General features: G+C 35.5%; 1 long non-coding RNA gene and 1 pseudogene across 1 annotated transcript; both read right to left on the bottom strand.

Moving 5' to 3' along the window:
* Positions 1–41,220: 41,220 nt before the first annotated feature.
* LOC148762511 (uncharacterized) lies at positions 41,221–42,999 on the bottom strand. Its single transcript, XR_016026229.1, has 3 exons — positions 42,913–42,999; positions 42,184–42,268; positions 41,221–41,393 (listed from the first exon to the last, which is right to left on the bottom strand). It is a non-coding gene; the product is annotated as an uncharacterized LOC148762511 (long non-coding RNA).
* A 9,673-nt stretch (positions 43,000–52,672) lies between these two features.
* Positions 52,673–54,444, bottom strand: LOC18598588 (cocaine synthase pseudogene; annotated as a pseudogene).
* Positions 54,445–72,089: the final 17,645 nt, after the last annotated feature.

Raw genomic sequence — 72,089 nt, 5'->3', positions numbered from 1 at the left:
TCCAGATGAACCTAAAACGTATATAGAAATGTTCCTTTTTCTCACTCATGGTGCGCTTTGTAAACAGAAAGGGGGGCCTCTCTTAGCTTTGACAAGAGTCTAAAATTCCCGCAGTGAGAGGAAAAACTTTCATCTCGATTGGCTTCGTCTTGGCAAAATAGTCATTTTACGTGTCCACGAGGACGTAATTGAAATTTTTAGAATTTTACACCACCATAACACTTGTCAAGCCCATGAATTTCACTTATTATTATTTTATACTTTCGATAATTAAGAGATTACATGTGGTGGTGAGAAAATGCTTAATTGTTAAGTTTTAACCATGGACCAATCACATGGTGACACATGTCAAGTTTTAATATTTTTATAATTTCCTTTATAAACTCAACATAAACTCTCCCATTTCACTCTTCATGGCTGGCGAAAGAAAAGAACAAAGAGAAAAGAATAGAAACAAACCCTAGAGAGGAAAATTCAAGAAAAATTTGTTGAATTTCAAAGAATAAAGCAATCAAAGGTAAGATATTTTAGCTTAAAATCTACCTTTCCCATGCTTTCTTTGTCATTTTCTATGGTTGAAACACAAGTTTCCATGAGGGAATACTTGCTGGCCGAACATAGGGAGAGAGGTTTTGATGGTGGATTTTTGCTAGATTTCATGATATTTTAGTGTTTTTAGTTTTTCGATGATGTTTGGCATGAAAAACAAATAAGAAAATCACATGCCCTTCAACAACCCTCTTTGGCTGAATTTTATAAATGACATGTTGATGATGGATTTTGTTGTATTTCATGTTATTTAGTTCGTAATTGATGATTTATGTATCAGATATCGAAAAGTATAGCTCCTTTAGTAAACGACTTGAACGATAATGAGAAAATTATAGTAAATGGACTTAGAATTGATTTCTAATGAGGTATACGGACTTATTGGGGTATCGGAAGTGCAATGAATCTATTTGGAGTTGAATTGGATGTTTTGGCTAATTAAACAGTGTATAGTGCGAGTTAGGTCGAATACCATTTTAGTCCAACAACAATTGAACCTACATAAAACACTGTCTTTAAGTGATTATTTGAACAATTCTCATTCAATTTCATGCATTCATATAGAGCTTGAAATAGTTTTATAACAGTTTGGCACAAATATATTGAATTACTGTCGTGTATTATGTATATGTGGTGAGCCCTTTGATAAGGGTAAAGATATCGTACCCGAGAACTAAGAATAGGAGTACTCCAAACTCTCATTATTGTGAGTAATCAAATGTTCACCTTAACTATCTAAAGTAGGTTATATTCGTTTTTATGATTTTAAAGAATAATGAACTTAAACTGTAGATTTTTATGTTTTATAAGTTAAGTGTTGGTTAAATGAATGAGATTTATAAATTGTTTTGCAATTCAATGATGATTTTAGAAATTGAGTAAGTGGAGACTATATACTTGTGTTATCTATATATATATATATATATATATATATGGTTTGAATTGATGGCTTATGACAATGTGATGGCATGAATGGTTGGATTTGTGGTTTGTGGATTATATAAACTGTTTTGTTTTACCTTGACAGGCTGGGTAATATTATATTAGCCATGTCATGTTGTCGAAATTTTTATTAATTTGGTGGGTTATTTGATTAGCTTACTACAGTAGGCGAGTTTTCGTGGACCAGCCTATTAGAGAGGCACGGTAAACCCCGTTATATTTTACCTTAGTATGAGAGACGCAGAGGGTATCTCCTAAGATAAATTTAGAGTTCACTTCACGCCGAACCACCACGTGAGGATGAAACTTAGCCAATGCCAAGGAATGGCTATATTTTAAAAGTAAAAACATGTTTTATGGGTATATGTCGTTTTAACATCCTTGGTGGACTCGGTTGGATGCCCGGCCAAGATGTCACCGAGTATGAGTTTTGGCACAAGCTAAGTTTTTAAGAGAATCATAAGCCTTGTTGATTATTTTGATGACATGTAATTGTTTTATATGAATTGAAATGAGTTTTGAATGTTATGAATTATATTATGATGGGATGATTTAACTGTCTCCATTTACTCAACTTTAGATGTTGTAGATGAAATTTGCCTACTCACTGGGTTTATAAAAATCACCCTTTCTTTTCACCCATTTCAGGTTCAGGACAGTCTGTAGACAACCGATTTTGTCGAGGGTTGCTTTTGGATTTGCATCCTTAGAAATAGAAGGTTTACAGTCATGTATATTTTCGATTATTTTGGTGCCCACATGTCATTGTAGAATATTTTTGTATACCTGGTTTAGTGTGCTGTTATATATATGAATTTATTTTACTCTTACACTACAAAAATTATTTATGTAGGATTCTATAAATATTGTTTTATAAGAAAATAGAATATTTTATTTAACATTTTTATTTAGTTTGATTAGTCATAATTTCATTTTAAATGGATGATTTAGATTACTAAAATTATTTTTAGATAAGAAATGTATATTTTTCGATCGTATGCTGTATTTTCACTAGATTTCAAAATTTTTGAAAAAAAATAACCAAAATACCCTTGTGTGGTAGAAATTACTTTTTGTTTATTTTTATTTAACAATAGTTTATATTCCCTTAAAACATGATATTCAGTAACTGTTGCTCACAAGGAAGACGTAAAATTGATGCAAGAGCCTTACGAGGTTTCGGTTGACATTTCGGGTAATGAATGTCTATCGAGATATCGCGGCGGTTGTCACTGGCTCGAAGGGAGTACCGGGTCGTGACAGTATGGGAGTTAAATCATTTTAAGAAATTATCAAAGATTACTCAAATAATGTTCAAGCAAATTTGATAATTTTGTCATAATCAAAGCTATAATAAGTTTAAAGCTAACACCAAAGATGGCCTAAATCATTTCCCTAACTAAGTATTTCCTAGAATTTCGCTTCGAGAAAAAATCAAGCAAATTCTAGAATTCTAGACATAATCTAAAATTCACATCAATATAAACCATCTCTAAATATTCATAATAATTCAAAGTAAATGATATAGTGCTAAAAATTATGGAAATCACATCCTAACAATAATACTTGACAAAAAATTTAGCATGAATCCAAACAAAAACCTTATTCACCAAAAGCTAACAATTCAAGACAACTAGTTATCATCATTGAATAGAGAAATTATAAAAAAAAAAAATTGGCACAACTTTTACTCTAGATTCCTAAAATTCAAACAAGAAATAAATTCATTTACCAACTAATCCTAAATTATTTATAAATCTAGATAAACATGCAAATAAAATTAAATTTAAAACTTTCACAGAATATTGACTACCAGAAAGATAAATTCACTTTCCCAAAGATAAACTAAACATTGTCCTTAATGATAGAGAAAATAAAAGAAAGGTAAAGGATACTCCCCTGATGATTGAATGAATTTTTGTAGAAGCTCTAATACTCCTCCTCCTTATTGTCATCTTCCTCATTCTCACTTTTTAGGAGGAAATTTTTTTTACTACAAAAGGAAAATAAATAAAGATTAATGTAGAAATAAATAAACAAAATAAAAGTAACTGAAAAGAAAAGAGGGGTTTTATTGGGTAATGGGCTGCCAAAAATATAAAAAAAAAAAGGGGGAGAAAGGGTTATTGGGAGGGGGCAGCCCAAATCAAGAAGGGTTTATGGGGTAGTGGGCTGCCCAAATAAAATGGGGGGATTGGGTTTGGTTAGTGGGCTGCCCAATAAATTGAAACCAAAATTAAATAGTAAATAAAACTCACTTAACTACCAGACCTAAGATTATGATATCCCTCAATACTTCATCTGATTATTGTCTCTCTCTCTCTTAACATAGTTTAATGGATTAAGTTGCTAACCTAGGGTCCTAAATTATTTACAAGTCTCTGTTGAGTTTCTCATAAAAATACCTCTCCCTATTAATTTACTATATGCCTATGCAAATTAAATTAAACAAAGATTCATTAAGTTTGTGTTCTAATCTTGGTTATATATGGCTTATAAGTGTATGTCTATCCTATATGCAAATCAAACCACCTAATCAACTAAGTGCATTTGATCATACGCTATTCTATTCAAAGTCTACCTAAATCTCCTTCGTCAAGGTTTAATCTAGGTTTCCAATTCAATCTAACTGGTGATCAGGCAATTAGAAGCATTAAGAATACAATAAAATAAACGAATTAAATCCATCAAACATAAGCAAAATAGAGATAAATAAATTAGACTACGTATTAAGTTTAATCATAATCTTAGATTAAAAACTTAGTTCCCTATCAAGTCACACATCATCATCAAATAAAGTTTAAGCAATAAAAACAAACTAAGAAAATAAAAGAATAATCTAAAACATAAAACTCAAGAATTATAATCTTGATCTTCCAAGTCTTCTTGAATCCTTCAAAATCTTCTCTGATTCAATGACTTTGCGACTTGACTCTCACCTTTCAACCTGGTGTTTTTTTTTCATTCTCTTCTTTTCTCTTCCGGAAGGTTGTTTTTATAGGGCTTTGAAGTTAGGCCAAGTTGGGTGAAGAAAGAAGTCAATTTCAGCTGAAATTTCCTCATCAGACTATGTGGGTCGCAGCCTTGTGTAATTAATTAACAAAAATCGTAATTGCTCTAGGACTACTGCAGTATGTTAACTTTGACAAGATTTTTGACTACCTTACAGGCCGAAATGGGTAAAGTGATAAACATTAAAGTTGTAGCTCTTTCTCATATCTTTCCAATGGTTCAAGAATTACTTCAGTTGGAGCTTTGTAGAGAATGTTATAGCCAAAATACTGAAACATATGCAGTAGAAGTCTGCACTCATAAATTGCTCTCCTTTTTCCATTAAAATTCTTCCTTTATTAAACACCTACGAAAGCAAAAATAAATTAATAACAACCTATCTTAACCACATTAACACCAAATTAAGTTTAAAATTAACTGTGATTAGATTGACTCACCTAAATTAATTAATTTAAAATAATTAAATAAAATCTACTAATTTTTATGCATTACTACAAGAACTAAGCTCAATTACTATCAAAATTAAGCCTAAATAACTCTATATCATAGAGTTATCAATATATATATATAATTTAAAACATATCTCATTCAAATTGCTAATTATTTGAGGCATTTGAGACAACCAATTTTTCACCATTTGATTTTGCCAGTTTCAAATTTTCAGGTAGCCATTTAATTCTATATATGGAAACTTCTTCCATAAATGGTAAGTATTACTAATAAAAATTAGTAATTTATCCATTACAAATCTTATTAGGATTAGAATTAAATTTTATTATGAATTAAAACATTTTGAATTTATTGTGCTAAGCACTTTAGGTAACTCTTTTACTAATACAATTTAAGTAAAGATTGCATGTCTTCTATTACCTAATCTTTATTAGGCAATTTAGATCAAATCTAATATAAGAAAATCTTTAATTTAATCTCAGTATCTCACACAAACTTCCTTTCTTAATTAAAGAAAATTTATTCATGATGAAAGACTTGCCTTCATTTATTTTTGACTTCCATAATTTTAGGAATCAAATTCTTCATTTTTTTGTGTCAACAAATAATTTCAGATATCCTTAATTTAAGGAATTAAATTCCTTAATTCAAAATATCTGAATTTATTATCTTTATGGAACTATTTCCATCATTATCCAATCATATTTTGAATATTATAGACCCTATAACTTTAGGAATCAAAGTTTCATGATTTATCGCCGTCCTAACATCCTTTATTTCAGAAATCAAAATCCTTAATTTAATTATGTCAAAATTATCTTTTATGGATCCTTTCCATAAATATTCAAATATCCAATTTGTAATTTAAATTGAACCAATTAAGGATGCAATTTAGGCACATAATCAATGCCAAAACAGTAGCATTAGTTAGCTGCAGGCAGCATTGGTGTAGTCACAATTTTCGGTTTTTAGAAGGCCTTAAATTTAGGTATTTTAATTCCAAAATTTTTTTCTGGTTATCCAACATATGTAACTGTTCCATAGCAAATTTTTACTTTTTTTGAATGCAAATTGATTGGTCATATCACCCAAAAATCGTGACTCTTTGCTGCTGCTGGCAGCAATGGTGCAGTTATAGTTCTATGCTTTAAAGTGGTTCCAAACCAGGGAATTTAATCCCTAATTTTTTTTTCAGGGTTAGATAACCTATGGAGCCTTTCCATATTTTTCATAATTTTTGGAAGTAAATAAGCTGACCAAAAAATTCAAAAACCGTGACCCATGTCTGTTGGACACAGTCAGGTTTTCAGTTGCTTAGGTGGCATTGAAAATTCCAAAACACTAGAGATGAAATCCCTTGATTTTTGAACTTCAAATTTGGAAATATTTGAACTCTTTCAAAACTTCAAATTTTAGCAAATAAGTGTAACTAGTTGCACAAATTTAGGCACCTTTTAAGTTGCCAAAATTTGTCAAAATTGTGGCCTAAAATAGCTGCTGGCAGCATTGGTTTCAGCCACAATTTTGTGGCTATTGCACCACCATTCACCTTTAGCCAGTAATCCCTCTTGGAACTATTCCAAAGTAAATTGCCTTCATGATTTTTTTCAGAATTTTTCAAGGCCATTAGATGCCTTTTTAATACTGAAAATCGAACCACAACAATTGCTGCACATAATCGAATTTTTCCCCTTAAACTGCACCAAAACATCATGAACTTGAATTTAATTTGTGCATCTTATGCATTTCTTAATCGAGCCAAATCAAGACACTAAAACTCATATTAGTATATCCAAAATTAAGATTTTAAATTCATTAATTAAATCTGTCTAGAAAATTGAAACAACTTCAAAACAGATTTTAAAAAATTCTAAATCCTTACCAGCTTAAACTAGAACGTCTCATATCAAATATAAACATTGAATCAACAACAATGAGACACCGTTTTCATTAAAACGAGCCAAGGGAGGCTCTGATACCACTACTAGAATGGCATGAAACTTATAGATAACAATTATCATACGTAGGGGAATATAAAAAATTTAAACATACCTTGCGATACCACCACCAATGGATCACCTTGGTGGTTTTAATACAAACATAATTTAAGAGGAATACTAAAAATATCTTCTAGCCAAGTGATGTCATATTAACAATGGCAAATCCTCTTGATTGAGAAAAGATACCGTACTACTCTTGTTCTACTCAAGCTCGTGTACACCATAAAGAGAGAAACAACCCAAGCCACCTAAGCGTTTGGACTCCAACGGTATCCGCACAATTGCACTCTGACCTTTAGCAAGGTAGGAGCTTTTAACTACTCTTTGTGCTAGTAGAATGGACAACAATTGTCCTTTTCTTCACACACACTATAGGTTGGACCACTCTAGAGAAATTCATCACAAGAATTTTCTCTCAAAAACAAGAGGCATCTAGAGAATTGTTTTGGTTGTTTTAGACAATTAGGTTTTCATAGTCATATATAAGAAGTAGTTAAAGGTGATATTTATACCTAGGTTAAACAACTCTCATAATTGTAATTAAAGGCCTAATATTATAACCCATTATAATATTGGTCCAACACTTAATTAAACCCTTTTAATTTAGCCCTTAGAAATTAAAATCAAATTAATTTCCTTTTGTCATGTTTGCAATTAAGGTTCTAATATTATAACTATTTATAATATTGACCTTACACTAAATTAAACTATTTTAATTAAGTACTTGGAAGTTAAAAACTAGAGTATGATTTAAGTCCAATTTAAATCACCACACTCCCAATTTAATTCATAGTACAACTTTTGTGTGTGACCCATTAGGTTCCTAACAAGTTGGTAATGGAATTAAATTGTAATATTAATCAATTGGTTCAATTCTACAAACCAATATTAGCATCTAGCAATGCATCATGGCCATCTAATTATTAGGAGAGTCAAAGGATTCTTTGACAATATTTTAGTGTACAGTCTATCAGTATAATTTATTCCCTCATCATATATCTCAGAGATGATAAAAGCCTGGTGTACTATCTACTTTTATTAATCTCCATATTCATTCTTGCAATTAGATCATTAGCTTTATAGAAACTTAATAAACTCTTTTCATAATCTTCAATTCGCCTTGGTCAAGGGCTTCAATAAGCTAATATCAATCAAGAACCGATAGGATATGTCCCCTTAAATCACTTGGGGTAATGATTGCTTTCTTGACCACTCATTTGCATTCACATGCTTCATGGTATACCCAAAAGCATCTTGTTTTGGCATCTTTGGTTAGGCACCTGTAGGGATGAAATAAAAGCATAGAATTCCACATATAAGACAACATGGTATCTCAAGTTTAGAGAGTATTTACACAACTAACACATGAGAAGTATTGCATAAACATTTTAGTGAAATACCAAATGCACTTCTCATGGTGAGCCATTGTAACACCCCTTACTCTCATATAGAAATCAATATGACCTTATCGACAAGACGAAGGATCAATTGATGTAAATTTAAGTGCCAAAGAGTGGTGACGAGTGAAAAAGAATATTTTAGAATAAAATATTCCACACGCGATAAAATAGTAATTAAATAATAATATTTTTATCAAAGATGAATTAACGAGTTAAAAGGTGATTCGAAAGTGAACCAGGACAAAGTGAGACATTTTGGGTCCCAAGGAGACAAGTGGAAAATTTTAGAATAAAATAATAATTTTTAGATAAAATAATATTAAAGTATTAATATTTTATTTGTTATCGAAATTTGTCATAAAGGAGGAGTATATCTTTAATCTAAGTGAGGGAGAAGAAGTAAGAATGAATTTTGAGAAAAAACGACGTAAATGGGGCCTGCGTGCCTTTATTTAGTAAAGTAAGTGCGTGTAATCATATATTTAAATATTATGGTGATATCTTGGTGAAGTGCAAATTTGATATTTTATTTGTACAAGTGTAAAGGAAGAAAGATAGAAGGAAATTGGAGTTAAAGAATTGTCGGAAGGACAAAATTGTAGAGGATGAAAAGTTTAGAAAGTCAAATGGTAAATAAGAAAAAGTTAGAGGACCTATGTGCAATTTCTTCATTTTAAGCTAAGTGAATATTTAATGTGTATATATATTTGCATTATGGAAACCAAGATGGAATTCAAGTAGGACGCAAGTGAAATGCAAGTGAAATTACTTAGCTACATGGAAATTGCATGTGAAGTTACTATTACATGTAAATGATTGCATGTAAAAAGGATAAAGTTAGTGAGAAACATGTGGGACCCCACCATGTGAAGGATGATAAAGAGAAAAAGAACAAAGGATATTTAAGTGAAAGAAAACCATGGTTTAGCAAAGATAGCCCATGGTATTTAAAGAAAAAGGTATGATTAATATACTTGATTTAATTTAATAAGGAAAAGAAAGAATAATTTAGTTGCATGAAATCCTATTGGTTTTGAGGGAGGTGAAATAAGATTCAAGAGTGGGAAAATACATGAAACATTATTGGATGAAAAAGTGGCCAAATGAGGGAATGATAAGTGGAAATTAAAGGAGATGAAATGAAATGTGAATTGGGATGAAATGAAAGGAAATGTGCCATTTCCTTGGGCAATTCGCCCATGTATGAAAAAAATGAAAGTGAAAGCCATTTCAAGGCTTTTGCCTTAAGAGATCCGCCCATAGCAAAGAGAAAAGAGAGAAAGGAAGAAAGGCAAGGAAGCTTGAAGGAGTTCTACCAGAGAGGAAGGAAAAGGAAGAAAGAAAAGAGAAAAAGGAACGAAAGGCTCAATTTTGCACAAAACCAAGAAGAACCGTGAGGTTTCCCTTCTTTATCTTGTAGATTTATGCAATTTCATCACCCAAGGAGTCTTCAATATTCAAGAGAGAAGTCGTGGAGTGGCGATGGAAGTGTAGAGCTTGGTTTCAAGATACAAGAGAGATAAGGTAAGAATTTTGGTTTAGCTTGAGTAATCTTTGAAAATGAGTGGGTGACTAAGAGAAATGTCTTGTGGTAGCAAACATCAGCTTGATTGGAGGAAAATTGGTGACATGCAAGCCATCAAACCTGTAGGTGCATAATAGGTTTAAATTGAAAGAAAAGTGGTAAGCTTAATACTATGTTTTGAGGCCTATGGTTAGTTGAATATTTTGGAGAATGATTTTGCAATTGTTGGCAGCTTAGTGAGTGGAATATTGGAAGAACATTGACGTTGCATGCAAGGTCAAATCCACCATAAAGGTAAGGCATGCAATGTGTAGTGTTATTGTGATGTCTTGGGTACAGCTAGAAAGCAAGTATGTTAGTTGAAAGCTCAAAAAACTGTAATGTGTGGACATGTGTTGATAAGAAAGGCTTAAAAGGTTAAGAATGTTGGTGCGCATGAATGAACATTGATGTTATGCTTGTAAATGCAAATAATGGTGCATGTAAACTTAGAAAATGCTTGATGAAATTAGATTTATAATTACTGCCATATGCGAGGTTAATGGTATGAAAATGATAGATGAACTTGATAAATGTCATTGGTAAAGATTGATATGTGTGCTAAAGTTATAAGTAAGTTGTCAGTGCTTATAATCTAAAGAATTACGCAAGCAAAGGATGTGAATAACCTTAGTAAAAATGTGTCAAGATGTATATGAATATGCAAGGTTAAGTTAGAAAGAATGGTGAATCTAGTAAGATGTAAGTTAGTAGAATGATGATTAATGTTTGAATGAGAAGGAAAAATGGGAATGATACACACTAAATATATTAAGCTTGAATTGTTGCTAAGAAGTGCAAAAGTAAAGATAGTGTGCTGTGGTGGTGTACCAGAGGAAGTGACAAGTGACCGGCAAGTAGAAATAGCTAGATACGCATCCGAGTCAATAGCAATGTAGTGCCCCATTATCATAAGTGTAGTACCCCGTACTTTGATATTGTGGCTAATAAAGCTTACGGATGCCAATTAAGGTTAATTACTGAGTTAAAAAGGTGATTTGGATGTGAACCTGTGAAACCTCAACCTCCATAGACACGTAACTAGGAGTAGAAGCGATAACACAAACTAGGGGTAATTTAATCATTTCTCGTGGTGGGCTCATAGAAGTGGATTTTTCTAGTATTATTAAGGCCTAAGTAGGCCTAAGGAATAAATGAATGATGTTAATGATGGTGAAATAAATGAAGGAAATAGAAATAACAATAATTTTCATGATAAGGGTAAAATGGTCATTTTACATCTTGAGTCTAAATTTTTACGTTTTCATGAACTTGAGTATTTCTAGATTATTATGGATTTTGTCTCAATGTCGAAAAAGTAAAAAGATTGCACAAAGGATAGGAAGAAGACAAAATGACCTTATTAAGGGCATTTTGGTAATTACGTGAGAAAATGGATAAACATATGGCATAAATATCTAAGTTTCTAGCAACTTCTTCAAATTTCCAGCAGATTCTTCAAGCTTCCAGTAACTTTTTCTTCTTCCTCACCCATTCAATGCCATTTTCATTCCACCTACATGAAAATCAAATTTTTCATGGGATTTTTCCTTGTTTTCTTTTCATTTCTTTTCTTTTCCTAATCCTTCCTTCTCCTAACTTCTTGGGCACTGAATTTGCAGCTTCTAACCCTAATTTCCAGCTCATCTAAACCCTAGGAGAAAGAAAGAAAAATCTCTCCTTGTTCCTTATACTTTCTATTTCTACTTCACTTTCAACAACACTTGGATTTTTGGCTTCAAATCTTCCTTTTCAAGGTTGAAAAGTATATATATTTCCAACTTTTGGAATTTTTGAATTTATGGTTATATTTTCAGATTTATTCCCTAATTTCTTCAAACTATTTTTCTTGGAAAGATTAGGTTTTTTGTTGATCTTCATGCCTCCAAGCTCATCCAAGTAACGAAATTTTAAATTTGAGTAGTTGGCCAAATGGGTTTGTGAATTAGACAAGAAACTTAAGTTAAATGTTAGGTTAGAGGGTAGATTGCCTAATGCAAATTCATTAGAATTATTAGATTTAATTTATGACTTAATTAAGGTTGTTATGGTTTATTGATAAATATAGGCTTTAATGGTATTTTGGGACTACTTGGATTAGGATCTTGTTGGTGCTAGTTTTGTCAAGTGAGTGAACTTGTATTTCAAAATGTTTTGGGGAAATGTTTACGTGTTTCAATGAATCATTTGGGAATTTTATCGGTTTTTGCTTTAAAATTTCCTAGGGACAAGCCCTTGATAAAATGTTTGATGTTGTGAAATGTGAAATGTGTAAAAGGATGAATCCACATGTTTTTGTATAATGTTCATATATATATATATATATATATATGTATACTATGTCATAAATGGTACCATTGTATGACAAATGCAATCGTGCATGTGCAAGGTGAGTGTGCCCTTGTCGGTGACGACGGTGGTGAGGGAGATGGATGGTGATACTGCCCGGCTATGTGCACGATGTGGTGGGATGCACATGAGCTAGGTGAGATGGGATGTTTGGCTATGTGCACGATGTGGTGGGATGCACATGAGTTTGGTGAGATGCACATGATGAATCTTGAAAATTTGCCGTTATTTGCAAATGTATTTTATTGCAATGAGAAACATTCTATTTATACTGCCTTACTTGGATAATTGCTGAAAATTTCCCTTCTTTCCAATTTCATGCTGAATACGGTTCCTTTATCATTAAATTATTTTACAACCAAGGGTTTAAATGAGGGATTTTAATAAGAACTTGAACTAAATGGCATTGTTTTTAAATAAGTGCATCATGTTTTCTAAACCATTCCTTGTCATTACTTGTTCCCTTCATATGTTCACTCATTGAGTTTGTACTCACGTTTTTTAAATTCATGTTTTAGGTTTCCTGAGTTAAAGGTGATTGGATCCTAGGACAAGGTGCTCATCCCTATCCATTGCTCAATAGGTTTACCATGACATTAAATGTTAGTAACCATGACCAGAGTCATTCCGTTGACGATCAAGGCCTAATTATGTGTATTTGAATACTTGAGGTTAAATACTAAGATTCATTTGTCAAGCTATATATGTATATTATGGTAGATGATGCCATTATGAATGCATAATTGGGTTTTATGAATTGTTTTCAAAGGGACTATTATTGAACAATATGAATCTTGGATTTTAAAAGTATATGAATTACTGTATAAGATTATACAAAGAGGCTTACTTGGGCTTAGTGGGCTGAGCCCATTAGGCCCTTGCGCCGGTAATGGCCTGAAAATTAGGTTGTGACAAATGTGATATCAGAGCCCTAGGTTTAGTCGAGTCACAGGGATTCTCATGTTAGTCAGCGGAGTTGTCGGCATTAATGTAGAGTCTTGTTTATGGCTTGTGACTGCAGCACAAGTCATAGACAAGAGGCTATATACACTCTTATTCTTAGTAGCCTACCCTTTTGCTAACCTCAAATAAAGGTCATAAGTGGTGTCATCGTTTGGGTTTGAGATGTCACCCGAGACACGAGTTGTTGTTGGAAGATTTTAAGTAAATGCTCCTAATAAAAGGTTAATGTGACGGTATATCCCTCCGATTAAGGATGGAGGAAAGTGGAGTTGGATTAATAGGTCCGTGATAACTTGTCCATTTGGTGGAGTTAAAATTTGAGCCCAAGATTGTCAATGGGAAGAAAATTTGATGACTATGACTTGTATTTGAGGTCAATATAGAGGAGCACGTGTGATAATGGTAATAAGAGGCGTACTTTGACTGGAATGACTAGTGGTTGTTGTAAATGAGGTGTGGTCATTAAGAAAAAGGCTAGTAAACCAAACTGCTTTAGAGATGAGCTTGAATTTTGCTATGTTTAGCGTGAGGTCAAAGGATTAAAGGGTTAGTTGTGGATTTGGTAGCTTGAAGTTAAATGACTTAGAAATGTTGATTTAAGTCTAAATGCCATGTGGAGTCCTATATTTGAGCTTGATACACAAATTGCTTTAAAGATCGATTTAGGAGTCTATTTGGATTAAGCATGCCAACTATGATGAAAATGATGATATTTAGTTGAAGTGGTTAAACTATTTGAGTCATAAAATAAGAAAGACAATTAGTTGTGAATACCAAGGAATTGTGGAACACTAGAAACAGTGAATAATGATGTGTGTGGTGTTATCCGTATATGGTGAAGTCATTATACAAAATGAAAACAATGTTCTAAGGTGGGATTTATTGATGGTTGACAAGTGTTAAAGAATGAGATGAAATTGAAAATATTGGCTTGGTCTATTATATGTGATAAGCACAAGAGAATATAAATGGTTATGGAAATTATGGCGTATGCTTGGAGGTACACCAAACGGTTGGGGATGATTAATGTAGTAACCTTAAATGTAGATGAATAGCATTGATTAAGTAAACTTCAGCAGCCACCGTGTCGTAGCATTAGGAACACCTCATGTTTAGGACGTATGAATAAGATGTGCAAGGTGTGAAGTTGAACTTATGAATTGAATTAAGGTCATTAGACTTGATGATGAGCTTCGTTAATCAGAGTTTTAAGGTTTTGAAAAGGTATTTATATGTATGAATTGGGAAGTTTCTTTATGGCCTTATATATGGGCATGTAGGTAAATGAGAAGTTAGAGAGTTTTTTATATAAATTACTATGTGAAATATTAAGATAAACATTATGCTGACTAAAGTCAAACCCTAAGAAATAAGGGAGACACGAGATTAAGCCTTGTTAAAGGCTAAAGAAAGAATGAATGGAAAGTAAGATAAATGATGGGAGAAATGTGGATGCTGTTATAACGAACATAATAAGCTTGAGGATAATCTATGCGAGTACTAGGTTAGATGGTATGGTTAGGATTAAGAACATGGACACCTTGGAAAATCTTTGAATAATGTCTATTGAGGTCAATGAGCAGAAATTAAGCATACCTTAAATTGTTAAAGTTATTAGTGGCTTTGAAGATAAGCCTTTGATTGTTTGAGTTCTCAATATAACCCTGTTAAAGGAAGTGTTTAAGCGTTTTGGAAGTGTATGGAAAAGCATAAGGGAATATACTAGCTTAACTTGCTATAAGAGGTCGAATTTGGATGGCCATGAGTGTCTTGTGAGTAACTTAGCAATGTATAGGTAAATGTGTAGGGGATCTATGATTGATAGATAAGGATAGAACTTTAACAATGAGGTGGTGATTTGAGAATTCAAGTACTCATATACGAGTAAAGATTTGGTAATGAGACATGACCTAGGATTGGAATACTACAATATGAATTTTGGCTAAGAAAATTGACTACAAAACACGTGGTGTTTGGGGATGGTGCCAATTAATGGTTGACTCTCGTATGAGAATGGAATATTGAAATCAGTTTTGTGTATTCACCATAAAAGATAAGCATGATCTAACCAACTATAAGAAGAAATGATTTTAAACTTGATTGTCGGTTATTTTGATTTTACAAATGGCTTATTGAGCTTGATATGCCTAAGGCTACTCGAAGTTAAAATTTTTGAAAAAAATATATGTATGGATATATATGTTGCATATTGGTACAAAAGCTCATACGGGTTGGTTATAATTTGATTCGATGATGATACTCTATCAATGGTTATAGTGCTAAACAATGATTAAGATAATTTATCGCTGATTTTGGCAATAAACAAGTTGATTATGATACTGTTAACTCAAAAGTAAGTGTTTATGCTTTTGGTATAAGTTCATCAAATTCTATTATATCGTGATCAAACTTGGTGTTTTGATATAGCTTGAGGGGCTTGGCATATGAACTAGCTTAACTGTGAGCTAGAAATTGTTAGGCTATTATGAAGTACATAAATAGAGAAGTATGACATGAATTTAACATTTTAAAGAGCAATGGAAAATGATGTATCGGTTTTGGTATAGCTCCAATATATAGTTTTGATATATAAAGATTTAGGAAAAAGTTTATAGCTTATGCGTGAAGGTGTGCATTTGAATTCGTGTAAGTAAAAGTGTAAAATCTACCTTGATTGGCATAAAGCCCATGATTTAGAATGAAGGATGATGGATTTAATTTTCTAAGGTAAAAAGGGCTGAAAGAAGTTAATTTCGGAAAAATCTTAGTAAATGATTCTTTGATTTTAAATTGCACTCAAGGAAAGATCAATGTCTAATTTCATCCTCAGATTGATAAACTAATGAGGCCATAAGATCTGACATTTGGAGTAAATTTAAGGAATTTCAAGTTAGATATGTTGTTTGTGGTTGATGACGGACAAATTAGCCATGACATTGGAAATATAGAGATGATTAGTAATCAAGACGAGACTAGGAAAGGAACTTTAAAAGAAAATTTTAAGCAACTTTAACCTTAATAGGTTGAGTTATTGATTAAAGAGATTGGTTAAGATCATAAAGAGGTATATGGGATGTCATGGTTTATTGAAATGCCTAGTGGTATAAGTTGAGATTTATCTACTGAGCACTCGATCATGAAAGTATTAGAGTTTATTTTTGGGGATATGGTTACTAGTGGTTACTAGATTTGAATCATCCATGATGTTAAATATATCTGAAATAAATAAAGCGTGTTTTGACCCTTACGTATTATGAAATGCTTGAATGTGGGAAGGTTTGATAAAAGATCAAGGTAGAGGAGTTGTGGATGGTTAAGTAAACATGCATAATTGATGATTTAAAGATGATTTGATTGAGGTGTGACCAGAATTAATAACATATTTGAATTCTCTTCACAAGATGAAGAATGATATTGTTTTGATCCAACAAGAGTAGTACCCATGATTAAATGTATTATCATATTATCGAATTTTCTATAAAGATTGGAAGTCGATATAATGCATAAACCAAGATCTTATGTTAAGAATGCTCAACACAAGTGATGTGGCAGAATTTTAGAACTTTGACTATTCACATTATGCTGATTTGAATTTGAGGACGAATTCATTTTAAGTGGGAGAGACTTGTGAGACCCTGTCAAGCTCTATTAAAAGACGATATTGTACCGAGTGGTACAACTAAGTTAAATCGAGCCTTGAACTAGTTCAAATAGAAATTCTAAAAGGAATTTGAAAATTCTAAAACCGACAGAATGGCTTAGAATAGTGATTCGGAGTTCAAGGTCCAGTTTGGAGTCCATCAGGAAAATTGACCGATTAGGGACAAAACGATCATTTTACCATTTGATGATAAAATGGAGATTTTTAGTCAAGATTTGATCACATTTGACGAAGAATAATTATATGAAATATAATTATGATTATTGGAGTACAAAATGATGTTTAGCAGTGAAAAATTATGATTCCCGATATTTTAGAGTACAAGTGCAAAATGGTAATTTTGCCACCAGAGGACTAAACGAGAATTTTTATAAAACGATTTTTTGCCCCATTTGGTTAATATTGATCAATATTAGTGTTATTTGAGATTGAAAAGTAGAAATAATGTGATTCCGGTACATTTCAGATTATAGGGGTAAAATCGTAATTTTTTCATCGCAGGAGCAAATCGGTAAATTTTTTGTCCCAGCACTTGTCAAGACCAAGGGATTTTAATTGTGGTAGGATTGGATAAATACCAGAATATTTGTGGTGGAAAATTAAGAAAAAATGGTCAAAAAATTAAAAAAAAATTGGGCCAATAAGCATGTGACACGTGGCATGCTTGATTATTTTATTATGTTTTATAGAAATCAGCCCATTAAATCCCCAATTCTCTCACCATTTTCGGCCTAGGCAACCAGCAACAAGAACAAAGGAAGAACAAAAGGAAAAACAAGAAAACCTAGGTGGAAATTCAAAGAAAAAGTGAAGAAATCAAGGAAACAAGCTAGGTAAGTTAGAATTTCTTTAATTCTCCTTGATACCTAGCTTACCCATGCTTTTGTTCTTGATTTTCATGGTTGAATATTGAGTTATCATGATGAATTCAATTCTGAAAAATGGGTATGGAAAAGGAATTGTTGTTGGAATAATTAGATTTTAGCTTATGTTAGTGTTTAGGGATAGTTAAGCATGGTTATGAACAAAAACAGAAAAAAAATATTCAATTTCTCTAGGTTTCCTTGTTGATCGAACCATGAGTGCTGAATATCAATGGGGGATTGTTTATATTTCAAGGAAAATGGCTTGGAAAATAATGAATTAAGGTGAAACAGTTATGTAGGAAAAAAATTTCGGTGCTAGTGCACCAAATGACCGAATTTTTCTATAAGGAACTGTGAGGGTTCTAATGCTGAATTTGGCTTTATTTAAATGGTATGTGGTAAATTAAGGTATTAGAGGAGAAATGAATTAATTTGGAGGTGATTTGGACACAATTGCCAATTAATCGGGTGATCGGTCGAATTTAATCGATACCGCGATTAAGCGGTAATCGGACGTATTTTTTGCATTTACATATCAAGCATTAGTAATTTAAATTAGTTTATATCAATTTAGGGACAATATGGTAAATTCCTCGACTTTGTTATTTGTCAAGGTAGTGAGACGTCCAGAAAAGGCAAAGGAATTACGCTTGAGGACTATTAGTCCGAATGCATCCGAAATCTGAATTTTCGACACCTGTGAGTGGACTGCCTTCAGAACTTGTTTTGGGAAATATAATGAAATTGCCACCCATTTGAATGAATTACCAAGCTTTTCATGAAAACAAGTGGCTTGGGAACAAGCTTTTGAAAAATGGTTTTATGTTGTAATATGTGATTGCTATGGATTCATGCACTATTGTATTATGATGATATATATATATGTGTGTGTTGTGCATGATGAATGATATTGTATATAATGACTGTAACCATGTGTGTGCACGATGTGGGGAATGCACATGCCGGTGATGATGGTGGCGTGAGAGATAGATGATAATAGTGCCCGTGTGTACGATGTGGGGGGATGTACACAATGGCACTGATTGTGCATGATGTGGGGGATGCACATGATGGTGCCGGCTATGTGCACGATGTGGGGGGATGTACATGAGCCGGGAGTGATTATGATGATATTGATGTTTGTCTATGTAATTATGCATATCTAGATTTATGAAATGAAAGCTCATGAATGCGATATATGGTTGACATATATGTGAAATTTGACACATTGTACTTTTAGAATTTTCATGAGTTTATGTTGATTTTGTTAGTTTAGCAGGATGGCTTTTTGTTGAGTAAGGAAAATATTTCTCTTGTTGCTCTGTTTTCGCTACAGCGAAAGTCATGCTCGCTGTAGCGAGAAACTCTCGGGTTTGAGGACCTTTCACCAGAACTAGTTCTCGCTGCAGCGAAAAACTTTCTGTTTCTGGGTAACAATTTCGCTGCAGCGAAAAACTTTCTGTTTTGTCTCCTATCTTGTCCAATTACTGCCCTATTTTTCACTTCTTTGCTACCATATCTGAGCATGGACTTCCAACATTTAGGACAAAATGAGTTAAGTTTAAAATGAAGGGTTTTTAATGTGAATGGAACTAAATTGCATTGTTTTGAAACAAGTGCATCATGATTTTAAATTCTCCCTTGTTGTTGTTGCTTGTTCCCTGCCTTGTTCACTCAGTGGGTTTATACTCACCATTTTTAAATTCATGTTTTCAGATCACGAGGCAGCCGGTAACTAGGACGAGGTGTCATTGTAGACCTGTGTCCATTTTTTGGTAGGTGCCTCGACATTCGGTAGCTGTATATTTATCCGAGTCACTCCGCTGGAAGTCGAGTGTTATTTTGTTTTGTATAGACGAACTTAATATAAATTATTAGAATACGTATTGTAGACATTGTATGTAAAATTTTAAGGAGTAATGCTAGTACGAGTTGGCAATGTATATCACTATTTTGATTCAAAGTTATGAAATATGACTTAGTGATATTAGATGGAATTATAAGTAAGATAAATAATAGGCTTGCTTGGGTTTAGTGGATTACGTCCATTGGACCCTTACACCGATCATGGCTCGAAATTTGGGTCCTGACAATGTTGGTATCAGAGCCCTAGGTTTGTCTAGATCCTAGAACTTCCTTTTGTTGGTCTAGCGGAGAGTCGGGTCTTTATGTGGGAACTTTAGTTGTAAAGTGTGAACCACGGCACATTTTACAACCAAATGACCGCATATATTCCCTATCTTAGAAACCACCTTTTGCCTTAAGTATGATTATAATATGTGTTTAATATCAGGTGTTTGCCCTTGTCTAGGTAAGAATGCCGCTTAAGACACGAGCCACCTCAAGACGAATGAGGGAGCAAGATTCTCCTATTGAGATGGCAGATAGACCACGGGCATCCACTCGGAGTGGCCGAGGTAGACGTGGCAGGGCCACTAGGTTGGTGAGGTCGGATACACCTGTGAGTAGGCAAAAGGAGGTTTGTAGAGATGATGACGACCCGTGTGGAGGATATACAGAGGGTAGTAGAGGGGAGACCTACATACAAGAATCTTCTAGCCACCAAGGACAGGCTGATCGCCAATATCGTGAGGTTGAGAGGGGTCACTTAGAGATTTCTCTTCCTGATTTTCTAAAGCTTAAGCCTCCATCATTTTCAGGGTCTGATGCATCAGAAAAACCCCAAGTTTTCTTGGATAAGATGGAAAAGATATGTAAAGCTTTGGGATGCTTCAGTGTTCAGTCAGTTGAGTTAGCCGCTTTCCGATTAGAGGATGTCGCGCAAGAGTGGTATAGCTCTTTGTGTAGAAGTAGACCGACAGATGCAATGCCATTGGCTTGGAATGAGTTTAGTGCAGCCTTCTTGGATCGATTCCTACCACTCAGTGTACGTAATGCTAGAGCTAGGGAGTTTGAGACTTTGGTACAGACTTCGAGTATGACGGTGTCGGAGTATGACATCAAGTTCACACAGTTGTCTCGGTATGCTCTTTACCTCGTTTCTACTGAGAAGATAAAGATTCAGACGTTTGTGGATGGGTTAGTAGAGCCACTGTTTAGGGCTGTGGCATCTCAAGATTTCACTACCTATTTCGCAGCGGTAGATTGTGCTCAGCGCATTAAGATGAGGACCAATGAGAGTAGGGCTGCGAGGGATAGAGCAAAGAGGGCCAGGATAGAGGGTTATCAGGGCCGTAGAGATTTCAACAGTGGTGGTTTGTCTTCTAAACGTCAGGGTCCACAGAGGGATTCACGATTATCTCAGCAGAGGAGTGACTTGCTTAGTGCTAGTGTTAGGACGGGACAAAGAACTTTCAATGCTAGGAGGCAACAAGATTTGAGATAGAGTAGTCAAGTTATCCACCCATGTAATACCTGTGGGAGGAGACATAGTGGACGATGTTTACGTACTGCTGTAGTTTGTTATGGGTGTGGCCAACCCGGGCACATTAGGAGGAATTGTCCGATGGCTCATCAATCACAAGATTCTGCACGTGGTTCCACCAAGCTAGCTTCGTCTGCTCTTTCAGTTGTTGCCTCATCTGGCCGAGAGGCTAGTGGATCGAGAGGTAGAGGTGTTGGTACTTCCTCTCAAGGTAGGCCATCTGGGTCCGGACATCAGAGTTCTGTTGGTAGAGGCCAGGCGAGGGTGTTTGCGTTAACACAGCAGGAGGCCCATACATCCAATGCTGTGGTCTCAGGTATTCTTTCAGTTTGTGATATGAATGCTCGAGTCTTATTTGATCCTGGTGCTACCCATTCTTTTATCTCTCCATGTTTTGCATCTCGGTTGGGTAGAGATCGTGTTAGGAGAGAGGAACAATTAGTGGTGTCTACTCCTTTAAAGGAGATATTTGTGGCCGAATGGGAATATGAGTTCTATGTAGTACGAGTCAAGGATAAGGAAACTTTGGTGAATTTAGTGGTGTTAGACACCTTAGACTTTGATGTGATCTTGGGGATGAATTGGTTATCACCCTGTCATGCTAGTGTGGACTGTTATCATAAATTGGTTAGATTTGATTTCCCCGGTGAACCATCATTTAGTATTTAAAGGGATAGGATTAATGCTCCAACCAATCTGATATCAGTCATTGCTGCCAAAAGATTATTACGACAGGGTTGTATAGGTTACTTGGCCGTGGTAAAAGATACTAAGGCGAAGGTTGGAAATGTAAGTCAAGTGTCGGTGGTGAAAGAGTTCGTGGATGTATTTCCCGAGGAGCTACCAGGTTTACCTCCCGAGCGGGAGATTGAATTTTGCATAGATTTAATTCCCGACACTAGACCTATATCCATACCCCCATATAGAATGGCACCGGCAGAGCTTAAAGAGCTTAAGGATCAATTAGAGGATTTGTTGGATAAAGGCTTCATCCGTCCTAGTGCATCTCCATGGGGAGCACCGGTGTTATTTGTAAAGAAGAAAGATGGGTCACTTAGGCTGTGCATTGATTATCGACAGCTTAATAAAGTGACGGTGAAGAATAAGTATCCTCTCCCAAGGATAAATGATTTATTTGATCAACTACAAAGAGTACAATGTTTCTCTAAGATAGATCTGCGATCTGGGTACCATCAGTTGAGAATCCGAAATGAAGATATACCCAAGACCGCATTTCAAACAAGATATGAGCACTATGAGTTCTTGGTGATGTCATTTGGGCTCACGAATGCTCCTGCAGCCTTTATGGATTTCATGAACTGAGTGTTCAAGCCTTATTTGGATAAGTTCGTGGTGGTGTTTATTGATGACATCTTGATATATTCGAAGAGCCGAGAGGAGCATGAGCAGCATCTTAAGATAGTGCTCCAAATTTTGAGAGAACAGCAATTGTATGCCAAGTTCTCCAAGTGTGAGTTTTGGCTTGAAAGTGTTGCATTCTTGGGGCATGTGGTATCTAAGAATGGGATACAAGTTGATTCAAAGAAAATTGAAGTAGTGGAAAAATGGCCAAGGCCAACATCAGTTACGGAGATTAGAAGCTTTGTGGGTTTCGCTGGCTATTATCGTCACTTTGTGAAGGACTTCTCCAAAATAGTCGCCCCTCTGACTAAGCTGACACGTAAAGATACAAAATTTGAGTGGTCTGATGCTTGTGAGAATAGCTTTGAGAAGCTTAAGGCATGTTTCACCACAGCTCCAGTGTTAAGCCTGTCGCAAGGCACGGGGGGTTATACTGTGTTTTGTGATGCATCAGGGGTTGGTTTGGGATGTGTATTAATGCAACATGGGAAGGTGATTGCGTATGCATCTAGGCAACTTAAAAGGCATGAGTAGAATTACCCCATACACGATTTGGAAATGGCAGCAATCGTATTTCCTTGAAAATTTGGAGACATTATTTGTATGGTGAGACTTGCGAGATAAACACGGACCACAAAAGTCTGAAGTATATATTTCAGCAGAGGGATCTTAACTTGCTGCAACGTAGATGGATGGAGTTGCTAAAGGATTATGATTGTACTATTCTTTACCATCCCGGTAAGGCCAATGTAGTGGCAGATGCCTTGAGTCGAAAATCAATGGGAAGCTTGGCACATATTTATACTGATAGGAGATCATTGGTTAGAAAGATCTATAGCTTGGGAGACATAGGTGTGCATTTGGAAGTTGTAGAGACAGATGCATTGCTAGCACATTTTAGAGTAAGGCCTATCTTAATGGACCGAATCAAAAAAGCACAAAGTAAAGATGAGTTTGTGGCTAAGGCCTTACAGGATCCTCAGGGAAGGAAAGGAAAAATGTTTACCAAAGGCATAGATGGAGTGTTGAGGTATGGAACCAAACTTTATGTGCTTGATGGTGACGAGTTGAGGAGAGAAATATTGGAGGAAGCTCACATGGCAGCTTATGTGATACATCCAAGGGCTACAAAGATGTATCAAGATTTGAAAGAGGTGTATTGGTGGGAAGGACTTAAGAGAGATGTAGCTGAGTTTGTCTCCAAGTGCTTGGTTTGTGAACAGGTTAAGGCTGAGCATTAAAAGCTTGCAAGGCTACTACAGCCATTACCAGTACCCGAGTGGAAGTCGAAACATATTGCTGTGGACTTTGTAACGGGTTTGCCTCGAACCAGTGGGGGATATAATTCAATTTGGATAGTAGTAGACCGGTTAACAAAGTCAACTCATTTTCTTTCGATTAAGACTACTTACGGGGCTACCCAATATGCTCGAGTTTATGTGGATGAGATAGTACGACTGCATGGTATTCCCATTTCTATAGTATATGACAGAGGAGCTCAGTTTACTATTAGGTTTTGGGGAAAGTTGCAGGAAGCATTAGGCACTAAGTTGGATTTCAGCACAGCTTACCACCCTCAGACTCATGGATAGTCTGAACGGACCATACAAACATTGGAGGATATGTTGAGAGCTTGTGTGATAGACCTTGGTGTCAGGTGGGATCAATATCTACCCTTAGTGGAGTTTGTCTACAACAATAGTTTCCAAACTAGCATCCAAATGGCACCATTTGAGGCATTATATGGACGGAAATGTAGGTCACCCATTGGATGGCTAGAGGTGGGAGAAAGGAAACTTTTGGGGCCTGAATTGGTGCAGGATGTAACCGAGAAAATACGCATGATCCGTCAGAAGATGTTAACGCACAAAGTAGACAAAAATCATATGCTGATAACCGACGGAGAGACTTGGAGTTCCAAGTAGAAGATCATGTATTTTTGAAAGTCTCGCCAACTAAAGGGGTAATGAGGTTTGGCAAGAAAGGGAAGTTAAGTCCTCGGTATATAGGGCATTCGAGATCTTAGAAAGGGTTGGAGCGGTGGCTTATCGTTTGGCATTACCACCAGATCTTTCGAGTATTCATCCCGTGTTTCATGTGTCCATACTTAGGAAGTACAACCCGGATCCATCACATGTAATATAGTATGAAACCATTCAGTTGCAAGATGATCTAACCTATGAGGAACAACCGGTAGCTATCCTTGATAGGCAAGTTAAAAAGCTCTGTTCAAAGGATGTAGCCTTAGTGAAAGTGTTGTGGCGGAATCACACTAGCGAGGAGGTAACGTGGGAAGCTGAGGATGAGATGCGGACAAAGCATCCACACCTCTTCGATATGTAAAGGTAAGCCACTCTACATTGAATTTAAATTCAGGAACCGAATTTTTATTAGTGGGGGAGACTGTGAGACCTTGTCAAGCTCAATTAAAAGACGATATTGTACCGAGTGGTACAACTAAGTTAAATCGAGCCTTGAACTAGTTCAAATAGAAATTCTAAGAGGAATTTGAAAATTCTAAAACCCACAGAATGACTTAGAATAGTGATTCGGAGTTCAAGGTCCAGTTTGGAGTCTATCAGGAAAATTGACCGATTAGGGACAAAATGATCATTTTACCATTTGATGATAAAATGGAGATTTTTAGCCAAGATTTGATCACATTTGACCAAGAATAATTATATGAAATAAAATTATGATTATTGGAGTATAAAATGATGTTTAGTAGTGAAAAACTCTGATTCTCGGTATTTTGGAGCACAAAGGCAAAATGATAATTTTGCCACTAAAGGACTAAACGGGAATTTTTATAAAATGATTTTTTTGCCCCATTTGGTTAATATTGATCAATATTAGTGTTATTTGAGGTTAAAAAGTAGAAATAATGTGATTCCGGTACATTTCGGAGTATAGGGGTAAAATCGTAATTTTTTCACTCTGGGGGCAAATCGGTAAATTTTTCACCCCAGCACTTGTCAAGACCAAGGGATTTTAATTGTGGTAGGATTGGATAAATACCAGAATATTTGTGGTGGAAAATTAAGAAGAAAAAGTTAAAAAGTTAAAAAATTGGGCCAATAAGCATGTGACACGTGGCATGCTTGATTATTTTATTATTTTCTATAGAAATCAGCCCATTAAATCCCCAATTCTCTCACCATATTCGGCCTAGGCAACCAGCAACAAGAACAAAGGAAGAACAAAGGAAAAAACAAGAAAACCTAGGTGAAAATTCAAAGAAAAAGTGAAGAAATCAAGGGAACACGCTAGGTAAGTTAGAATTTCTTTAATTCTCCTTGATACCTAGCTTACCCATAATTTTGTTCTTGATTTCCATGGTTGAATATTGAGTTATCATGATGAATTCAATTCTGAAAAATGGGTATGGAAGAGGAATTGTTGTTGGAATAATTTGATTTTAGACTATGTTAGTGTTTAGGGATAGTTAAGCATGGTTATGAACAAAAATACAAAAGAAATATTCAATTTCTCTAAGATTCCTTGTTGGTCGAACCATGAGGGCTAACTATTAATGGGAGATTGTTTTTATTTCAAGGAAAATGGCTTGGAAAATGATGAATTAAGGTGAAACGGTTAGGTAGGAAAAAAATTTCGGTGCTAGTGCACCAAATGACTGAATTTTTCTATAAGGAACTGTGAGGGTTCTAATGCTGAATTTGGCTTTATTTAAATGGTATGTGGTAAATTAAGGTATTAGAGGAGAAATGAATTCATTTGGAGGTGATTTGGACACAATCGCCAATTAATCGGGTGATCGGTCGAATTTAATCGATACCGCGATTAAGCGATAATCGAACGTATTTTTTGCATTTACATATCAAGCATTAGTAATTTAAATTAGTTTATATCAATTTAGGGACAATATGGCAAATTCCTCGACTTTGTTATTTGTCAAGGTAGTGAGACATTCAGAAAATGCAAAGGAATTGCGCTTGAGGACTATTAGTCCAAGTGCACCCAGAATCTGAATTTTTGACACTTGTGAGTGGACTGCCTTCAAAACTTGTTTTGGGAAATATAATGAAATTGCCACCCATTTGAATGAATTACCAAGCTTTTCATGAAAACAAGTGCCTTGGGAACAAGCTTTTGAAAAATGGTTTTATGTTGTAATATGTGATTGCTATGGATTCATGCACTATTGCATTATGATATATATATATATGTGTGTTGTGCATGATGAATGATATTGTATATAAGGACTATAACCGTGTGTGTGCACAATGTGGGGAATGCACATGCCGGTGATGATGGTGGCGTGAGAGATAGATGATAATAGTGCCTGTGTGCACGATGTAGGGGGATGTACATGATGGCACTGATTGTGCACGATGTGGGGGATGCACATGATGGTGCCAGCTATGTGCATGATGTGGGAGGATGTACATGAGCCGGGAGTGATTATGATGATATTGATGTTTGTCTATGTAATTATGCATATCTAGATTTATGAAATGAAAGCTCATGAATGTGATATATGGTTGACATATATATTAAATTTGACACATTGTACTTTGAGAATTTTCATGAGTTTATGTTGATTTTGTTAGTTTAGCAGGATGGCTTTTTGTTGAGTGAGGAAAATGTTTCTCTTGTTGCTCTGTTTTCGCTGCAGCGAGAAACTCTCGGGTTTGAGGACCTTTCACCAGAATTGGTTCTCGCTGTAGCGAAAAACTTTCTGTTTCTGGGTAACAATTTCGCTATAGCAAAATTCATTCTCGTTGCAGCAAAAAACTTTCTGTTTTGTCTCCTATCTTGTCCAATTGCTGCCCTATTTTTCACTTCTTTACTACCATATCTGAGCATGGACTTCCAACATTTAGGACAAAATGAGTTAAGTTTAAAATGAGGGGTTTTTAATATGAATGGAACTAAATTGCATTGTTTTGAAACAAGTGCATCATGATTTTAAATTCTCCCTTCTTGTTGTTGCTTGTTCCCTTCCTTGTTCACTCACTGGGTTTATACTCACCATTTTCAAATTCATGTTTTCATATCACGACGCAGTCGGTAACTAGGACAAGGTGTCCTTGTAGACCTGTGTCCATCTTTTGGTAGGTGTCTCGGCATTCGGTAGCTGTATATTCATCCGAGTCACTCTGCTGGAAGTCGAGTGTTATTTTGTTTTGTATAGATGAACTTAATGTAAGTTATTAGAATACATGTTATAGACATTGTATGTAAATTTTTAAGGAGTAACGCCAGTACAAGTTTGCAATGTATATCACTATTTTGATTCAAAGTTATGAAATATGACTTAGTGATATTAGATGGAATTATAAGTAAGATAAATAATAGGCTTGCTTAGGTTTTGTGGATTACGTCCATTGGACCCTTGCGTCGATCATGGCCTGGAATTTGGGTCTTGACAAGACTGTAGTACCCCGTACTTTGATATGGTGGCTAATAAAGCTTACGGATGCCAATTGAGGTTAATTACTAAGTTAAAAAGGTGATTTGGAAGTGAACTTGTGAAACCTCAACCTCCATAGACACATAACTAGGAGTAAACGCGATAACGCAGACTAGGGGTAATTTCATCATTTCTCGTGGTGGGCTCATAGAAGTGGATTTTTCTAGTATTATTAAGGCCTAAGTAGGCCTCAAGAATAAATGAATGATGTTAATGATAGTGAAATAAATGAAGGAAATAGAAATAACGATAATTTCCACGGTATGAGCAAAATGGTCATTTTACATCTCGTGTCTTAATTTTTACGTTTTCATGAACTCGAGTATTTTTAGACTATTATGGATTTTGTCTCAGTATCAAAAGAGTAAAAAGATTGCACAAATGATAGGAATAAGACAAAATGACCTTGGTAAAGGCATTTTGGTAATTACATGAGAAAATGGATAAACATAAGGCATAAATATCTAAGTTTCTAGCAACTTCTTCAAATTTCCAGCAAATTCTTCGAGCTTCCAACAATTTTTTCTTCTTCCTCACCCATCCAATGCCATTTTCATTCCACCTCCATGAAAATCAAATTTTTCATGGGATTTTTCCTTGTTTTCTTTTCATTTCTTTTCTTTTCCTAATCCTTCCTTCTCCTAACTTCTTAGGCACTAAATTTGCAGCTTCTAACCCTAATTTCCAGCACATCTAAACCCTAGGAGAGAGAAAGAAAAATCTCTCCTTGTTCCTTATACTTTCTATTTCTACTTCACTTTCAACAACACTTGAATTTTTGGCTTCAAATATTCATTTTGAAGGTTGAAAGGTATATATATTTTCAACTTTTGGAATTTTTAAATTTATGGTTATATTTTCAGATTTATTTCCTAATTTCTTCAAATTATTTTTCTTGGAAAGATTAGGTTTTTTATTGATCTTCTTGCCTCCAAGCTCATCCAAGTAACAAAATTTTAAATTGGAGTAGTTGGCCAAATGGGTTTGTGAATTAGACTAGAAACTTAGGTTAAATGTTAGGTTAGAAGGTAGATTGCCTAATGTAAATTCATTAGAATTATTAGATTTAATTTATGACTTAATTGAGGTTGTTATGGTTTATTGATAAATATAGGTTTTAATGGTATTTCGAGATTACTTGGATTAGGACCTTGTTGGTGCTAGTTTTTTCAGGTGAGTGAACTTGCATTTCAAAATGTTTTGGGGAAATGTTTATGTGTTTCAATGAATCATTTGGGAATTTTATCGGTTTTTGCTTTAAAATTTCTTGGGAAGAAACCCTTGATAAAATGTTTGATGTTGTGAAATGTGAAATGTGTAAAAGGATGAATCCACATGTTTTTGTATAATGTTGATATATATATATATATACTATGTCATAAATGGTACCATTGTGTGACAAATGCAACTGTGCATGTGCAGGGTGAGTGTGCACTTGCTGGTGATGACGGTGGTGAGGGAGATGGATGGTGATACTGTCCGGCTATGTGCACAATGTGGTGGGATGCACATGAGCTGTGTGAGATGGGATGTCTGGCTATGTGCACGATGTGGGGGGATACACATGAGAGATGGATCATGAGCTGAGTACTGACTTAGTTTTATAGTCTCTTCTTAACAGGTTCAGTCAGTTCGTGTTGAACTTCCGTTTGAACCGTTTAGAAGCTATTCTTCCCAAAGTTCTGAACATGTTGGACATGATAGAGAAGTCTATTAAAAGTGCAAAAGGGGCTTTACTTTTTGTTTCATTTTCAAAGGCTTAAATGAAGCAAAAGAAAAAGAAACCTAAAAAGGGAAAAAGGTAACATCCTAAATCAGAAAGCATTGAAGCTTAAAAGAGGTGTCAAAAAAGACAAAGAGAAGGACATTTTCCATTATTGTGGCAAACTTGGGCATTAAAGAAGGAATTGCAATGAGTGCTTAGTTATTGTAAGCAAGAAGAAGATGCTTATTAAAGTTTCTGTTTCAAGTACCATTTGTTATATAGAGGACTTTATATTATACAGGTATATGATACCTTATGTTGGTTTTAATATGTATGACATATTGCAGAGACCAAGTCCTTGGCCAAGGAGACTTGGAGATTATGAAAAGATTTTATAAGTCTCTATAAATCTAATGTTATAATTGCAAGAACGAATATAGAGGTCAATAAAAGTATGTTCATCCCAAAGAGTGTTCTAGATGAGGTGAATAGCACTTTCCAAGTAATACCAAAATTCTTTCCAGGTAAAGAGCTGATTAAGGGAATTTGAAAATGGAAGCTTAAAGCTTGCTAGAGGAATGATTTAAGTGTTAAGAGCAAGAAGAAAATAAAAGAAAATAGATAAAACACAATGATTTATAGCGGTTCGGTCCCCTTAACCTGCATCCACTACCTTGATCTCCCATTAAGGATTTTCAAACCAATTCACTAAAATCGATGAAATTCCCAAGCTTCCACCAAGCTTTTACAATGACTTTTCATAGGTTTAGCCACAACCTTTAACAATGGTTTTTCTCGAGATCAACCAAAACTCAAAACTAACTTTTCTAAAGCTATGTTAAAGCCTACAACAACAACAACCAAGCTAGCTTAAGCTTGATCAACCCCTTAGAGTGCCTCACACACTCTAAGTAATCAAGAAATGAAGAAAAGATGAAGTTCAATTGATCACCTAGCTGATGTAAGATGTACAAAGTTAAGCTCAAACACCTTTTTCAAAGGATGAGAGTGAAATACAAGTGTAAAGAGAAGGTTTTTGATTTTCTAAGCGCAAAATCACTTTGGATGGCTTTTCTATGTATTTTTGACTGTTGGAAAGGCTTTAAATACTTGAAAATTACCTATGGTTGTTCGAGATAGAAACTAGCCGTTTCTAGCTGTTATTTTGTCCTTTTGTGCTTAAATTTAAATGTGTAGACAATGCTTTATTAATTGGTTAAAGGCAAACTTTAACTGATTAAGCCTTCTTTGACTTGCACACTGTTTCTCAGTGGTAACCAATTAACGACAACTTTAACTAATTAATAACTTTCTATTTTCAAGCACCTTTAAGCACTATTTTTGGTTACTCTCCTTCCAATCATCTAATGCTCCTTTTAACTAATTAAAGCTTCTCTCCATTCATCCTTAATTGATAAAAATGGGGTCCAACCAATTAAGAAGTCTTCAACATTAAATCTCTTGGTTTAGTGCCTTGGATGGTCATCAATATTTTGAATTTGAATTTTGGCGCTTCTTGACATTTTAACTTTAACCTTTAACTAGTTAACTCTTTCTTTTAATAGATTAAAAGGATTCTATTTTGCATCTAGCACCCTCTTAAATGATTAAACCTTGTGTTCACCAGTTAATACCTTTATGTTTGTCCTTAGTGTAGTGCCTAGATTGCTTTAATTGATTAAGGCTATGTTAATCGGTTAAGACTAATCTATTTTCATTAAAGTTCTTTCTTCTTTGCTTGTTTAACCAATTACATCTTGCAACTGAACAAGTATCTTGACTTGCTTTCAAATACCAACTATATTAATGAATTTAAGCTTTCTCTTACACATTTAAATAATATATTTAGACACCAATGAATGGGAATGCTTTGTTATCATCAAAAACACATGGAGTCAACATTTTCTCTCTTATTTTTGATGATAACAAAAGAGTGCAATGTCTATGTTCAATATGAATACTTCAAATCTTTATGCATAATGAGTTGGTCCCCCTTAGTTAAAGCATCTAGTTTTCTTCAAAGATTTACAATAAAATATTTATAATATCCACAATAGATAAACAGGATATACAATATCCACAGTAGCTAAGCAAGATATATTAAATATCCATAATAATTAGCACATAATACTCAACAAAACCATAACTAAGCATTACACACATAAATTAAACATGAAGACCTATCAAACTCTTATTTTTTTGTAGTGATATAAGTGTATTAAAAAATGTATGAATTGATACACTTACGATAATCAATCAAATATAATATATTTATTAATCATATTTTCTTTCTTAATATCGTATTGTATTAATACGATACATATCTCATATTGCGCACTATTGATAATTATGAGTTAGTAGCTTTCTGCCACGAGTATTTTCAATTTCTTGGAGGACATACCTCTATAGCTAAGGATGCCATTTCGTGGCAATATGGCCATGGACATTGAAAATCCTGAAGTAACTTTTAAGAAAATGTGTTTTTTTTTAAAGGTTGAGATTTTATTGCTATAGAAGTCTCCAAATGAAGACTTACAAGGAGCAAGGTCACAAGTGACTTGCTTGAAAACAAAAAGAATTCCCAACAAGGAGGGTTAGCAGAACTTAGAAAAGATCTTGATGAACCATCAAACATCAAACATACTAGAAAAGATAACAAAGAAATCAAAGCCAAAATAGGCTTGCCCTAACTAATCTGGGACACTAAAATAGTAAAAATGGAACACTAGAATTTGTAGGGGCAAAATCAAAATAGAGATGGCAGGTTTAGGGATGGTTAGCATTGTGATTAACAAAGCAAACATTGTAGTTGGCTTTTCTCACCACCCTAGATTTTGCAAGTCCGTCAGCTACCATGTTGGCTTCGCGCCTAATGTGGCAGAAAGAGATGCTTGTGATGTTGCGTAAGTGGGCTCCAATTGCATTTGAAATAAATTTCATACGCCATGGAACTTTGCTGTGATCACTCACCCAGTTTATGGCATTGGTGGAATCGCTTTCCACTTGTAACTTATGAGTTGTGGCCCACAGGGAAGAAAAGAAGAAATTAATACTTTATTGAATGGCTTTGAACTCTACGAAGTTAGAGTCTTCAACACCTATGTGATGAGTGAAAGTCCCCTTAATAAATCCTAAGTGGTCTCTAAGTACTCCCCTTATGCCAGCTAGTTCAAGCTTTCTTCTAGTTGTTCCGTCAGTGTTGAGTTTGAGGGTTTCAATTGGAGGAGACAGCCAGTCGATGTTTTTCCTTTGGGAGATCTTTTTCTTATTGCCATAGAGGACAGTAGGATTACAGAGACACATAACTGTTGGAATGTGCCCCATTTACCATCTCTCTTTGCACCATAGGGAATATCGAAGAAGGATAATATCAACCATTTGCGTCGCTTCGAAGTTCTTCCCTTTAAAAATAATTTCATTCTAGTATAGCCATAGAGACCACATAGTAGCAAAGAATAACATTTTCCATGCATTCTTCATATGCGAGGGCATGGGATAAAAGAACTAAGCCTTAAAGAATGATAGAGCATCACCAGGGGAAACCCAACAAATGCCCCATTTGTGACAGTGGAGAGACCATGTCTTCCATGCTATTGTACAATCAAATAGGAGGTGAAACGGAGTTTCAAGTTGAGTAAAACAGAAGGTACAATTGGCATAGTTTGGATTAATGATTCCTCTGTGCATAAGAATAGCTTTGACAGCCAGTTTTTTATGAAGAGCTTGCCAACAGAATGTTTCAACCTTCAAAGGAGCGAGACCAATCCATAAATTACTCTAAGGGCTATCATACGTCAAGTGGTCTCCATAAAAGGCCTTATAGAAAGAGGAAGATAAGTCAAGACCACTAGTTGTCTTCCTCAAAATTACCTTATCTTGATAAAAAAAATGTGGTTGAACATTTTCAATGAGGGATTTAAAATCTTCCCATTGTTTCAGCTCCTAATTAAAAGGCTGCCTCCTTAGTTTAACATCCTATGTCCATTTGTTGTTGATCCATTTACCCGTGTCAACTATAGAGGCCTTTTTATCCTTAGCTAAAGCAAAAATCCTAGGGAATTGAATGGAGAGAGAGGAGTTGCCAACCCATGTGTTTGTCCAAAAGCAAATAGTGTATATGTTCCTCAATGAGTGTCCAAAGCCCGCAGTGACAAGATCATGATACTTGCTAGTGAGATTGAGAGGCTTTGTGATGTGCCGCCACAGAAGAGAAGGTTGGTATGCCTTTGCTGGGGGAGTCATAATAGTTGGGTTGAGTCTATTTTTTGTTGAGATTACTTGGCGCCATAGACTTTCAGGCTTATTGGCATAAATCCATAGACACTTGTTTAGAAAGGCTCAATTTTTCAATTTGAGATTTATAATTCCAAGCCCACCTTGACATTTAAGCTTGCAGACTAAGTCCCAGTTGATGTAGTGAATTTTCCTCTTATTTAAATTTCCAAACCATAGAAAACTTCTTTGAATACTCTCCAAATGCTTTTTGATTGAAGAAAGCATTTGAAGAATAGAAAGACAATATAGTGGGAGACTAGAAAGGACAAAATTAATGAGTGTGATTCTAGCTCCTATGGAAAAATGTTGACCCTTCCAACTTGCAAGCCTTGAGTTGAATTTTTCGACAACGAGTTGCCAAGCACTTTGTGCTCATGGGTTGGCTCCAAAAGGAAGTCGAAGATAGTTGGTGGGCAAGGACTCAACTTTTCAATTTATCATGTTGGCCTAAACATTAAGAAGGTCAAGTTCAATTCCAATACCCAAAAGGCTACTCTTGGAGAAATTTATTGAGTCTTGAAATTGCTTGGAAAATTTTAAGGAGCCTTGCAATATTCAAGAGCTGATCAAGTTAAGGTCTATAGAAGAAGAGAGTATCGTCTGCGAATTGTAGGTGAGAGATAACAATGTTAAAGCTACCAAGACCAATTCCCTCAAATATTTTCAGATCATTTACTTTTTTAAGGATGATACTACGTGTTTCAGCCACCATATTGAAGAGAAAAGGTGAAAGAGGACACCCTTGTCAAAGACCCTTTTGAGTTTTGAATTGGGAGGTTGGGGTTCCATTAAAAAGAACAAAGATGGAAGCTATTGAAATGCGTTAACAAATCCATCTTCTCCATTTAGGACCAAACCCCATAAGTTTCATAATAAAATCAACATAACCCCAATTTACACTATCGAAGGCTTTTTTGAAATTGACTTTAAATAAGAGACTACCTTAATTACTTTTTTGAGGGAATCAAGAAGCTTGTTGGCAATTAGAGTGCAGTCAAGGATTTGTCTTCCCTTTACAAAAGCAAACTAATTTTCACCCACAACTGAGTTGATGATTGTCTTCAGCCTATTAGTAAGAACTTTTGCAAGAATTTTATAGACACTACCTACAAGGCTGATAGGCCTGAAATGATCAATAGATGAAGCCCCACAAATTTTCGAAACCAATGTGATGAAAGAAGCATTAATGTTCCAGTTGAACCTTTCAGTGTTATAGAAGTTCTTCATGAAAGAAAGAATATCATCCTTAAAAATAGACCATTGCTTTTTAAAGATCTCCAAATTGAATTCGTCAAGGCCAAGAGTTTTCTTACCATCACAATGTTGAATGGTTGATCTTATTTCCTCCTCTGTGAAAGGGGCCTCAAGATTGGCATTTTGATCCTCATTGATTTGTTTGAAGTGGCAGTTAAACTCTTTGAGTTTTAAAGTGGTTTTCTTTTGAAAGAATTACAGAAGTGGGAAACCACCTCATTTTTAATTTCAGTAGGGTCTTGAATGGTGGAGCCATTGACTTGAAGTTGGTGGATGCTGTTGTGCCTTTTTTTGTTAGAGGCTATAAGATGAAAAAACCTGGTGTTTCGATCTCCAAGTTTGGTCCATTGGAGTCTAGATTTTTGGAGCCAAGAACGTTTTTCTCACAAGAATAAATTCCAAAGATCAGTTTTAAGGGATGATAACTTTCTTTCTTAGGAGAAGAAAGTTCTTTAAGCTCGACCTTTTTCTCCAAGTTGTCAATTTCTTTTTCCAAGAGAGGGATCTTTCTTCCATCCTCCATATGATGTTGTTGTTGCCATGTCTTTATAGAATTCTTGAGCTTTTTAATTTTATCAAAAAAGCCAGAGGCATTGTCAGCTTTAATAAGGTTCCATGAGAGTTGAAGGTTAGCAATGAAGTCCTCGTTTTCAAGCTAGTGGGAGAATAAGCGGAAGGGCTTAGGCCCTCAATTCAAGTGATCAACAGCTAAAGAAATTGGATTATGGCTAGAGGTTGACCGAGGAAGAACTTTTTGAACCAATGATGGAAATTGTAGAACAATCTTGCTACTGAGGAGGAATCTGTCAAGGCGACATTTTGTTGGGTCATCTCTGTTATCTGACCAAGTGAACAGACCGCCAGAGAGTGGAAGATCAACCAATTCCACTATGTTGATGAAATTAGAGAAGAGAGCCATACTATTATAATTAAAGTGATCACATGTTTTTTTAGTTGTAGATTTAACAATGTTGAAGTCCCCACAGATGCACCAGTAGCCTCCCAACTCACTTTTGAGGTTATGATTTCCAACCAAAGATTTGCATGCTCCACAGGGCAATTGGGGGCATAAATATTAAGAAAAGAGCATTGAAAGTTAATTGGTTTAATATAACTAGAAATGAGTATGTACCTTGGAGAGACCTTGGAAGAGTGGACAAAGAAGTGGTTTGACCATAGTGATATAAGCCCTCCAGCTAGGCCAGTTGCCACTGCCACCTCACTGGAGAAATTCCCTTTTCTCCATATGAATTTTAGTTTGTTGAAGTTGGAATGCATCTTTTTAGTTGTTAACAGTGTTTATCTGAGCAGCCAGCAAACACTACATGCTGAGGCATAAGACTCAGTTAAGTTTAGTCTTATTTTCTTATGTGCAGTCAGTTATTGTTGGTTATCCTACTTGACACTTGTTAGTCTACTATTTAGAATTATGGATCAGTTATCTATTGAGTTCACTTAGTGGGTAGTTATCAGTTTCTATTATGTTTTCTGTACTTGCTTAAGTAGCAAACTGATATGAATGAAAAATAGTTCTGTTTTTTATCTTCATCTTACTGCTCTTAATCATTCTCTCTACTCTCCTTCATTTTTCTTCACTTATTTTTTTGAAAGTTTAACATGGTATCAGAGCTTCTAGGATCTTGAGGGACCAAGGGTGCTAAAAACAGTAGAGTGTTTTTCATCAAAAGATCTCAGTCTTTTATTCTTCTTTCACAAAAAATTATCTGTCATGGCTTCATCCGGGTTTAGTGTCACAACACCTCCTGTTTTTTCAGGAGAAAATTATGCTATATGGGCTGTGAAGATGAAAGCCTATCTTAGGGCTTTTGATTTATGGGAGATTGTGGAGATGGGAGGTGACTCTCCTGTGATGAGACATGCTAATCCCACTGTTGCTCAAATTAAACAGCATAGTGAGGATGTAGCAAGGAGATATAAGGCACTTTCTTGCATCCAATCTGCTGTATCAGATGCCATTTTCACAAGAATTATGACTTGTGATAGCCCAAAGGAAGCATGGGATCGACTCAAGGATGAGTTCCATGGAAGTGAGAGGACAAGACAGATGCAAGCTCTCAATCTACACAGAGAGTTCGAGATTCTGAGGATGAAGGATGATGAAACAATCAAGGAATATTCAGACAAGATTATGAAGCTTGTCAATCAATTAAGACTACTTGGAGAGGACTTAACCGAACGGAGAATTGTTAACAAGGTTCTTGTAAGTCTTCCAGAGAAATTTGAAGCTAAAATATCGTCTTTGGAAGACTCAAAGGACCTCTCTCAACTCACTGTTACAGAGTTGGTGAATGCCTTACAAGCCCAAGAGCAAAGAAGGGCTATAAAGCATGAGAATAATGTGGAAGGAGCTCTGTTGGTTAAGAATAAAAGCAAGAATCCAAGTAGTATCAGTAGAAGAAATGAAGGTGAAAAGAAAGATAAAGAGAAGAGAATGAATGATGGTAAACAAAAAAAAAATAGAAGTAAGTTTCCTCCTTGTAGCTATTGTAAAAAGATGGGCCATGCTGATCGTTTTTGTTGGTATAGACCAGATGTGAGATGCAGGTTTTGTAATCAGTTGGGTCACATAGAAAAAGTTTGCAAAGCCAAAGGAACCCGAGGAAAAGAAAAGGCAATTGTAGTTGAAGATAAGGAGGCTGCAGAGGAAGCACTGTTTATGATCAAAAACACTGATTTGAGAGAGAGAAAAGCAGAGTGGTTGATAGACAGTGGTTGCTCTAACCACATAACAAGCAATGAAGAAAATTTCTTGAAACTAAATAGAAACTTTAAGACTCAAATGGAAATTGGTGATGGCAAGTATTTGAAGATACAAGGGAAAGGAACTGTGGGAGTTCAAACACCAACAGGTATCAAAACCATTTCTCATGTATTTTATTCTTCACAAGTTAGCCATAACCTTTTGAGTGTTGGTCAGCTCTTGGAAGACAATTATTCCTTGTGGTTTAAAGATAAGTCTTGCATGATTTTTGATCCCTTGGGTAAGGAGGTGATTATTGTTGGAATGAGGAATAAATGTTTTCCTCTTGACTTCATGAAGAATAGACATCAAGCTTATCAATGTATCTCTAGTGATGCTGAACTATGGCACAGACGTTTGGGACATGTTCATTATAATTCCTTGAAGCTGATGGCCTCATCGCAGATTGTAGAAGGGCTTCCAAGCATTGAGCACACTGAACGTGTCTGTGGAATATGTCAAATGGGAAAGCAAAGCAGGACTCCATTCCCAAAGCAGAGCTTGTCAAGAGCTAATGAGAAATTGGAGCTTGTTCACTCAGATGTTGGGGGACCAATGAAACCTGAATCACTGAATGGAAGCTTGTACTATCTGATCTTCATTGATGACTTTACCAGGTATAGTTGGGTATTTTTTCTCAAACATAAGTCAGAAGTTTATGCCAAGTTTCTATTTTTTAAAGCTCTTGTGGAAAAAGAATCTGGTCAAGCTATGAAGATGTTGAGAACTGATAATGGTACTGAATATCTATCCAATGAGTTTAAGAATTTCTTAGCTCGGAATGGTATAAAGCATCAGTTGACAGTACCCTATTGTCCCCAACAAAATGGGGTTAGTGAGAGAAAGAATCGAACCATAATTGAGATGGCTCGATGTCTTCTTTTTGAGAAAGGATTACCAAAAAGCTTTTGTGCAGAAGCTATCAATGCTGCTGTGAATTTGCTAAATATTCTGTCAACTCGAAGCCTGAATTCAAAGACTCCTCATGAAGCTTGGTTTGGATGCAAGCCTTCGATCTCTCACATAAGAGTGTTCGGCTGCATAGGCTATGCCCAAATTCCTGATGAAAAGAGATCAAAGCTGGATGTTAAGTCACAGGTTGTTATTAATCTTGGCTTCAGTGAAATTTCCAAAGGATATCGACTATATGATGTTAAGACCAAGAAGGTTCGAGTTAATAGGGATGTTGCATTTGATGAATTCAGTAGGTGGAATTGGGGGACAAACTCGGTTGAAAGCTCAGAAGACTTGAGTATTATCAGTGATGGTCCAGTTCAATTGGAGAATCAGCTTGAAGATGAAAATATTGATGATTATTCAGTGAGAGGCACAAGATCTCTGCAAGATGTGTATGAGCGTTGCAATATTATTATTTTGGAGCCAACAAGTTATACAGACGCAGCCAAAGATCAACATTGGATTAAAGCTATGTGTGATGAGATTGAGATGATTAACAAGAACCAAACTTGGCATCTTGTAGACAGACCAGCAAACCAGAAAGTGATTGGGGTTAAGTGGGTCTTCAAAACTAAACTTAATGCAGATGGATCAGTTAACAAATACAAGGCACGTCTGGTAGCTAAAGGGTATGCTCAAGAATATGGGGTAGACTTCTCTGAGACGTTTGCACCAGTGGCTAGACACGATACCATTCGACTTCTAACAGCCTTGGCAGCCAAAGAAAGTTGGAAGATCTGGCACTTAGATGTGAAATCTGCATTTTTGAATGGCTTTATAACAGAAGATGTCTACATTGAGCAACCGGAAGGTTTTGTGGAGAAAGGAAATGAGAACAAAGTTTGCAGGCTTCTTAAAGCACTATATGGTCTTAAACAGGCACCAAGGGCCTGGTATGAACGAATTGACAGTTACTTGAGAAGTAAAGGATTCAATCGAAGCATGAATGAGCCAACTTTGTATGTGTTGAATTTAAATGGCTTTGTAAATTTGTTGGTCTCATTGTATGTTGATGACTTACTTGTCACAGGTCCAGATAGTTATGTTGTGGATGATTTTAAAATGAAGATGAAGCAGGAGTTTGAAATGACAGATCTTGGTGAGATGACTTTCTTTCTGGGCATGGAAATTGTTCAAAAACCATATTATATATGTATTCATCAAACCAGGTATGCAAGGGAGTTGCTGCAACGATTCAAGATGGAAGCTAGTAAGTCAGTAGACACTCCATTAGCCTCAAACAATAAGTTTTGCAAGAATGATGGTAGTGGAGATGCTAATGGTGCAGTTTACAGAAGTCTAGTTGGATGTTTATTGTATTTGACAGCTTCTCGACCTGATATAATGTATGCTGCTAGTGTTCTTTCAAGGTATATGCAAAAGCCATCAGAATTTCACTTTATTGCAGCCAAAAGGGTGTTACGGTATGTGAAAGGGACAATGAATTTTGGTCTCAAATTCAGTAAAAAATCCAGCAATAATCTATTGGGGTATTGCGACAGTGACTGGGCTGGAAGTCTTGAGGATTCTCGAAGCACCACAGGTTTTTGTTTTTCTTTCGGTAGTGCTGTGTTTACTTGGAATTGCAAGAAACAAGATGTAGTTGCACAGTCCACCGCAGAGGCCGAGTATATAGCTACTGCTACTGCTACTAATCACGCCTTGTGGTTGAGAAAAATGCTTAAAGATATTGGATTTAAGCAAAGAGAAGAAACAACTCTCTGGATTGACAATCAATCTGCAATTGATATTGCCAACAATCCAGTGCATCATGGGAGAACAAAACACATAAGGGTGAAATATCATGCCATTCGAGATGCCATCAAAGAAAAAGAAATTGCTGTGTATCACTGCAATTCTTCTGAACAGCTAGCAGATATTCTAACCAAGAGTTTGAGTAAGGAAAGATTTGTTTATCTCAGGACTATGCTTGGTGTGTGTGAGATACATTCCAAGGAGGTGTGTTGAAGTTGGAATGCATCTTTTTAGTTGTTAACAGTGTTTATCTGAGCAGCCAGCAAACACTACATGCTGAGGCATAAGACTCAGTTAAGTTTAGTCTTATTTTCTTATGTTGCAGTCAGTTATTGTTGGTTATCTTACTTGACACTTGTTAGTCTACTATTTAGAATTATGGATCAGTTATCTATTGAGTTCACTTATGTCACGACCCAAATTCCGGGTCATGACCGGCGCATGGGTCCAATGGACATAATCCACTAAATCCAAGCAAGCCTATTATTTATTTTACTTATGATTCTATTTATTATCACTAAGTCGTATTTCATGACTTTGAGTCAAAATAGTGATACACATTGCCAACTCGTACTGGCATTACTCTTTTAAAATTTACATTTAAGTTCATCTATACATAACAAAATAATACTCGACCTCCAGCGGAGTGACTCGGATGGATATACAGCTACCGAATGCCGAGACACCTACCAGAAGATGTACACAGATCTACAAGGACACCTCGTCCTAATTATCGGCTACCTCGTGATCTGAAAACATGAATTTGAAAATGGTGAGTATAAACCCAGTGAGTGAACAAGGAAGGGAACAAGCAACAATTAGGAAAAATTTAAAATCATGATGCACTTGTTTCAAACAATGCAATTTAGTTCATTCCTATTTAAAACCCCTCCAAACCCCAGAGTTTTTCGCTACAGCGAGCATGAATTTCGATGCAGTGAAAACAAAGCAACAAGAGAAACATTTTTCCTCACTCAACAATAGCCATCCTGCTAAACTAATAAAATCAACCTAACATTCATGAAAATTCTCAAAGTATAATGTGTCAAATTTTACGTACATTACAACCATAAATCATTGTCCATCAATTTGCTATATCACACACATTTACATATGTATATATATATATACGTATATACCCATCATCATCATCTCATCAACCCATCATCATCATCACCAGCTCATCATCATCATCATCACCAGCTCATGCGCACTCCCTACTCGCACATGGCTGGGTCATCACCGGATTATGCGCACTCCCTACTCGCACATAACCGGGTCATCCTCGGCTTATGCACACTCCCTACTCGCACATAGCCGAGTCAACATAATTACACAATATTATATTCAAGCATATATGTATATCAACATAATGCAGCCACATAGAAATCCATAATAACCACATTTCATAACATAAACCTTTTCTTAAAAGCTTGTTCCCAAGGCATTCATTTTCATGAAAAATTTCATAAAATCATTCAAACACTTTGTTCAAAATAGTCATATTCCCAAAACAATTTTGATAGGCAGTCCACTCACAGGTGTTGAAAATTCGGATTCTGGGTGAACTCTGACTAATAGTCCTCAAGCGTAATTCCTTTGCCTTTTCCGGACGTCTCACCACCTTGACAAATAACAAAGTCGAGGAATTTACTATATTGTCCCTAAATTGATATAAATTAATTTAAACTACTAATGCTTGATATGTAATGCAAAAATATGTCTGATTACCGCTTAATCACGGTATCGATTAAATTTGACCGATCACCCGATTAATCGGCGATTGTGTCCAAATCACCTCCAAATTAATTCATTTCTCCTCTAATACCTTAATTTACCACATACATTTAAATAAAGCCAAATTCAGCATTAGAACCCTCACAATTCCTTATAGAAAAAAATTTGGTCATTTGGTGTACTAGCATCGAATCTTTTTCTACATAACCGTTTCACCTTACTTCATCATTTTCCATGCCATTTTCCTTGAAATAAAAACAATACCCCATTGATATTCAGCCCTCATGGTTCAGCCAACAAGGAACCCTAGAGAAATTGAATATTTCTTTTGTGTTTTTGTTCATAACCATGCTTAACTATCCCTAAACACTAACATAGTCTAAAATCAAATTATTCCAACAACAATTCCTCTTCCATACCCATTTTTCAGAATTGAATTCATCATGATAACTCAATATTCAACCATGGAAATCAAGAACAAAAGCATGGGTAAGCTAGGTATCAAGGAGAATTAAAGAAATTTTAACTTACCTAGCTTGTTTCCTTGATTTCTTCACTTTTTCTTTGAATTTCCACCTAGGTTTTCTTGTTTTTCCTTTTGTTCTTCCTTTTTTCTGGTTGCTGGATGTCTAGGCCGAATATGGTGAGGGAATTGGGGATTTAATGGGCTGATTTCTATAGAAAATAATAAAATAATCAAGCATGCCATGTGTCACATGCTTATTGGCCAAATTTTTAACTTTTTGACTTTTTCTTCTTAATTTTCCACCACAAATATTCTGGTATTTATCCAATCCTACCACAATTAAAATCCCTTGGTCTTGACAAGTGCTGGGTCGAAAATTTTACTGATTTGCCCCCGAGACAAAAAAATTACGATTTTGCCCTTATACTCTGAAATGTACCGGAATCTCATTATTTCTACTTTTCAACCTAAAATAACACTAATATTGATCAATATTAACTAAATGGGGCAAAAATTGTTTAAAAAAAAATTTTCGTTTAGTCCACTAGTGGCAAAATTACCATTTTGCCCTTGTGCTCTATAAATACCGAGAATCAAAATTTTTCACTACTAAACATCATTTTATACTCCAATAATCATAATTATATTTCATATAATTATTCTTGGTCAAATGTGATCAAATCTTGGCTAAAAATCTCCATTTTATCATCAAATGGTAAAATGACCGTTTTGTCCCTAATCGGTCAATTTTCTGATGGACTCCAAACTGGACCTTGAACTCCAAATCACTATTCTAAACCATTCTGTTGGTTTTAAAATTTTCAAATTCCTCTTAGAATTTCTATTTGAACTAGTTCAAGGCTCGATTTAACTTAATTGTACCACTCGATACAATACCGTCTTTTAATCGAGCTTGACAGGGTCTCACATTCTCCCCCACTAATAAAAATTCGGTCCCCGAATTTAAATTCAATGTAGAGTGGCTTACCTTTACATATCGAAGAGGTGTGGATGCTTTGTCCGCATCTCATCCTCAGCTTCCCACGTTACCTCCTCGCTAGTGTGATTCCGCCACAACACTTTCACTGAGGCTACATCCTTTGAACGGAGCTTTTTAACTTGCCTATCAAGGATAGCTACCGGTTGTTCCTCATAGGTTAGATCATCTTGCAACTGAATTGTTTCATACCGTATTACATGTGATGGATCTGGGTTGTACTTCCTAAGCATGGATACATGAAACACGGGATGAATATTAGAGAGGTCTGGTGGTAATGCCAAACGATAAGCCACCGCTCCAACCTTTTCTAAGATCTCGAATGGCCCTATATACCGAGGACTTAACTTCCCTTTCTTGCCAAACCTCATTATCCCTTTAGTTGGCGAAACTTTCAAAAATACATGATCTCCTACTTGGAACTCCAAGTCTCTCCGTCGGTTATCAGCATATGATTTCTGTCTACTTTGTGCTGTTAACATCCTTTGACGGATCATGTGTATTTTCTCGGTTGCATCCTGCACCAATTCAGGCCCCAAAAGTTTCCTTTCTCCCACCTCTAGCCATCCAATGGGTGACCTACATCTTCGTCCATATAAGGCCTCAAATGGTGCCATTTGGATGCTAGTTTGGAAACTGTTGTTGTAGGCAAATTCCACTAAGGGTAAATATTGTTCCCACCTGACACCAAGGTCTATCACACAAGCCCTCAACATATCCTCCAATGTCTGTATGGTCCGTTCAGATTGTCCATCAGTCTGAGGGTGGAAAGCTGTGCTGAAATCCAACTTAGTGCCCAATGCTTCTTGCAACTTTCCCCAAAACCTACTAGTAAACTGAGCTCCTCTGTCAGATACTATAGAAATGGGAATACCATGTAGTCGCACTATCTCATCCACATAAACTCGAGCATATTGGGCAGCCCCATAAGTAGTCTTAACCGGAAGAAAATGAGCTGACTTTGTTAACCGGTCCACTACTATCCAAATTGAATCATATCCCCCACTGGTTCGAGGCAAACCCGTTACAAAGTCCATAGCAATATGTTCCCACTTCCACTCGGGTACTGGTAATGGCTGTAGTAGCCCTGCAGGCTTTTGATGCTCGGCCTTAACTTGCTGACAAACTAGGCACTTGGAGACAAACTCAGCTACATCTCTCTTAAGTCCTTCCCACCAATACACCTCTTTCAAATCTTGATACATTTTTGTAGCCCCTGGATGTACCACATAAGCTGCCATGTGAGCTTCCTCTAATATTTCTCTCCTCAACCCGTCACCATCAGGCACATAAAGTCTGGTTCCATACCTCAACACTCCATCTGTGCCTTTAGTAAACATTTTTCCTTTCCTACCCTGAGGATCCTCTAAGGCCTTAATCACAAATTCATCTTTACTTTGTGCTTCTTTAATCCTGTCCATTAAAATAGGCCTCACTCTAAAGTGTGCTAACAAAGCATTTGTCTCCGCAACTTCCAAACGCACACCTATGTCTCCCAAACTATGGATCTCTCTAACCAAAGATCTCCTACCAATGGAAATATGTGCCAAGCTTCCCATTGATTTTCGACTCAAGGCATCCGCCACTACATTGGCCTTACCGGGATGATAAAGAATAGTACAATCATAATCCTTTAGCAACTCCATCCATCTACGTTGCCGTAAGTTAAGATCCCTCTGCTGAAATATATACTTCAGACTTTTGTGGTCCGTGTATATCTCGCAAGTCTCACCATACAAGTAATGTCTCCAAATCTTTAAGGCAAACACGATTGCTGCCATTTCCAAATCGTGTATGGGGTAATTCTGCTCATGCCTTTTAAGTTGCCTAGATGCATACGCAATCACCTTCCCATGTTGCATCAATACACATCCTAAACCAACCCCCGATGCATCACAAAACACCGTGTAACCCCCTGTGCCTTGCGGCAGGCTTAACACTGGAGCTGTGGTGAGACATGCCTTAAGCTTCTCAAAACTATTCTCACAAGCATCAGACCACTCAAATTTTGTATCTTTACGTGTCAGCTTAGTCAAAGGGGCAACTATTTTGGAGAAGTCTTTCACAAAGCGACGATAATAGCCAGCTAAACCCACAAAGCTTCTAATCTCCGTAACTGATGTTGGCCTTGGCCATTTTTCCACTGCTTCAATTTTCTTTGTATCAACTCGTATCCCCTCCTTAGATACCACATGCCCCAAGAATGCAACACTTTCGAGCCAAAACTCACACTTGGAGAACTTAGCATACAATCGATGTTCTCTCAAAATTTGGAGCACTATCTTAAGATGCTGCTCATGCTCCTCTCGACTCTTTGAATATATCAAAATATCATCAATAAACACCACTACAAACTTATCCAAATAAGGTTTGAACACTCGGTTCATCAAATCCATAAAGGCTGCAGGAGCATTCGTGAGCCCAAATGACATCACTAAGAACTCATAGTGCCCATATCTTGTTCGAAATGCGGTCTTGGGTATATCTTCGTTCCGGATTCTCAACTGATGGTACCCAGATCGCAGATCTATCTTAGAAAAACATTGTGCTCCTTGTAGTTGATCAAATAAATCATCTATCCTTGGGAGAGGATATTTATTCTTCACCGTCACTTTATTAAGCTGTCGATAATCAATGCACAGCCTAAGTGACCCATCTTTCTTCTTCACAAATAACACTGGTGCTCCCCATGGGGATACACTAGGTCGTATGAAACCTTTATCCAACAAATCCTCCAACTGATCCTTAAGCTCTTTAAGCTCTGCAGGTGCCATTCTATATGGGGGTATGGATATAGGTCTAGTGTCGGGAATCAAATCTATGCAAAACTCAACCTCCCGTTCAGGAGGCAAACCTGGTAGCTCTTCAGGAAATACATCCACGAACTCCTTCACCACCGACACTTGAGTTACATCTCCAATCTTTGCCTGACTATCCTTTACAACAGCCAAGTAACCTATACAACCCTGTCGTAATAATCTTCTGGCAGATATGACCGATATCAAATTGGTTGGAGCATTACTCCTATCCCCTTGAATACTAAATGATGGTTCACCGGGGAAATCAAATCTAACCAATTTATGATAGCAGTCCACACTAGCATGACAGGGTGATAACCAATTCATCCCCAAGATTACATCAAAGTCTAAGGTGTCTAGCACCACTAGATTCACCGAAGTGTCTTTATCCTTGACTCGCACTACACAAGACTCATATTCCCACTCGGCCACAAATATCTCCTTTAAAGGAGTAGACACCACTAATTGTTCCTCTCTCCTAACACGACCTCTACCCAACCGAGATGCAAAACATGGAGAGATAAAAGAATGGGTAGCACCAGGATCAAATAGTACTCGAGCATTCATATTACAAACGGAGAGAATACCTGAGACCACGGCATTGGATGTTTGAGCCTCCTGCTGTGTTAAAGCAAACACCCTCGCTTGGCCTCTACCAATAGAACTTTGATGTCCGGACCCAGATGGTCTGCCTTGAGAGGAAGTACCCGCACCTCTACCTCTCGATCCACTAACCTCCCGGCCAGATGAGACAGCAACTGACGGAGCAGATGAAGCTGGCTGAGTGGAACCACGAGCAGAATCTGGTGATTGATGTGCCATCGGACAATCCCTCCTAATATGCCCAGGTTGACCGCACCCGTAACAAGTTTTTGTAGTAAGGAAGCACCGTCCACTATGTCGTCTCCCACAAGTATCACAAGAGCGAATGACTTGACTACTCTGTCTAGAATCTTGCTGCCTCCTAGAATTGAAGGTTCTCTGTCCCACCCTAATATTAGCACCAGGTGCGTCACTCCCCTGCTGCGGTAACCGTGAGTCCCTCTGTGGACCCTGACGGCTAGAAGATGAACCACCACTGCTGAAATCTCTACGGCCCTGATAACCCTCTGTCTTGCCCCTTTTTGCTCTATCTCTCGCAGCCCTACTCTCATTGGTCCTCATCTCGATGCGTTGAGCACGATCCACTGCTGCAGAATAGGTAGTGAAATCTCGGGATGCCACAGCCCTAAATAATGGCTCCACTAACCCATCCACAAATCTCTGAATCTTCATCTCCTCAGTAGAAACGAGATAGGGCGCATAACGAGCTAGCTGCGTGAACTTGATGTCATACTCAGACACCGTCATGCTTGAAGTCTGTACCAAAGTCTCAAACTCTCTAGCTCTAGCATTACGCACACTGAGTGGTAAGAATCGATCTAAGAAGGCTACACTGAACTCACTCCAAGCCAACGGTGTTGCATTAGTCGGTCTGCCTCTACATAAAGAGCTATACCATTCCTGCGCCACATCCTCTAATTGGAAAGCGGCTAGCTCAACTGACCGAACACTAGAACATCCCAAGGCTTTACAAATTTTCTCCATCTTATCCAAGAAAACCTGGGGTTTCTCCGATGCATCAGACCCTGAAAATGTTGGAGGCTTAAGCTTGAGAAAGTCAGGAAGAGAAATATCTAGATGTCCCCTCTCCTCCTCATGATGTTGGTGATCGGCCTGTCCTTGGGAGCTAGGGGATTCTTGTACTGTAGGTCTCCCCTCTACTACCCTTTGTATATCTTCCATGCGGGTCGCCATCATCTCTACAACCCGGTTAACTCCCTGTAGGCCTGCCGCCAAATCCTCAATAGTAATACCCCTAGCTGGGTGTCTATCTACATCACCTGAGGACTGTCCCTCTTCTTGCCTACTCACAGGCGTATCCAACCCCACCGGCCTAGTGACCCTGCCACGTCTACCTCGGCCTCTCTGGGTGGATGCCCGTGGTCTATCTGCCATCTCAATGGGAACATCTTGCTCCCCTGCCCGTCTTGAGGCGGCTCGTGTCTTAGGCGGCATTCTTACCTAGACAAAAGCAAACGCCTGTTATTAAACACATATTATAATCATACTTAAAGCAACAGGTGGTTTCTAAGATAGGGAATCTATGCGGTCATTTGGTTGTAAAATGTGCCGCGGTTCACACTTTACAACTGAAGTTCCCACATAAAGACCCGACTCTCCGCTGGACTAACAAAAAGGAAGTTCTAGGACCTAGACAAACCTAGGGCTCTGATACCAATACTGTCACGACCCAAATTCCGGGTCATGACCGGCGCATGGGTCCAATGGACATAATCCACTAAATCCAAGCAAGCCTATTATTTATTTTACTTATGATTCTATTTATTATCACTAAGTCGTATTTCATGACTTTGAGTCAAAATAGTGATACACATTGCCAACTCGTACTGGCATTACTCTTTTAAAATTTACATTTAAGTTCATCTATACATAACAAAATAATACTCGACCTCCAGCGGAGTGACTCGGATGGATATACAGCTACCGAATGCCGAGACACCTACCAGAAGATGTACACAGATCTACAAGGACACCTCGTCCTAATTATCGGCTACCTCGTGATCTGAAAACATGAATTTGAAAATGGTGAGTATAAACCCAGTGAGTGAACAAGGAAGGGAACAAGCAACAATTAGGAAAAATTTAAAATCATGATGCACTTGTTTCAAACAATGCAATTTAGTTCATTCCTATTTAAAACCCCTCCAAACCCCAGAGTTTTTCGCTACAGCGAGCATGAATTTCGATGCAGTGAAAACAAAGCAACAAGAGAAACATTTTTCCTCACTCAACAATAGCCATCCTGCTAAACTAATAAAATCAACCTAACATTCATGAAAATTCTCAAAGTATAATGTGTCAAATTTTACGTACATTACAACCATAAATCATTGTCCATCAATTTGCTATATCACACACATTTACATATGTATATATATATATACGTATATACCCATCATCATCATCTCATCAACCCATCATCATCATCACCAGCTCATTATCATCATCATCACCAGCTCATGCGCACTCCCTACTCGCACATGGCTGGGTCATCACCGGATTATGCGCACTCCCTACTCGCACATAACCGGGTCATCCTCGGCTTATGCACACTCCCTACTCGCACATAGCCGAGTCAACATAATTACACAATATTATATTCAAGCATATATGTATATCAACATAATGCAGCCACATAGAAATCCATAATAACCACATTTCATAACATAAACCTTTTCTTAAAAGCTTGTTCCCAAGGCATTCATTTTCATGAAAAATTTCATAAAATCATTCAAACACTTTGTTCAAAATAGTCATATTCCCAAAACAATTTTGATAGGCAGTCCACTCACAGGTGTTGAAAATTCGGATTCTGGGTGAACTCTGACTAATAGTCCTCAGGCGTAATTCCTTTGCCTTTTCCGGACGTCTCACCACCTTGACAAATAACAAAGTCGAGGAATTTACTATATTGTCCCTAAATTGATATAAATTAATTTAAACTACTAATGCTTGATATGTAATGCAAAAATATGTCTGATTACCGCTTAATCACGGTATCGATTAAATTTGACCGATCACCCGATTAATCGGCGATTGTGTCCAAATCACCTCCAAATTAATTCATTTCTCCTCTAATACCTTAATTTACCACATACATTTAAATAAAGCCAAATTCAGCATTAGAACCCTCACAATTCCTTATAGAAAAAAATTTGGTCATTTGGTGTACTAGCATCGAATCTTTTTCTACATAACCGTTTCACCTTACTTCATCATTTTCCATGCCATTTTCCTTGAAATAAAAACAATACCCCATTGATATTCAGCCCTCATGGTTCAGCCAACAAGGAACCCTAGAGAAATTGAATATTTCTTTTGTGTTTTTGTTCATAACCATGCTTAACTATCCCTAAACACTAACATAGTCTAAAATCAAATTATTCCAACAACAATTCCTCTTCCATACCCATTTTTCAGAATTGAATTCATCATGATAACTCAATATTCAACCATGGAAATCAAGAACAAAAGCATGGGTAAGCTAGGTATCAAGGAGAATTAAAGAAATTTTAACTTACCTAGCTTGTTTCCTTGATTTCTTCACTTTTTCTTTGAATTTCCACCTAGGTTTTCTTGTTTTTCCTTTTGTTCTTCCTTTTTTCTGGTTGCTGGATGTCTAGGCCGAATATGGTGAGGGAATTGGGGATTTAATGGGCTGATTTCTATAGAAAATAATAAAATAATCAAGCATGCCATGTGTCACATGCTTATTGGCCAAATTTTTAACTTTTTGACTTTTTCTTCTTAATTTTCCACCACAAATATTCTGGTATTTATCCAATCCTACCACAATTAAAATCCCTTGGTCTTGACAAGTGCTGGGCCGAAAATTTTACTGATTTGCCCCCGAGACAAAAAAATTACGATTTTGCCCTTATACTCTGACATGTACCGGAATCTCATTATTTCTACTTTTCAACCTAAAATAACACTAATATTGATCAATATTAACTAAATGGGGCAAAAATTGTTTAAAAAAAAATTTTCGTTTAGTCCACTAGTGGCAAAATTACCATTTTGCCCTTGTGCTCTATAAATACCGAGAATCAAAATTTTTCACTACTAAACATCATTTTATACTCCAATAATCATAATTATATTTCATATAATTATTCTTGGTCAAATGTGATCAAATCTTGGCTAAAAATCTCCATTTTATCATCAAATGGTAAAATGACCGTTTTGTCCCTAATCGGTCAATTTTTTGATGGACTCCAAACTGGACCTTGAACTCCAAATCACTATTCTAAACCATTCTGTTGGTTTTAAAATTTTCAAATTCCTCTTAGAATTTCTATTTGAACTAGTTCAAGGCTCGATTTAACTTAATTGTACCACTCGATACAATACCGTCTTTTAATCGAGCTTGACAGGGTCTCACAACTTAGTGGGTAGTTATCAGTTTCTATTATGTTTTCTGTACTTGCTTAAGTAGCAAACTGATATGAATGAAAAATAGTTCTGTTTTTTATCTTCATCTTACTGCTCTTAATCATTCTCTCTACTCTCCTTCATTTTTCTTCACTTATTTTTTTGAAAGTTTAACAGAGTTCGCCAGGCTTGACTTTGCTTTTCTTAGTTTCCTACAGGAAAATCATTTCTGGCTTCCTAGAGTTGACAAGTCTCTGTACTACTCTCTTTCTGACTCTTGAACCAAGTCCCCTGACATTCCATGATATAATATTAATCATAAAAAAAGTGTAAACACGCTAAAGATGGCACGTGGGTTATGAAATGAACTCCTTGTTGCACTCTTCCATTGTACTGAAAAAGTGATTAATAGCTGTTTCTCTATCTTCATCGAGAACAAGACCAAGTAGTGAGCAAATTTCAAGTGTTCTCTGCCTCCTTGATAAGAATTGAATTCCTCCTTCTGAAATTCTTGTTGGAAAGTAAGCTATCGTGGGAGATGTTGGTGGTTCTTCATTCACAGAAAGTTTATTGCCAACCCTATTGTTTAATTCTAAATCTGCATTTCCTTTTTCCATTTGCTTTCCTCGCTTTGTTTGCCTTCCCAAGCCTTTCTTCCTCCTACTTTGCCTTGTCTCTGTGATGAGGCATTTTTTAAGCTTTCTAGGCTTTTTCCGCTGAAACAATGTTTTTTTCTCCCTTCCCCAACTAAAAGCTGCATCAAACCAAAGGAGCTCCTTACAACAAATGTAAGGAAACCATCCTCAGACGATGACTACACTCCCTTTCCCAACTAAAAGCTAAAATAAAAGCAATGGAAAAGCCTAGAAAGCTTAAAAAGTGCCTCATCACAGAGACAGAGCAAAGTAGGAGGAAGAAAGGCTTAGGAAGGCAAACAAAGGGAGGAAAGCAAATGGAAAAAGGAAATGCAGATTCAGAATTAAACAATAGGGTTGGCAATAAACTTTCTGTGAATGAAGAACCACCAAAAGGTTAAGGTAAATTTTAAGAGGCATGCAGATCTTTATTCTTCGAGTTTTATTTTTCCTACCTCTTACATAACTCAAAAAAATAAAAGTGAAAAGAAAATACCAAAAAACAAAATACATATTCATATATATGGTTTTCTTTTTTTTTTTTTATTCACTGATGTCTGATGCCATAACCAATGCCACACACACACAAGAGATACTTGGCTATGGACATGGATCACATGCGGCTGTAACTAACAAGGGCACTAGGATTTGAGGAAGCAACTGCAAGTAACTCTTGGTCACGCTCAAATGTGGCCATTTCTAGCTCGTCCAAGGTCACCCAAGCTTCTATGTCTCCCCATTTGGAATCTAGCAACACAATCAAGTTCTTGAAATTACTTGGACTAGTGACCCATAATGGCTTTCCCCATCCAAAATCCATTTCATGCAATGGATAGCTGCACAAGTTCGTACAAGTGTAGGTGTTCGTGTCAACTAATTTGCCATTCAGGAGCTGTGCAATCTGTTTACGAGACTCCTGAACTTCTGTGTGACCTTTCTTGCTTTTAATTGTTTTCAACTTGTCATTGCAAACGTTGGTAAAGGCGTCCTTCATCTTAGCAACTATTTGATGGAGTTGCACATCACTCTCTTGGAACAGCACTGGATATGTCCAAATCAGATTTCCTATAGTATTTCCAGGTAAAGGCGGAACCATTCTTTTACGCAGATTTACAACGTTGAGCAAGGCAGACTGCCTGGAGGACCCATATTTTGATTGCGAAGCAGCAGATGCGCATCTCAATACGATTGCCAACACGATTTCTACGTTTGCGGGACGCTGCTGCTTCCCCATGGTGGCAGCAACTTTGGCTTTGAGATTTGCTATTTGTGATTTATGGAAAACAAACCTCTTTGTTGCGCAGTTTCGAGTTGTGGGCGGAGGAGTGGATGTGATGAGTTTATGTATAGGCGGTAGCAAAGACGCCCCAACCAATTTTGGCACGACTACTCTGCCATATTCACGGCTGCTCATGGCAGTCCAGCTCTGAATGAAGGTACACAAAGACGATGCATCAGCGAATTTGTGGGAGACGCAGACTGCAACAGCGGTTCCTCCACATGTAAAGCTGGTGAGTTGAACAAGCAAGATACAGGCCAAGGTCGACCGGATGGCTTTGGGATCGGTTGATGGGACCAATTCCTTAAGAAAACCAGGGTCAGGATGGGTGAGAAAATCATTGAGTTGGCACCCCGTTCTAGCTTCTATGAAACAAGCCCCTTGATCATTGCACTCAATGGTTACCGCATCCTTGACCTGACCAGCAAGCGGGTAGAAATGAAGTAGGATTCTGGACAGCGAGTTTTTGAGGGACTGAGACTTTTGTGATATACTACTGCGAGCCGTATTGTCTGAGGGATAGAAAAATACGACAGACCCATAATGAATTGCAGGAACATCTTGATCTAAAAGAGATAGATTGAAAGTTCTGAGATGGTGAGGGGTTGGAATGGAGGGTTTGATCGTCTTTCTTGAGGTGACTTCAACCTTCATTTTCTCCATTCTCTTTGCCTCAAAACTACTTGGTGTCTCTTTGCCTTTTTAGACAATGGCAAAACTCCCTCTCTCTAGTCTCAAACATATATAGAGGCCGCCTTTTCATGCAGCGGCACATGAATGCACCTCTTCTCTCAATCCATTCATTAGACCAGTTCGTAAGCTCCTACAATTTCTTTGCTTTTCAATTTTTTCTAATTTTGAAATGAAATATGTTTCCAGCAGGCATACACAAAAGCTGACCACTATTGTCTAGAGACCTGGAGTTACTGGATATTGTTACTTAATTTCTATAGAAATAATTGTCTTTGAATTGGGGGGATATTGTTTAATCTATTTTGTATCTTGGACTGGAACTATTCAGTGTGGTATGGCGTGCAGGCTGGCCAAGTTTGTCATTGAACGAAACAAACAAAATCTGCTCAAATCCAGACTCTATACGTTTAAAAGGTCAACCCAAGGCTATATTTGATTATAATTTATTAAGAGGAAAGTAGGAAGTCTGGATCATAAAATCTCAGATCCAGTCTCCATTCAATGATACAAATTTTCAACCAACAGAGTATCTATTGGGAAGCTGAATTTCCACTTTGTTCTCGTCCCTCTTTCATGCAAATATATATATATATATATATATATATATATATAAATATATATAGCCAAAGTGATTTGATCAAACGTTACTTCCATTGAATAAGCATCTAGTTGTCCAGCGAGGCTGATCATAAGCATATCAATGAAGGTAAGAGAAAATTTAAGATTGATTTTACAAATCAAGTTCCTAAAGTTTTATTTTAAAAAATATTTAATTAAAATTTAAATTATTAGATTGATAAATATCTTTAATTCTTTAAACAAAATTTAAACAAATTTTTATGCATTAATAACATATTTGGTTCACGAAATAGAATGAAATATTTGATTCAAATTATTTTTATTGCTAATGTAAAACGCCAAAAAATAAAACTTTTTGCATTGAAATGAAATCGTTAAGAAGTAAAAGTCCACTTGGTTGACCAGCCAGGGTCAAGTCTAAGTTCCAACATGGTAATAGGATTGCCACAATTACTTTTCCTAGAGAACTCTTTCATACATTTCGTCGGGTTACTAACTGGATTTTAGTTTTGTTTGACGTAAAATCTCAAAGTCGCCGCCCTTTGCGGACATGTTCCATTTGTGCAAGATATGGTCTTATACAAATTCTTTGTTTTCGGCCATCTGTTGAAAATTTCAAATTAATATCATATTCTTTTTCATCTCAATAAAGTGACAGAAAAAAAAAAAAAGAACATACGATTAGTTTATTTCCCACCTAAACAAGGTCTAGGTATCCCATAACAAGCAATACAACGCCAGTATTCAAATCTTATTTTGACCAGCCATGCATTCTTTTATTGTTTCAATTGATTGAACCCGAGAAGCATGAGAAAAAGAACAAGATAGCTGAGAAACGAAAAGCTAAGATGTAAAAACTTTTTCAACATATTCGACAAAGCATTGGAGTTTCCCATAGCAACAAGACTACAGTATCGTTTTATTTACATATTCTTTTTTTGGCTCAGTCAATAGATTATATGTATTGATTAAAAGCTTAACGGCTTACGCACCTTGTTCGCATGAGATAAAAAATACAATAATCTGATACAAAACGCCCTGCGAACTGAAACCTGTAGACTAAGTCAAAAATAATACATTCGAAACAGCCTGCCCACCTGACATATAGAACGTCATAGAAAATACCAATATTGCCACAGTCATACCGAGGCACCATAATGAAGCTGCACATACGATTTTACCAGCACACAAAGAACATATCACTACGATCAATGCCTAATTTTTCCAATGGGTTTGCGAAAGCATTACTTTCCTATAGGTATAAACGAAACTAACACTAAGCAATAACTTTCTTAGGACCATCAATTTCAGAGCAGATTTCTCAACTTGCCCAAGATCTTGGTGCTAGGATTCGATCTCATACTCAAACATGAAAATAATCAAGAAATTAAAAATATAACATAGCAGAATAATAAACTAACATTTAATCAGAGAAACAGTCAAATCTTAAAAGATCAATGTTTATGTTATTCATGTAATTTTTTTAATTTGATTATGAACATTTATAAGTTTAAGAGTTACATACTTTACTCTAGATATTGTAATCAAGAGCCAATTAAATCAAAATCTTTGCTTCGTCACCTTTAGAATTTGTCAAATCTTCAGCCATCCAAGTGTTTGACCTCTAACAGTAATCCACACAGTGATCGACTAAGACCGTCTCAAAGGTAAGATTTTTCTACTTGTGCTAGCAAGTTTTGTTTTTGAAAACAAAAAGATCAAAAATTCTTGCCGAATCTTATTTTTGTCAAAAAAAGAAAACTATTTTTTTTTATTTTAAAAACGGCTGAGAAGTGGCTGGAAGTTTAGAGTTTTAATTTGCTAACATAATATATTTATATAACCAAACTAAATTGTAACCCTAAATACAATAGTTGTATTTTAATTTAATTAAGTCTCTATGAACTTAATTAATTTTTCACTTTTTTTTGTCTATTCTAATTAGATCCAACTTAATTGATTATCTTTATTTAATTTTAATCATGTCACTTAATGTGTCTGGCCCATTAAGATTCTAACATGTTGGTAATAAATATAAATCCTAATTAAATATCAATTTTATAATTAATTATATTTATATATCATGAGCTGCATCTAGCAATACATCATGACCACCCAAATGTTAGAGAGTCAATTAAAGAATTTGACAAAGCCTTTCAGTGCAATACGATCCTTTCATCAAATATCCCAAATATATCATAAAGGATGGCTCAGTGTCTATTTATAACATTCTATATTAGTTCTCATAATTCATAACTAACATTATGAATTTAGGAAACTAACTTTCCACAAATTCATCATGCTTTGGCCAAACACTTTGTACAAGTTAATCAAGAATTGAGAAAAAGTGAGATACATCCCCTTATATCACTTGGGGTGATGAATCCTCTCTTGACCACTCATTCACCTTCGCATGCTTTATGGCATACCCAAAAACTCCCTGTTTAGGCATTTGGTCGCTTCCAGACCTGTAGAGATGAAATCAAAGTATGTCATTCTGCATATAAGATGACTTGGTGTCTCAAATCTAAGGACTAGTTGCATGACTATCACATGAGAACATATTCCATAGACACTTGAGTGAAATGCCAAATGGAGTTCTCATAGTGGGTCATGTTCAGTAAACTTGTTCTTTAACAAGCACCTACATGTTATCCTCACATCCCATATACTTCAATTTATGAGATCGATTGCTTACTTCTCAAATAAAGAGGCTTAACATGTACTAGTCTTTGAGCATTGTCAATGCCCTGTCTTGACAACATAATGACTAGGAACAATTTTAGGAACATGGCTTTAATGTATAGTAATCTCATAATTGTAGCAACTTCACAATTCTCTTGTGAGGCTTTTATGTTCCATAGGCTTCATCCAATTAGTACTTAATAACTCCTTATTATTGCACTAACATGAAGGAAAACCTCTATCACATAAAGTTATGCGATTAAGTATGCATTAAATGACAATATATATTCCTTAACCAATCCAATTGGCTCAAAGGAACATACCAACAATCTCCCACTAGAATTAGAGTCAATTGCTAACGTATCCAATATCAAACTCTTTCGCTTAGAGATTGTGTCTCTACTAAGACAACTCAAATTGTAATATTTGAGAATATGTTAATTTATATGTTTGACAATCTCCATTGTCATAATCAAAATACTAATTTAGATCACAACGAGACCTTGATTCCATTATTATGGCTCTTGTTGTTACTTTAAAATCAATTGTTATTTAGTTCTAAGCAATCTTAATTTAGATCCAAGATTTCATTAAGAATGCTCATTGACTAAATATGTTCATAATCCTATTATGAATTCATTGAGTCATGACTTAATTTTATCTAAGTCTACTCATTAATTTCCTTTTTGATTCATAATCAAAAGAAAAATTGTCAAGCCTAACTTTATAAAATACTTGCCATGTCATTCATATGATTGATAATATGCTTGCATACTAGGAAAGCCCCGAAAAATCGTAAAAAAAGATCGGTAGTGTACTTAATAGTACAACAAAGTTGAATTAAGCCTCGAACTAGATCAAATGAAGATTTTAAGGTGAAATTTAAAATTTTAAATTCTCAGAATAACTTAAAATGGTGATTCGGAGTTCAAGGACCGATTTGGAGTCAAATTAGAATTTTCATGATTTGGGGGCAAAATGGTCATTTCGCCACCAAAGGTTAAGATGTGAGAGTTAGATGAAATTTTTGACTAAGATTTGATCATTTGGGGTATAATTTGAGTTTGAGAAGTGAAGAATTTTAATTTCGGTATTTTTTGAAGATAAGGGCAAAATAGTCATTTTGCCACCCTAGGGGGAAAATGGTAATTTTACACACCCAACACTTGTCATGGTCATAGAATTCATCCATTGACTTTTTATGTTATGGATAAGTGAGAAAATATATGTGATGGAGATAAAAAGTTTAAATTTTTAAAGTTTTAAAAATGGACCAATAATAAAATGACACTTGTCAAGCTTAGAATATTTTATTATTTCCTTTAAAAATCAGCCTAAAAACCTCTCACTTCTTTCCAAATATTCGGCCAAGCAAGGAAAAGAGGGAAACAAAGAAAGAACAAACCCTAGGTGGAGAATTTCAAGAGAAAAAGTGTGGAAAATCAAGGAAAACAAGTGAAAAAGGTAGGATTTCTCAATTTAAACTTGAATCTATTTTCCTTAAGCATTTCTGCTCATTTTCCATGGTTAAATGTCATGTTTTCATGGTGAATTCATGGCTAGTCGAATGGGTATGGAGAGAGAATGATGTTGGATTGATTTGATTTCAAGTTATGTTAGTGTTTTTAGTTGGTTTACCATGTCTAGAAACAAAACAACAAGAAAAGAATTCATTTTTCCCATCACCCATCAATGGGCGAACCTACCTTGTATTGAGTGAGGATGAATTTGATTTTTTTATTTTAAGAGAATTGGTTAGAAAATGATGAATTATGGTGTGAAAAAATAGTAGGAAAAATCACAGTGTTAATGCACCATTATTGACCGAAAATTCTAAGAAGAAAAGTGAAGATGGTTTTGCCAAATTTTAGGTTATTTGACTTATGTTTGGTGAATTAAGGTATTGGAAAAGAAATGGAGCAATTTGGAGCTAAATTGGACTCGTTGGCCAATTAATTGGGTGATAAGACGAATTAGGCCAATATCGAGTTTAGATGGTTACCCGTGCATTTTGTATTCCATATCATGCATTATTAGTCTAAATTAGTTTAATTTCGATTTTGTACCAATGTAGTAAGTTTCTCGATTTTGTACTATGTCAAGGTGGTGAGTCCTCCGATAAAGGCAAGGAAATTGCATCCGAGGACCAATAGTCAGAGTACTTCGAAAATCCGCACTTTAGACATTGTGAGTAAACTTATTGTCATTTTAATTATCTAGGGTGGCTTTTAGATGATTTCATGAATTCTATGGAAAAATGGATTTAAAAAGGTAAAATTTCATGTTTTCTGAATAAATGTGTTTCAATGAAATTAATTTATAATTTTTTTTGAAATTAATAATGATTTTTAAAAATAGAGTACACGGAGACTGTTATTTGTTGCAATTTGATTGTTTAAATTGATTAGCTTATGATAAATTGGGCATGATTGGCTAGTTAGCAATAGTATTGAAATATAGATTGTTTGTTTGCCTTGAAAGGCTGTGAATTACAATAATTGCCATATCATGTTATTGAATTTTATTAATCGGTGGGATAATTATTAGCTTACTACAGTAGGCGGGTTCCGTGCACCAGCCTATGAGAGGGGCACAGTAACCCCATTTATATGTGCTCACCTCGGCCGTAGAGGAGCGTAGGGTAGCTCCTGAGGTGATATTTGAGTTCACTTCACGTCGAACCACCACGTGATGGTGAACTCAGCCAACGTCAAGTAACAGTTGTGATGTCCAACGAAAAATGTGTTTTATGTGAAATGTGAATTTTTAACAGCCTTGGCGGTCTCGGTAGGATGCCTCGGCCAAGATGTCCCCAAGGATGGATTTATGGCACAAGCTTAGTTTTTATGAAATTCATAAGCCTCGTTACGTGTTTTGGATGAAATGCGTTCTAAAGTTGTGACCCAGTTTACGATGATTTACTTTATCGTCTCCATGTACTCAACTCTAGATGTTTATGATGATGTCTGTTTACTCATTGGGATTTTATAATCTCACCACCCTCTTTTCCACCCATTTCAGGCTCTGTATAGGCTGTAGATAGCTGATATCGTTAAAGGCTACAGTTGGCTTTACTTCCTTAAAAACTGTAGGTTTGCAGTCTTCGTTCATTTTTGTCATTTGGGGGTCCACATGTCACTGTAAATTAAATTTCATACTCTAATTATTTGTACTACTGTATGTAAGAATTTATTTTGCTTTTACACTGTAAAAATTATATATGCAGTGTTCTAAAAATATTATTTTATAAAAAAATAGAATATTTTGCTTAATATTTTTATTTTATTCTAACAGTCATAATTTCACTTTAAACGAATGTTTTAGACATTTTAAATTTATTTTTGATTTTGAAATATATGTTCTGCATTTATATATTACATTATTAGTTGGTATCGAAATTTTCGAGAAAAATGATCAAAATATCCTTGTGAGACGAAAATTATTTTTTATTGTTTTAAGTTGGAAATAGTTTAAAATCTTTTAGAACGTGATATTTGGCAACGATTCCTCATAGGGGAAACTAAAGAACTGATATTAAAGTCTTATGGGGTTTTGATTGACATTCCGAGTAATGAGTGTCTATCGAGACACCGCAGCGGTTGTCACGAGCTCGAGGGGAGTACCGGGTCGTGACAAAAATATTCTCACAATGATCTTATCATTATGACTTAGTATTGATTTTCATATACACAAGGTTATTCTTAAGGATAAATAATTTAGAACAATTCCAAGATAAAATGGGATGTAATGTAAATATATAAATATATATAAGCTAAGCATCTCATGCTAGCAAAATATCAATCTATGTTTCCTAAACATAAAATAAAATGCTCAGCCATAAGCCCAAAACCAAAACATCTTATCTTGGCAATCATGCCATGAAAACATTCAATGTTCCAAAATTATTTATTGTTCCACAATCTAATCTAGGTGGACAAGCTTGATCACCATCAACTAAGGTTATTCCCTTCATGATCTTATTCTTCACTGTTCCTTGTCATTAGTTCGTTCAATATGTAATACATATTAAAACCATTGAAAAGTGTAAGGTATCATTATCATTGCCCAATTCCTAAGACATGATGAACGCAAGGACCCAATAGGTGTGGCCCACTAGGCCCAAGCAAGCCTTTACATAAAAACTTGTTTATTAGACCACTTGTCCCTCTTTTACCTTTAAGGATCTTAATTCATTGTTCTCAAAAATAATTTCCTTTCGAAAATAAAACATGACATCTGAACAATACCATTCATAAAATAATATTATCATTTGCCAACCTATGGTGACATTATCATTCAAACCATACATACGGTGTTTACAACAATTCTCGTGATTTACATTTAAACCACTGTATACACATACCAAACGACCTTGGCTATCAGTGGAGTGACTCTAGCGTGGATACTATCATGGAGTGTAATGGCAAACCTATCGTAAGATGAACAAGAAAAAATGCCTTTACCTAAGATCCAACTATCTTTGTTAAGCCCTACTCTATTATATACTTGTCATGTCATTCATGTACTTGATAGCATATCTACATACTGGGATGCCTCGAAGAATCGTTAAAAGTCGATATCATACCTAGTGGTACAATTAAGTTGATTAAAACCTCGAACTAGTTTGAATAGAGATTTTAGGATGTATTTGAGAGTTATTGAACCTTAGAATGTTTTAATATGGTAATTCGAAATTCGAGGATTAATTTGGAATCAAATTAGGAATTTTCATAACGTAGGGGCAAAATGGTCATTTTGCCACCTAAGGGTAAAATTGGAATGTTGGATGATATTTTGACTAAATTTGATTAATTAGAGCATTATTTGAATTTGAGAAGTGAAAAATTTCAATTTTGAGATTTTTTCGAACATAGAGGCAAAACAGTTATTTTAAAAGTCCATGAGGACGAAATTGGAAATTTTAGAATTTTACACCACCATGACACTTGTCAAACCCATGAATTTCACTCATTATTTTTTTTAAGTGAGAGATTATATGTCGTGGGAATGAAATGCTTAATTATTAAGTTTTTAAACATGGACCAATTAAAAGGTGACAAGTGTCAGCTTTAATATTATTTTAATTGCTTATATAAACTCACTTAAAACCCTCACATTCACACTCTTATGGCCGGCCAAGCAAGGGAACAAAGAGAAAAAGAGAAGAACAAACCCTAGGAAGGAAAAATCCAAGAGAAATTGTTGGATTTCAAGGAATCAAGCAAGTAAAGGTAATATTTTTTAATTTTAGCTTGTGATCTACCTTTCCCATGCATTCTTTTTCATTCTCCATGGCTGAAATTCAAGTTTTCAAGAGGGAACCTTTGCTGGCCAAATCTAGAGAGAGAAGTTTTGATGATGAATTTTGCTAGATTCCATAATACCTTAGTGTTTTTAGTCATTTTGTGATGTTTGGAAGGAAAAACAAGCAAGAAAATCACATGTTCTTCAATAACCCTCTTTGGTCGAATTTATTATGTGACATGTTGATGATGGATTTTGTTGTATTTCATGTTATTTAGCTCGTAATTGATGATTTATGTTATCGAATATCGAAATCGAAATGAATTTCGGTTACGGTGAATTAAGTCACAATTAAGCTCATTGAGGTATTTTGGTGTATTTGGAATATTGGAAGTGTAATGACAATATTTGGAGTTGAATTGGATGTTTTGGCTAATTAAACAAGGCATAGTGCGAGTTAGGTCGAATGCCAATTCAGTCCGATCATAATTGAACCCACGTAGAACACCGTCTTTAAGTGATTATTCGGACAATTCTCATTCAATGTCATGCATTCATATAGAGCTTGAAATAGTTTTATAACAGTTTGGCATAAATATATTGAATTACGTGTCGTGTATTATGTATAGGTGGTGAGCCCTCTAATAAGGGTAAAGATATTGTGCCCAAGGACCGAGAATAGGAGTACTCCTACCATTCCAAACTCCCACTATTGTCAGTAATTAGATGTTCATCTTACTTATCTAAAGTGGTTTATACTTGCTTTAAGATTTTAAAGAATAAGGCACTTAATTTGTAAATTATTATGTTTTACATTTTAAATGTTGGTTAAATGAATGAGATTTATAAATTATTCTGAAACTAAATGTTGATTTTCGAAATAGAGTAAGTGGAGGCTATACATTCGTATTATATATATATACATGATTTGAATTGATGGCTTATGAAATTGTGGTAGCATGAATGGCTGAAATTGTGGTTTTGTGAATTATATAAATTGTTTTGTCTTACATTGACAGGTTGGATAGTACCATATTAGCCATGTTATGCTGCCGAAATTTTATTGATTTGGTGGGTTATGTATTTAGCTTACTACAGTGGACGGGTTTCCGTGGACCAGCCTATTAGAAGGGCATGGTAAACCCCGTTATATTTATCTTAGTATAAGAGGCGCGGAGGGTATCTCCTAAGATAAGTTTAGAGTTCACTTCACGCCGAACCACCACATGAGTATGAAACTTAGCCAATGCCAAGGAATGACTATATTTAAAAAGTAAAAACATGTTTTATAGGTATATGTCGTTTTAACATCCTTAACGGACTCGGTTGCATGCTCAGGCCAAGGTGTCACCGAGTATGAGTTTTGGCACAAGCCAAGTTTTAAGAGAATCATAAGCCTTTATGATTATTTTGATGAAATGTAATTGTTTTATAGGAATTGAAATGAGTTTTGAATGTTATGAACTATATTATGATGGGATGATTTAACTGTCTCTATTTACTTGGCTTTAGATGTTATAGATGAATTTTGCTTACTCACTAGGTTTGTAAAAACTCACCCCTTCTTTTTATCCATTTCAGGCTCAGGACAGTCTATAGACAGCCGATTTTGTCGAGGGTTGCTTTTGGATTTGCATCCTTAGAAATTGAAGGTCTACAGTCTTGTATATTTACGATTATTGTGGAGCCCACATGTCATTGTAGAATATTTTGTATACTTGGTTGCGTGTGCTAGTGTATGTATGAATTTATTTTGCTTTTACGCTACAAAAATTATTTACGCAGAGTTTTATAAATATTGTTTTATAAGAAAATGAAATATTTTATTTAATATTTTTATTTAGTTTGATTAGCCAAAATTTTATATTAAATGGATGATTTAGATTACTAAAATTATTTTTAGATAAGAAATGTATATTTTTTGATCGTATGTTGTATTTTCACAAAGTTTTAAAATTTTTGAGTAAAAATGACCAAAATACCCCTATGTGGCAGAAATTACTTTTATTTGTTTTTTATTTAAAAATAGTTTATATTCTCTTAAAACATGATATTTAGTAACTGTTGCGTACAGGGGAGATGTAAAATTGATGCGAGAGCCTTGCAAAGTTTCGGTTGACATTTCAGGTAATGAATGTCTATCGAGACATTGTGGTGGTTGTCACGGGCCCGAAGGGAGTACCGGGTCGTGACAATCTTCGAATCTAAAAACTAAAACATGAAGTTGAAAAGGGTAAGTATAAACCCAGTGAGTGAACATAGAAAGGGAACAAGCAAAAGATACGGAGAGCTTTTCGAAAACATGATACACTTGTTTAGAAAAAATGCAATTTTGTATATTATGAACAAAACTCAATAACGTGCTATTTTTCAACTCATTTTAAAACATTTAGGAAGTTCAAGCAAGGAAAGCATAGCAAAGTGAATCTCGCTGCAACGAGAATGAATTTTCTTTGTAGCGAACTTCAGGGTAAATTTTGAACCAACAGCCCGAGAGTTTCTTGCTGCAGTGAGAATGCATTTCTGTTGCAACGAAATCCAGAGCAAGGGTTAAAGCCATCCACCCAAGAGTTTCTCGCTATAGCAAAAAAGCATTTTCGCTGTAGTGAAATTTATGGGCAAATGAAATTAAGGGAATTTTCATTGCTATAAAAATCCAATCCTGTTGCAACGAAAACCATATTAAATACATGTGACAATAATCAAGTTTCAACAGTCAATGCAATCCCATATCAATTCCAAACCTCTCTATATAGTAAATATATATAGATATATACACATATGCCACCACCACCACCTCACCCAGCTCATGTGCACTTCCACACTGCACAAAGCCAGAGTCATCGTGTGCACCCCCACATTGCGCATAGCTAATACCATCGTGTGCACCCCCACATCGCCCACAGCTAATGCCATCGTGTGTACCCTTACATCGTGCACAGGCAATATCATCATTCACACTCTCACACCTCATCATCACCGGATGTGCACCCTCCACATCGCGCACATGCACAGTTATAATTATCACACAATATTAACTATCAATACATAACATATATATATATATATATAAACATAATATAAGAGGACAAGGATTCATCATATTAGACATTCACAACATACAACGTTTCATCAAGGGCTTGTTCCCATACAAATTTTGAGAAAAGTTCAGTAAAATATTTCAAGTGATTCAACCAAATACATATGCATTTATCCCAAAACTATTTAATGCAAGTTCACTCACCTTAATGACACCTTACAAAACTAGTGCCCACAAATCTTAATTCAGGTAGTCCCAAAATATCGTTAAAACCTATATTTACCAATAAGCCATAACAACCACCATCAAGTCAGAATTTGAATTTAATAATTCTAATAAATATACATTATACAGTCTACACCCTAACCCAACTTTTAACCTAGAATTCTAGTCTAATTCACAAACTCATTAAACTAATTGTTCAAGTTTGAAGTTTCTTTACCTTGATGCTTGAAGGTATAAAGATCAACCAAACCTAGCAATTTCAAGGAAAGAAAATTTGAAGAAACTTAGAAAATAAAGTCTAAAAATTACAAACCCATAAATTAAAAAATTCAAGGGTTGAACATATATACCTTTTAGCCTTAAAAATGAAAATTTGAAGCCAAAAATCCAAGTGTTGTTGAAAGTGGAGTAGAAATAGAAAACAAACGAAAGTAACAGAGATTTTTCTTTCTCTCTCTTAGGGTTTAGATGTGCTAAAAATTGGGGTTAGTAGCTACAATTTTGATGCCCAAGAAGTTAGGAGAAGGAAGAATCAACAAAGAGAAAGAAAATAAAATAAAACAAGGAACAGAAAATAAAAAATCTTGATTTTTATGGTGGAGGAACAAAAATGGCGTTGGGAGGAGATGAAGGAGGAAGATGATGCTTTGGAGATGATGACTGGCCCTGTGATAAGGATGAAAGGTCAAAGCTTCCTTTTGCCCTCCTTAATTCCAAGCTTCTTTTTGGAAGCTTTGACCAAGCTTGATAAGAAAATTACCGTTTTGCCCTCTTAGGTTCCCATCCTTTAAATTTAGTCCTTCCAACCCTCTTCTAAATTCCAATTTCCTTCTATTATCCTCTTTTACACATGCACAAACGAAATATAAAGTTTATACTCCAATGCGATTTCCTCATAATATTTAAAATATTTATTTACCCGCTTTATCTTTATTTAATAAAGCCATGCGGGCCCTATTAACATCATTTTTTCTTTGAAATTTTCTCGTTCTTCTTTTTCCCCACTTAGATTGACCATGTATTTCTCCTTCATGAAAAATTTCGACATCGAATAAAATATTAATATTTTAATATTATTTTATCCCAAAATTTTTCATTAGTCCTCTAGGGCTCTAAAACATCTTACTTTGCATCGATTCAGATCCGAATAACCTTTTATCTCACAAATTCTTATTCGATAAAAATATTATTATTTTATTATTATTTCTTCGCACGTAGAATATTTTATCTTAAAATATTCTTTTCACTCGTCTCCATCTTTTGGCACTTAAATCAGCATCAATTGACCCTTTGTCTCATTGATAAGGTCATGTTGATTTCTATACGAGGGTACTAGGTGTCACAATCATACACCAAGTAGTGAAAATAAATCATCATATGATTCATACCTGATTTGGAAGCTTCCTTTTGTTTTTTCCCTTTGATGGATTGAAGATAATCTTTGCAATTGCGCCTTAAGTGCCCTAGTTTGCCACAGAAATGGCATTCGTCATTATCCTTGTCTTTCTTCACTCTTCCAGTAAGCTTTATACCTTTCGAAGTTGATGCATTTTCATCCTTATCCTTCTTAGAAAATTTTCTTTTCTTATTTTTAGTTTTCTTAGAAGAGACAAGATGAATTGAAGGCTTTTCTTTTGCAATGGTGTTCTCAACCTATGTGATCATATTCAATAAGCCCGAAAGGGTTACCTCAATCTTGTTCATGTTGAAGTTCAACACAAACTGTGAACATCTCTCTAGTAGTGAAGAAAGTACAAGGTTTATGCCCAAATCATGATCCATAACCTAACCTAATTGCTCAAGTCAAGTGATATCTCTTATCATTTTAAGCACATGAGGCCTTACTAGGCTTCCTTCAAACATCTTACCTTGGAACAATTCCCTTGAAATGTCAAATTTCTCTGTGCGACTTTCTTTATCGAACATTTCTCTAAAGTTTAGGATAATATCTGGAGCATTCATAGCTTCACGTTGCTTTTGAAGATCTGGAGCCATACTAGCCAACATCACACATGTGGCTTGATCGAGATCATTCATATAAACTCTATAGGCCTCCTTTTCCTCAAGAACAGAACCATCTAGGGCATAAGCTTTTTTCTTTTGTTTCAAGACAATCTTAATATTGCGAAACTAGTCAATGAAATTTGGGCCTGTCAACTTGTTTGCATCAAGTATGCTTTTAAGTGACAAACTATTCGCCATGATAGATTTATATTCTATATAAACCAACATATATGATTATTAGTCATTAACGCAAATTATATAATCATAAAGACAAGGTTTTATAATCTTATATGATTGTTCTCAATATTTTATCAAAATAATAGCACTCAACTACTATTTCAAAAAATTTAATCTTTAAACTTCTTATTGTGCTAGGACTCTTTTCATTCCACCAAGACTTGAGTGACTGAACAAGCCATAATGAAACTAATCAGGTAGATAACTTAGTTTACAAATTGTATCTTTTACAACTCCTAGGTCAGTTAGGTGACAACTCTTTGTCCAAATGCATCATATACATTTTGCCTAACTATGCCTCTAATACTATGAGGTAATGTGTGACACATCCGAACAACATGGTAGTAGTTGAGTAAGACCCACTAATAACTCAAACGTACTCGTGTAAAAGTTTGGCTTTGAGTGACTCAAACAGCCTCCAATTAAAAGAGCAGCTTGGTTATCTTGTTATATGGTGGAAGGCAACATTTTGACTCAATATTTTAATGAGAGATTTTATTCATTAATTCATTAATTAAGGTCTCATTGAGTTGGCATTGTTGACATGCATAACATTTATCGCATTTCACACATATGATATATATATACTGAAAAATAAATTTATCTCATGTCAACTACTAGGATGATTATGGACTTTACTAATTCTAAGTTCCTCGGGGCATTAAGGAAATTAGTTGGTCAAATTCCTAAGGGATTTACATAAACATCGTCTTCAAGCTTTGCTTGTAATCTCCTTGAATCTCCGTGGCGCCTTTGGATCTCCATCTTCAAGTTACAAAAATTTTTCTATCTAACCCTAGCTTTTACACTTTGATGTAATTAATTACATTTTATAATCAAGAAACCTCGAGTTACATTCTAGGGGAGTTAAGTGAGAAAAGAAGTTTACAACTTAGAGAAAATAGAGATATGGCAGGGTGCGCAGACCCTATTTTAAAATAAATACCATGAAAAATAAATTTAACCATCCATGACCTAATCTTCTAAGGTCTAAGTCCATGATCATCCTCATGCTTTGCAGTCACAATAAAAAACATAGAAATAAATGCAAACTCAATATCACTGGGTGATCTTGTGTGTTATTCGAGAAAAGCATAAATTAAGTTACTTAAAGCACTTGACTCAAGTTATTTGGTATTGTTTTATTTCAATTTAGTCTTCAAAAAATTTCCATTTTCAAAACACTTAAAGTAAACATTTTACTCACTATTTCTTATAAGAAATTCATTGAAATAAAATTTCCCTTTTTAAGACTTTCCATTTTAATTCTTTCCATAATTAAAAATCCTTTTAATTTTAGAAACCTCTTTATTTTAGGTAAACTTCCTAAAATATATTTAAGACAACATTTAATTTCTAACATTTAGTGTCACGACCCGGTACTCCCTTCAAGCCCGTGACAACGATCGCGATGTCTCGATAGACATTCATTATCCGAAATATCAACCGAAACCTTGCAAGGCTCTTGCATCAATTTTACGTCTCCCCTGTGAGCAATAGTTACTAAATATCATGGTTTAAGGGAATATAAACTATTTTTAAATAAAAAACAAACAAAAAGTAATTTCTGCCACACAGGGGTATTTTGGTCATTTTTACTTGAAAATTTTGATACCTAGTTAAAATACAACATACGATCAAAAAGTATACATTTTTTATCTAAAAATAATTTTAGTAATTTAAATCATCCATTGAAAGTGAAATTATGGCTAATCAAACTAAATAAAAATATTAAATAAAATATTCTATTTTCTTATAAAACAATATTTATAGAATCCTGCATAAACAATTTTTGTAGCATAAGAGTAAAATAAATTCATATATATAATAGCACACTAAACCAAGTATTCAAAAATATTCTACAATGACATGTGGGCCCCAAAATAACCAAAAATATACAAGACTGTAGACCTTCGATTTCTAAGGATGCAAATCCAAAAGCAACCCTCGACAAAATTGTCTATCTACAGACTGTTCTGAGCCTGAAATAGGTAAAAAGAAGGGGTGAGTTTTATAAACTCAGTGAGTAAGCAAAGTTCATCTACAACATCTAAAGACGAGTAATTGGAGACAATTAAATCATCCCATCATAATATAATTCATAACATTCCAAAACTCATTTCAATTCATATAAAACAATTACATTTCATCAAAATAATCAACAAGGCTTATGATTCTCTTAAAAACTTGGCTTATGCCAAAACTTGTACTCGGGGACACCTTGGCCTGAGCATCCAACCGAGTCTGCCAAGGATGTTAAAACGACATATACTCATAAAACATGTTTTTACTTTTAAAATATAGTCATTCTTTGGCGTTGGTTGAGTTTCATCCTCACGTGGTGGTTCGACGTGAAGTGAAATTTAAACTTACCTTAGGAGATACCCTCCGCGCCTCTCGTACTAAGGTAAAATATAACGGGATTGACCGTGCCCCTCTAATAGGCTGGTCCACGGAAACCCGCCCACTGCAGTAAGCTAATCAAATAACCCACCAAATCAATAAAAATTTTGACAATAGGACATGGCTAATATAATATTACCCAGCATGTCAATGTAAAACAAAACAGTTCATATAATCCACAAACCACAAATCCAGCCATTCATACCATCACATTGTCATAAGCCATCAATTCAAACCATATATATATATATATAGATAACACAAGTATATAGTCTCCACTTACTCAATTTCCAAAACCAGTATTCGATTTCAAAACAAGTTATAAATCTCATTTCGTTTAACCAACACTTCAATTTTAAAACATAATAATTTACAATTTAAACTCATTATTCTTTAAAATCATAAAAACGAGTATAAACTACTTTAGATAGTTAAGATGATTGTCTGATTACTCACAATAGCAGGAGTTTGGAGTACTCCTATTTTTAGTCATCAGGTATGATATCTTTACCCTTATCAGAAGGCTCACCACCTATACATAATACATGACACGTAATTCAATATATTTGTGCCAAATTGTTATAAAACTATTTCAGGATCTATATGAATGCATGAAATTGAATGAGAATTGTTCGAATAATCACTTAAAGATTCTATGTGGGTTCAATTATGATCAGACTGAATTTGTATTCGACCTAACTCAAACTATACATTGTTGAATTAACCAAAACATCTTATTCAACTTCAAATATATTCATTACACTTCCAATATTCCAAGTACACCAAAGTACCTCAATGAGCTTGATTGTGACTTAATTCATCATAACTGAAATTCATTCTGATTCCGAACTAACGTGTTAATCAGTGTTAACACAGTCCAATAAATCCATCTACATCATTAGGAATCAAATCTATCATCAACATCTCATCTATAAAATTCGACTAAAGAGGGTTGTTGAAGGGCATGTGATTTTCTTGCTTGTTTTTCATGCCAAACGTCATCAAACAACTAAAAACACTAAGATATCATGAAATCTAGCAAAATCCACCATCAAAACCTCTCTCCCTATGTTCTGTTAGCAAGTATTCCCTCATGGAAACTTATGTTTCATCCATAGAAAATGAAAAAGAAAGCATGGAAAAGGTAGATCTCAAGCTAAAATTGAAAAATCTTACCTTTGATTGCTTTGTTCTTTGAAATTCAACAAATTTCTCTTGAATTTTCTCTCTAGGGTTTGTTTCTACTGTTTTCTCTTTGTTCTTTGCTTTGGCCAGCCATGAAGAGTGAAATGGGAGAGTTTATAAAGGAAATTATAAAAATATTAAAGCTTGACATGTGTCACCATGTGATTGGTCCATGTTTAAAACTTAACAATTAAGTATTTTCTCATCACCACATGTAATCTCTTAATTATCCAAAGTATA

The sequence above is a fragment of the Theobroma cacao genome, chromosome 5, assembly GCF_053813885.1.
Source record: "Theobroma cacao isolate CCN51 chromosome 5, ASM5381388v1, whole genome shotgun sequence".
NCBI classification, from domain to species: Eukaryota; Viridiplantae; Streptophyta; class Magnoliopsida; order Malvales; family Malvaceae; genus Theobroma; species Theobroma cacao.
This window is presented reverse-complemented; position numbering and strand designations above follow the sequence as displayed.